General features: G+C 42.5%; 1 protein-coding gene across 7 annotated transcripts; it reads left to right on the top strand.

The window, feature by feature from the left end:
- The first annotated feature begins 857 nt into the window (after nucleotides 1-857).
- On the top strand, nucleotides 858-28,856 carry GOLGA5 (golgin A5). Of its 7 annotated transcripts, XM_060401892.1 has the most exons (14): nucleotides 858-1,008; nucleotides 3,032-3,071; nucleotides 3,176-3,752; nucleotides 9,004-9,231; nucleotides 10,154-10,373; nucleotides 10,829-10,952; nucleotides 12,401-12,604; nucleotides 16,856-17,026; nucleotides 19,437-19,565; nucleotides 21,745-21,843; nucleotides 22,573-22,798; nucleotides 24,774-24,879; nucleotides 27,034-27,097; nucleotides 28,387-28,856. In XM_060401892.1, exons 3-14 carry the CDS (start codon nucleotides 3,206-3,208, stop codon nucleotides 28,465-28,467), a joined length of 2,199 nt encoding a protein of 732 aa, XP_060257875.1. In that variant the 5' UTR covers nucleotides 858-1,008; nucleotides 3,032-3,071; nucleotides 3,176-3,205; the 3' UTR covers nucleotides 28,468-28,856. The 7 variants fall into 7 exon arrangements, with proteins under 7 accessions (XP_060257875.1, XP_042091324.1, XP_004018007.1 ...); XM_042235390.2 differs by lacking the exon at nucleotides 3,032-3,071 and having other exon boundaries at nucleotides 858-1,436; XM_004017958.5 differs by lacking the exon at nucleotides 3,032-3,071.
- Nucleotides 28,857-72,089: the final 43,233 nt, after the last annotated feature.

Here is a 72,089-nt window from a genome sequence, read left to right on the forward strand (position 1 = left end):
CAACAATACGGGAGACCAAGGTTCGATCCCTGGGTCGGGAATATCCCGTAGAGAAGGAAATGGCAACCCACTCCAGTATTCTTGCCTGGAAAATCCCATGGACGGAGGAGCCCAATAGGCTACAGTCCACGGGTTGGCAAAGAGTCGGGTACGACTGAGCGATTTCACTTTTACTTTCTTTATATACAAAGTAAGTGCTGAGTATTTGTTGAATTACTAAAATTTTAGACTTAATTAAAATATTCAGTGAACAGCTTGCATAAGATAACTACAATACACATGTATGAAGAGTCCTTTACTGGCCATTTCTATCTTTTGGGTCTCAGCTCAAATGTTTCTTCCTCAGAGTAAACCGTCCCTGACCACATCATTTAAAGCGCTTCTCCCACCTCCAGTCACTTCTCATCATCTTGTCTTTACAGCTCTGGTAAAGCTCTGAAACTTATTTTCTTTACTCCCACCTCCTCCTCAACACTGTCTTTCGTAAATCTAGGCAGGCGGAGGAAGACCGGTAAAAGTAAACGACAGCAGAGACGCCAGCGTCTCGGTCCTGTTAATTCCTTCAAGGCGGAGGACCGCCCCCGCCATCAAAGAGGCCCGCAGAGGGGACCACCCCCTTGCGGGCGTGGCCTCCAATGTTGTGTCGGCCGCGTGCGGGCCGTGGTCCCAGGGAGGCGAGCAACGTCACACGCACGCAAGCCCTGCCCCTTCCCTTTCTTGCCACAGGCGGAGAAAGGGCGTGGCCAGCCGCGAGGACCCCACAGCTGGCGGCGCTGCCGCCTGAGTCGCCTCCAGGTGGCTGTTCTAGGTTCCTGGCCGCTCAGGCAGCTCGGAAGGCACTCTGTTTTGGGGTCCTCACTGCTCTTCCACGTCTCCCGGAAGAGTAGCTGGGCCGTGGCAGGTCCGGGACCCGGTCTCCTCAACCTGAGCCCTCTCCCGGCCCGCTGCTGAGGAAGGGCGGCCCGGGAGGGTGATCTGGCTGCGGTGCAGCCGCTGCAGAGCCCTCAGGTGAGGCGGCCGCGGGGGCCCTACGGTCCGATGGGTCCCTTTGGGGCGTTAACGGCCTTAGAGGCGGGGGCGGCAGCCCCTTGGCAGAGATCCTGGTCTCGCCGCCCTGCTAGGGGCTCAAGAAGAGGGTAGGGAGCCCCCCTGGATCTCCACGGACGTGGCTTGGTACCCTCCCCTTTCCTGCCTCCGCGACCTCAGCCTAGTTTGCCCCGTCTTCCCCCTCCGAAGGCTCAACGAAGTGGGTGGGAAGCAAAGTTGGGGGTCTGGACTCGCCTACCTAAGATCCCGACAACAGACTCAAGGGGACCGACCAGCTGACCCCAGCCTCCGTTCCTCCGTGTTGACACCTGGCCGGCGAGCAGGCCCTGCCCCCGCCGTCGGCCGACCCGTCCCCGTCCCACGCCTTCTCGCCCTGTTTCTTCACCTCGGTGTGTGCCGTTTATTTACTGGGCAGAATGACCTCAGAATTCTATCTCGGAAGTCGGCTAGAGTTTTTCTTTTGTCCTTGGAGGAAAGGCCCAGGGTCCGTCTTAACCTTTAATTGGGTACTCAGTCCTAAGGCACAGGCTTTTGTTTGAAAGTCCTTTAAAACTGTAAGATGGGAGGCAAGATGGAAGAAATTATTAAGTATGTTTTGATCGCCTTATCAGGAGAGATAATTTGCCCCCTAATTACCACCAGTGTTTACTTGGGAATAATAAATACTTTGTAGGGAGTTTTATATGTTTGGGAGCATGTCACTTCCATTTTCATTTGATTTACATAAACTCTGTGAAATACATGGTCATGTAATCATCCCGTTTTGTAAGGAACAGGTTTAGGGGTGAGTTTCTTCTTGAGGTTATTCAGATACTGGTAGGCTAGATTGAGAAGGCAGGGGTTAAAAGTGGGTTTGGCTGACTTAGATTTGCCTGTTTGAGCTGCTGTCTAAACTCTGGGATCTTTCTTACTTAACACAGAATGTGGTTGTGAAAATTATGTGTGCTAAAGATAATGTTTGCAGGGCATCTAACAAAAATTAATTCCATTCAGCAGTATTTATGGTGCCTACAGTATGCTGAGAATTCACTGGTGAGCAAAAGACATGACCTTTATCTACCCACTCTTCCTCTCCTTCCCCAAGAGAGGGGGAAAATACATATAAAACATGAAGGACCTTTATCTACCCACTCTCTTCCTCCTTCCCCAAGAGGGGGGGGAAAGACATATAAAACATGAAGGGCTGTCAGGGAAGAGAATGGTTTGTGTACAGACAATGATAGAACCTAATTTAGATGGAAAGAAAGAGCTGCTGCTGTCAGGGAAGAGAATGGTTTGTGTACAGACAATGATAGAACCTAATTTAGATGGAAAGAAAGAGCTGCTTTTGAAACAGAAGACAGTTGGGTGAAGACCAAGAACGAAAGAGTTAATTGTGAAAGAATGCCAGCACCACAGGCCGAAGAAACAGTGTGCACATTCAAGAGATGGTTGTTGACTTTTTTATATACTACTGTCCTGTGTCATGGAAGCTAGTTATTTCGTTATTTTGATTCATTGCGGCACTGGATAAGTACCCAAGTATATGTATCAAAATGGATGGCTATGCTATCATCTTGTTTTATTTGGAACTTAGCCTAATGTGCTTATGGTAGGTACAGAGAATCCAGACTTTTGGAGGTGTGTTTTAAATGTGTATATGCACACCTAAATTATCCATGATAGTGTTGCAGTTTAACACTGAAGTAGCTTTTGTGTTAATCAGAAGTTTCTTCAAGTTTTAGCGCTTTACAACAAACTTCAGAAAATTATTTTAATTTGGTTATCCTGGGATTTTGCCATATTATTTGACATTCAGTGGCTTTTTTACATCAAGATTTACACATCGTTGAAATAGGAATGGTGGTAGTAGTGGTAGTTGTAGTAGCAACAACTACTAAAATGAGCGCCTACTATGTGCTCAGCATTTTCAAAATGTTTTTTAGTGTATTTCATCTGAAAACCATCCAATAGTATAAGTACACTTATTTTCCTCATTTTCTAGGTGAAATGTTTCGGTTAAATAGTTTGCTCGAAGTTACGAGGTAAGAAACCGGTTAGGCTTTCCAACCCGGGACTGTCTTGACTCCAGAGGCTGGTCTTAGCCTCTGTGTTCTGCCACACTGATCCTTTTACATCCTTTTTACAGGTTCACCAACAGGATTATTCTGCTCCCATCATGTCCTGGTTTGCTGATCTAGCTGGAAAGGCAGAAGATCTTTTAAACAGAGTTGATCAAGGGGCTGCAACAGCTCTCAGTAGAAAAGAGAACACCAGCAACATCATTTATAGCAAAAATACTGACTATTCTGAACTTCACCAGCAAAATACGGACTTGACTTACCAGACGGGATCTAAAACTACTTACATTTCCTCAGCAGCTGATAACATTCGAAATCAAAAAGCCACCATCTTAGCTGGGACTGCAAATGTAAAAGTAGGATCTAGGACTTTGGGGGAGACCTCCCATCCTGTTGAAAGTGCATCTGCTCCTAGGCCTTCATCCCAGTTTGTTCGAAGAAAAAAGTCAGAACCTGATGATGAGCTGCTGTTTGATTTTCTTAATAGTTCCCAGAAGGAGCCTACTGGGAAAGTGGAAATCAAAAAAGAAAGGGCCAAAACCCCTGTCTTGCAGAGTTCTCAGACATCCAGCGTCAGTTCTGTGAACACCAGTGTAACCACCGTCAAAGCCGTTGAAGAAAATCCTTCTGGGAGCCAAAGCCACGGTAGTTAATTAGGCCTCTGTTTGTTTTAGAATTAACCAAACTGGATGTGTTATAGCCTAAAATGTTCTGGCGGCATTTGTCATCATCTGGGAGGATGACGGGAGGCACTTGTTACCTCCCTGTTGGTAGAAGGGCAGGCTCTCTGAAATGTGTGGCATGAACAAGGGAGACAGCATGGAACACTGTTAGTCAATATACAGTTATAGTAGGGACTTTCGAATGTTGTCTGTGGGTAACTTTACCGAGAACATTTTGAAATCTGGAAGAAAATGTATAATTTTGGATTTGGAAATGTCTCCAGTTCATTTCTCTTTGTCATTTGTATTATAAAAATGACAGGAGGCTGTACTTCACTTACATTTTGGATTGTGAGTTTCTTGGTGTGTTTTTCCCCCTGCCTTCCCTGAAAGTAAAGCATAAGAAACTGAACTTTGATCCAAGTTGGAGAGTTGAAGGCATTGACCTAGTAGTGAACTAAAAACTTGGAATTCTGGTTTTCAGTTGTTTCGTTTGCTACGAAATTACCTCAAAATGTACACCTTCTCACCTGCAAAAATGATATTTACATGATGATTTGGCTAATTTGTATACCTAGGAGACATTTTAAAACAACAATGAACATGATAAGTTCTTGCAGGGATTCTTTATAGAGCTGATAATTCATGGTAGCTTCTTGTGTTCTTAAATGTTAAAGCCTCTTACACAGTCTTGGGCTTCCCTTTTAGCTCAGTTGGTAAAGAATCTGTCTGCAATGCAGGAAATCTGGGTTTGATTCCTGGGTCGGGAAGATCCCCTGGAGGAGGAAATGGCAACCCACTCCAGTATTCTTGCCTGGAGAATCCTATGGACAGAGGAGTCTGGCAGTCTGCAGTGGTGGGGTCTCAAGAGTTGGATACAACTTAGCAGCTAAACCACTACCACATAGTCTTGGCTCTTAGTGAACAAAGTGTTTCTTGTATTTCAAGACAAAAAAGTGGTAAAGAGATGGGTTTTGGGCTTTCAAGACAGACACATGCATTGGCAGTTGATTTAAGTACAGTTCCAGTTCAGTCGCTCAGTCATGTCCAACTCTTTGCGACCCCATGAAATTGCAGCACGCCAGGCCTCCCTGTCCATCACCAGCTCCTGGAGTTTACTCAAACTCATGTCCATTGAGTTGGTGATGCCATCCAGCCATCTCATCCTCTGTCATCCCCTTCTCCTGCCCCTGGTCCCTCCCAGCATCAGGGTCTTTTCCAATGAGTCAACTCTTCGCATGAGGTGGCCAAAGTATTGGAGCTTCAGCTTCAGCATCAGTCCTTCCAATGAACACCCAGGACTGATCTCCTTTAAGATGGACTGGCTGGATCTCCTTACAGTCCAAGGGACTCTCAAGAGTCTTCTCCAACACCACAGTTCAAAAGCAGCAATTCTTCAGCACTCAGCTTTCTTCACAGTCCAGCTCTCACATCCATACATGACCACTGGAAAAACCATAGCCTTGACTAGACAGACCTTTGTTGGCAGATTTAAGTACAAGCAGTCCTAAATTTCTTCTCAACTATTTTTTGATTAATTTTACAAATGCTTATTGAGACCTTAATGAGCCAGTATACAGAATTGAATGGGTTATAGTTTATTAGATGAGATATACTTGTACACAGATAATCTACATGTAGTGTAGTAAATGCAGCAGTTGAGGTACAGTCAGAATATTGTGGAAGCATTGTCTTTTTTATTGCTTCGTAGATACTCTTTATATATGAAGGTATATGACCTTTCTTCTCCAGTTTTATCGTATGTTTTTCCTCTTTCTATGTCTCAGTGAATAGAAGTTCTTGATATAGGCTATTCTTGGGGCTTTTGTACTTCCATATGCATCTTAGAACTGGCCAAGTTCCACAAAAATTCTATGGTCTTTTTATTGAGAGTCCATTGCTTCTACATAGATAGTTTGGTGAGAATCAGCATTTTTACAATGTAGAATCTTCTAACTTGTTAACATGGTATAATTATTTTTTAGATGTCTTTGATTAAGGTTTTGTTTCTTCCACAAAGGTCTTGCATACTTTTGTTAGTTTTATTCCTGAGTAGTTTATATTTTTTAGAACGCTTATAAATAGTATGCTTTAAAATTTTTTACTTTCTGTTGGTTGCTACATATCGGTTTATGTAAATATGCTCACATGCATGCACACATACACAGCAACCTAGACACCTCTTAGGCTTCATATTTTTCTGTACATTCATTTAAATTTTCAGCAACACGATAATATCATCTGTGAATAATGACTTTTCTGCTTAACCATTTTATCTTTTTAAAAAATCTTTTTCTTGCCTTATTACATTGGTGAGTACTTGAAAACCAACTGTGTGTGTCTTGTTCCTTGTCTTAAAAAGAATGCTTTCACTGTTTCAGTCTGTGTTAGGTTTTTCTTAGGCACTTTTTATCAGGTCAAGGATGTCTTTCTGTATTTCTAGTTTGAGTTTTTATGTTGAATTTTAGCAGTTTTTCCTGTAAGTATTGAGATATCACAGTCTTTCCCCTTAATACTGATATGGTATACAGATCAGTTGGTTTATTTTATTTAAACCTAAAATCAAACTTACCTTTCAGTAAATGTGTGCTGAAACTCATTAGTGAAACCATTAGGGTCTGGGCTGTTCTTAGTGAAAGATTTAATTATTGATTCAAGTGATTTTCCATTTCTTTTAAAATGTTTTTGGTAAGTTACATTTTTTTTTCCTAAGAATTTGTCTATTTCATATACTTTGGGGAGGATTATATTTATTGAATTTTAGGAAAATAATGTGGTCACAGCTGAAATTTTAATACAGACAGTAATCATTTATAGTAACCTTGCAGAAATCAAAGCTTGATCACAAATACTACTTGAGGAATACCAATATCTGGCACTGTGCTAAATGCTTAATTTTTTTAAACAGTGCTAACAAAGTATAACTGATATACAATAAATTACACATTTTTAAAGTGTACAGTTTGATGGGTTTCAGCATCATGTAGATTTAAAAATGTATTGACAATGTAGTTTATAGTGTTTCTCTCAGAAAATCGTTTTTGATCATGTCAAGCCTCTCTAGTGTGTTTCTTTTCTGTTTTGTTAATTTCTGGTCTTTATTATTAATTTCTGCTTTCTTTAGGTTTATTTTGCTGTTTAATTCTTATGATGGGTGCATAACTCATTAATTCCTTTTTTCATTTTTAATATAAATATTTAAGGCTATAAATGTACTTCTAAATACTGCTTTAGATATATCTTATTGGATATATACATTATATCTTTCTAAAATCTTATAAAATTGAAAGTAACTTTTAAAACTCTCTCATTTTTTATTCATTAAAAATATCTTTATTTTGGAGATTTCAAATATATCAAAGTAGAGATTGATCATTCCCCTCCACCCCCATACAACAGTTTATCCCATGATAATAATCAATAGCTTGCAGCCATTCTGGTTTAATTTATACCCTCTCATTTTCAATGTCTTTCTTTACTTCTACCCTCCACAGAATTATTTTAAAGTAAATCACAGATCTCATATCATTTCTTCTATAAATATTTTATTAACTCTAAAAATATAAATTTTAAAAACATTCACACCATTATCACCATAAAAATGTAATAATTCCTTGTATGTGTGTTAGTTGTTCAGTCATGTCTGACTCTTTGTAACCCCATGAACTGTAGCCCACCAGGCTCCTCTGTCCATGAAATACCCCAGGCAAGAATACTGGAGTGGGTTGCCGTTCTCTTCTCTAGGGGATCTTCCTGACCCAGGGATAGAACCCGGGTCTCCTGCATTACAGGTGGATTCTTTATCATCTTAGCTACCAGAAAGCCCCAATAATTCCTTAGTATCCTCTAATACCTAGTCAGTACTCAAGTTTCCTCTGTCTCATCATTTTTACATATACTGGAATGTGCAAATCTTAATTGTATTAATTCAAATAGCTATACCTATGGAACTCACACCTTTATTGTGATAAAGAACATTTCCTTTGCTACAGAGAGTGCCTCATGTCCTTTTCTAGTTAATCTCCCCACCCGCCCCTCAAGCACCCACTGTTACCATTTCTTTTACTTTTTGCCTGTTCTGAAGCTTTGTATGTTTGCCAGCAAAAAGTGAGAGCATACAGTGTGAACACTTTCTTACCTGACTTCTTTTATTGAACGTGTTAGTGAGAGTCACTCATGTTATTGAGTATATTAATTTTTTTTAATTGTGTGGCGTTTTACTGTAGTATGGATACACCACAGTTCATCCACTCTTTTTTGGACATAGCAGTAGTTTCCAGGTTTTGGTTTTTGTGAATAAAGGTGGCTGTGAATACTTTTGTCCTTCTCTTTGTGGGAAAATGTTTTTATTTCTCTTCAATAAATACTCAGGAGTGGAGTTACTGGGTCAGGTGGTAGGCACATGTTTAATTTAATAAGAAGCTGGGGAAACTTCCCGTTTTCCCCAGCCTGTCGCTTATACTGCCGTCAACAGTCAGTCTGTGAGTTCCAGTTGGTCCGTATCTTCACCAGCATTTTGTGTTGTCTTAATTTTAGCCTTCTAGTAGGTGTGTATTGGTTCTTGTTGTGGTTTTAATTTGCATGTCCCTGATCACTAAAGATGTTGAGAAAATTTTTCATTTAGATACGGTTCATTTTTTTAGCACATACTTAATTTTGGGGGAGCAAGTGAAAAGTGTATTTGCATCATATTTAGTAACAAATTAGAAACAAGATAAATCCAAAACAATGAGTATCTGAATTAACGAGTATATCTTTGGGTAAGGCAATGTAGATTCCAGTTTGGTGTGTAACAGTTTGTCCTGACCGGTTATTACTCACTGCCTTGAAACCCACAGCTCTGCTTGTATTCCTTTCCATTATTTTTAAGTGTTGAAACTTCATCCTTGTTTTCAAAAATGATTCATAGACAAAAAGGAGACCAAAACCGTTTTTACCTAAACCCCAGTACATAGATTATCTCTGCTTTTCCCTTTCCCAGAACTATATTCTTCTATCAGTTCTTTATTGCTATTCATTCATTGTATCCATTGAGGGTCCTTAGAAATCTAGAGACTCTATGTGTGAGAATGAAATTTCATCACAGGGGAGTCTCTTAAGAATTTAAGTTGATTTTTTTATGGGGTTTTAGTGTAGTAGTTAACTTGAACCAGAAGATGTTCTACCACAGTAAGCTATGAATGCATATGTAAGGAGTGTTCCAATGTTACAAAGATGTATTTGCTTTCTTACAGCAGCCTCTCATGATTCAGATTCTGGCCATGAGGCCCATGAAGATTCTTCAAAGGAAAATGTATTATCAAATGCTGCCTGTACTGATCCCAACCCAGTGCCTAATGATGATGGCAAATCGCATGAACTGTCTAACCTTCGCCTGGAGAACCAGTTGTTGAGGAATGAAGTTCAGAATTTAAATCAAGAAATGGCCTCATTACTTCAAAGGTCCAAGGAAACTCAAGAAGGTAGAGCCTTCTCTAAATTATCCAGGGTTAAGAATGTAGCATTTCAAAAAATATACTAAAAACTTGATTGCATTTAAACTGTTAGAAATATCCTGGATGAGACTTGTAGAATAGTATTTTCATGGAAATAGAGAGCTCAGATTTGGAAATGCTACATGTTACTCACCTAAATCAGAACACTGGTTTATTTGGTCATCCTTTAGAAACCGTGAATAGGAAGATGTATTAAGACTTGTTAAACTGACTTCAGAAGCTTCACTCTTTCCCAGACTAATTTAGGTGTAGAGCTATTTCCCAGAGACCCTGTACAGTTTGCTTCTGTATTTAAAACAAAGCGATTTTTTGCTGTCAGGCTTACAATTTCAGACGGTGCATAGGGTATGGAGATCTATATTGCATTGCTCTTTCTGCACCACCAGTTTTCTAGATTCAAAGCACTTTTTTTTTTTTTTTTTGCCGCAGTAATGGAAAGAAACAGATTCCTTTCCAGTGTCTACAGATGTTTTGTTTCTTTTGATCCTATTGGGGTATACATTGTCCACCCTTGATTTGGATTTGCATTCTTTCATATCTATAGCAGAACTCCAAAAACCCACTGACTATTTTAGTCTTGTGAGCTCTCTACTGTCTACTGTTTGGCTTCCAAATGCTTTACGAAAAAAAACATTTGTAGAAAAGCAGCTAACTTCATGTCCCTTTCCAACCAACTAACTATAATATAAGATATGAGTATTGGCCTTGAAAAATGGAGATCCCTCTTGGAGCAAAAAATTCAAATATATTTGTAAGCTCCTAATTTTGGCAATAGGTACTAAAGGGATTTAAAGGAAAATCTTTGTGTGTCTGAGAAAGACATGTTTTACTTATATGGAGACATTGGCTTCTTTCTTTTCGTTTCTTTGTTTGTTTGTTTTTAAAATAGAATTAAACAGAGCAAGAGCAAGAGTCGAGAAGTGGAATGTTGACCATTCAAAGACTGATCGAATAACTCGAGAACTTCGAGCCCAAGTCGATGACCTGACTGAAGCGGTGGCTGCAAAGGATTCCCAGCTGGCTGTATTGAAAGTGAGACTCCAGGAAGCTGACCAGCTACTGAATACGCGCACAGAAGCACTGGAAGCCTTACAGAGTGAAAAATCACGGTAGCTAATTCTGTTAATAATGAAAAAATGAGCTGGAATATTTATCAGTGGACATAATGATAAACATGGTAGTCATACCATACCATCTTGTGAAATTTTCACTTTGGAAATTTGCAAGAGGGGAAAATGTAGCTTTTGGTTAATGCTGGAATGTATGTGATTAAAAATGGTGTTTGAATCTTGAGATGCACTGTTAGCAAATTCTGAATTTTAAAATATTTGAGGAGCAGTGTCATTAATCTTTTGACATACAATAACATGTGGCATGTGCTTGTATTTGGATGCCCAAAAATATAGATTACAGTCCATTAAAAGGGAAAAAGACTTCTCAAAGGATGTTTTAGTCAAAACCATCTTTTTGTGTGTGCTAATTTGCTGATGCTCTAAAAATTATTCTGCCTTTTCGCTTGTATACTGTGGAAATAAGTTATTTCAAGTGATGTATTTTCCTTTAGAATAATACAGGATCACAGTGAGGGTAGTAGCCTGCAGAATCAAGCTTTGCAAACTCTTCAGGAGAGACTGCATGAAACGGATGCCACTCTGAAGAGAGAACAGGAGAGCTACAAACAGATGCAGGTTAGGATGGGGACAGCAGAGCTCTGTTTTCTTTTTAAATATTTTTATTTATTTATTTATTTGGCTGCACTGGGTCTGAGTTTTGACATGTGAGATCTTTAGATGTGGCGTGTGGGATCTAGTTCCATGACTGGGGATCGAACCTGGGCCCCCTGTATTGGGAGTGGAGAGTCTTAGCTGATGGACCACCAGGGAAGTCCCATGGCTATTTTATTATTTGAATGAGGAGGAATCACTTTATACCATTCACAGCATATATACTAGAATAAAATTCTACAGTGTATTTCAGAAAATTTTGTTTCTGTGACAAAAACTAAGTATTTGAATATTTATCTTGATCCTTGCTAAATGTATTTACTTTTATATGTTGAAAATTTAAAACACTTAGTGTTCATTAGATGCATATACCTTTTCATTTAATTTGATTGTGCAACAAGCATTACCAGTATTTGATTAAAAGCTAATTTGAGGCATCTCATTTATTCTTTTTATTTAAGCTTTTTCTGATTCCAAGTTAATCTGATTCTATAATTGTAAGAGAAAATTGTACATCATGTTTATTTAGAATTATACTCTTAAGTGAATTTTTTCATCTAGTTTAGTGATTTTTCAGCTCTGAGTCAGACAGTGAAGAATTTGCCTGCAATGCAGGAGACCAAGGTTTGATCCCTGTGTTGGAAAGATCCCCTGGAGAAGGAAATGGCAACCCACTCCAGTATTTTTGCCTGGAGAATCCCATGGACAGAGGAACCTGGCAGGCTGTAGTCCATGGGGTTACAAAGAGCTGGACATGACTGAGCACCTAACACACACACACACACAGAGCTTTTGAAAATAAGGATAAAATATAAATAATTCTCAGAACTAAATTTAGGCTAGTAAGGGACAGACCTTGTGTTCTTTAGAGTGTGCTTTTAAAGTTTCTTATGCTAAAAAAAAAATTACATTGACTAGTTTAGTAGACAGTTTGAAATAAGGAAAAACGTTAGCCATGATATTAGAGAAGATATAGCTGTGTACCTGTGTCTTCCATTTGTTTTCTAATAGTTTTAGTTTTCTGTAGACCTTTATTCATTGATCAGTTAGTATCAGATCAGACCTGGTATTCAAGTGATCAGATTCACCTGGGTAACCGATTAAAAAACAGATTTCTAAGCCCAGTCTTGGAAATTTCAATTCAGTTGAGCCCAGGGAAGGCCTTGGTTGGCTGTTTCTTTTTTTTGGCTGTGTTTTTAACGACTTCCTCACTGATTTTGATGCGTTGCCATGTTTGGGAACCACAGCTTAGAGTTCCAGTGCTTCAGTTCCTAACAAATGAAGACCTTTATTTTTTTTAACCTCCCTATTTCATGGGCTGAGCTAATAAATCCCATAAGATATCTAAATGGATGGTTGTAAACTCTCTCAAAGCAAAATGATAATAAGTATGATATAAAAATTTGCCACAGAGTGAGTTTGCTGCACGCCTTAATAAAATGGAAGTGGAACGTCAGAATTTGGCAGAAGCAGTTACGCTGGCAGAAAGAAAACACTCAGATGAGAAGAAGAGAGTGGATGAGCTACAGCAGCAAGTCAAAGTGCTGAAGTCCAACTTGGACTCCTCTAAGCAAGAATTAGCTGACTACAAGCAAAAAGCTACTCGAATACTCCAGGTGAGCCTGAGACGCACGTGTGTGAATGTTCAGGCAGGCCAGTTGACGGAGAGGCTCCCTGAAGCGCTTTGTAGGTCTGTGGGGTGCTTTGTTCCTTTTGGCTGCATTGGCTTACTTCAGGTGTCTTGTTCTTCTTAGAAATATTATAAAAGAGATGAAATGTTTCCTGCTCCCACCACTTTTGTCCTTTTAAGAAAAATATTTATCCTTCCACTACCTAGTTCAGGTCTTCAACCTGTCACCTTAATCACCATGATAACATCAGTGTTTGTCTTTAACAGTTATTCGATTCTCCCTTGTTGATTCTCTTGAATTTTTCAGAGCAATTGGCCTAGGCCTCCTCCCACTCTCAGATCTCCTCTCCCACCTTTCCACCTTCCCTTTAATTAATTCAAGACTGTAGTTTTCAACTTCTCTTTCCTTTGCCTTTCATATCAGAGGGAAGACATGTCCTTTTATTTTTTACCCCCCTTGGGTAATTTTTCTGCCTGTACTTTGATTCCTTCCGCCTCATTTAAGCCCATTCTCCATCAAGTCTGTCCTGTGTCTTCCTCTGTGTCTTTGTCTCTGCTGCCTTCTTCTGGCTCAGCTTGGTCAAGAGCATGTGGTTACTTAGTAGAAGAACAAAGACCAGATCTTGAAACCCTAGTTACTACCTATGGTGGAAGAAACATCGCTTTTGGCCCTTTTGATCACTTTGGTCCATTTCTCTGTCCTCCTTCCTTTTAATGCCAAACTTGTCAGAATTAGGGCTTCCCTATTGGCTCAACTGGTAAAGAATCCGCCTACATTGCAGGAGACCCCGGTTCAATTCCTGGGTTGGGATGATCCACTGGAAAAGGGATAGGCTCCCCACTCCAGTATTCTTGGGCTTCCATGGTGGCTCAGCTGGTATAGAATCTGTCTGCAATGTGGGAGACCTGGATTCAGTCCCTGGGTTGGGAAGATCCCCTGAAGAAGGGAACAGCTGCCCATTCCAGTATTCTGGCCTGGAGAATTCCATGGACTGTATTTGTATAGCCCATGGGGTCACAAAGAGTTAGACACGACTGAGTGACGGGATTAGTGTTCTCTCTCCTCCATTTTAGAACTATTAACTTTAACTCCTTCATGTAATTTCTGTCCCCACTTCATTTCTGAAATTGTCTTCTCAAAGTCTTTAATGACCTAAATATTTTCTGTCCTATTAGTTTCCATCCACTTTGATTTTGGTAGAATGTGTTGACCCTGTGAACCCTCCTATCTTCTTGAAAGTCGCCTTGTAATTTTACTTGTACGGCCTCAGCTCTGTCTTCTCTTTACTGCTGTTTCTCTTGGGCGCTCTTCTTTTGTCCTCTTTTGCTATTCTTTCTTACTTTGCTGTTATTCTTCCTTATGTTGCTTTGTCGTATACTCTTGCTTCTATCACTTGATGTGACTTCAGCATGGCTCCAACTCTAACTTCCTACCTGGTTTCTAAATGCCTGCTGTGCTTCTCTACTTGGGATATTTGGGGTATTGCAAACCCCAAATCAGCTTTCCCCTCATTCTCCTGTTTTGGTAAATAATATTGCTGTCTTCCTAGAAAGTGAAGCTTGAAACCATATTGTCGTTTTGACTTTAGCCCCTGCTTGCTATTGGCTGGGAACAGCTTTTTTTTTCTACCTCTATGAAATATCATATCTGTCTCCTTCAAACTCTTCTATATAATTATCTGTGTTCAGTTCAGTCGCTCAGTTGTGTCTGACTCTTTGCGACCCCATGAATCGCAGCACGCCAGGCCTCCCTGTCCATCACCAACTCCTGGAGTTCACTCAAAACTCATGCCCATCGAGTTGGTGATGCCATCCAGCCATCTCATCCTCTGTCGTCCCCTTCTCCTCCTGCCCCCAATCCTTCCCAGCATCAGAGTCTTTTCCAGTGAGTCAACTCTTCGCATGAGGTGGCCAAAGTATTGGAGCTTCAGCTTCAGCATCAGTCCTTCCAATGAACACCCAGGACTGATCTCCTTTAGGATGGACTAGTTGGATCTCCTTGCAGTCCAAGAGACTCTCAAGAGTCTTCTCCAACACCACAGTTCAAAAGCATCAATTCTTTGGCGCTCAGCTTTCTTCACAGTCCAACTCTCACATCCATACATGACCACTGGAAAAACCATAGCCTTGACTAGATGGACCTTTGTTGGCAAAGTAATATCTCTGCTTTTCATAAATGTAATTTGTTAATTTATTTAAAGGGTTCTTAATTGAGCACTTAACTGTTCACTTGCACTCTGATAGGTGCTGAGGATACTGAGCTCAAAAGATGTGTCCTCTTTCTTAAGGGAGCATTTGATTTAGTGGGACGACACTGAGGCAATTGATATAATGAAATTATTGATGCAGCACTGTGGGAGCTTGAAGCAAGAAGCCCTTAACAACTGCCTGGAGATGTCAGGGATCACTGGAGATCTGTATGAAGAGAAACTTGAAGGACGAGTAGGAGGACTCGTGATCGAGCAGAGATTTCAGATAGAACAGCCTACGCCAGAGTAAAGGGGGCCCAAAGGAACACAGTATGTTTAAGGGGCTACACCTAGTTCTCTGTTGCTAGAGCAACAAGTATTAGAGATCAGGAGACAGGAGGGAAGACTCAAAGACAGCCGATGTCAGATTGTGGAAAACCTTGCATACCAAGCAGAGAAGTTTTGATTTTATCCTGTAGGTGATGGTAGGGGGTGAGAGGTGTTAGAGAATTTGAGCAGCCTGATCAGATTTGGGTGTAAGAACTGTGGCAGCTGTGAAGAGGTGAGGGGAGAGTTGACATCTAAGATGGCATCTAGGATGATTCCAGGTTTCTGGTTTGAGTGTTCCCCTGTACTACCAAAGGGAAAACAGGAAAAACAGCAGGTTAGGGTTGAAGAGTATGATAAATTATGGTGAGTTTGCAAAGCTGATGTGGCATTGAGATGACAGTATCAAGAAGGCCATCAGAAATGCAGGTCTGAAGCTCAGTAAAGAGATCTGCTTATTAGCCACATGGAGGTATGGAGATACAGATCTAATCCTGTTTGTTATAAAAAATTTGAAAAATGCAGAAAAGCTTGCAGACATCACCTGTAATTCTACCACATAAAAAGGAGAAACTATTTTTGATGGAAGAGAGTTAGTATTTAAGGTGAAGGAACCAATGGTCCTTGCTGTTACTGGCCTTAGATTACAGCACTTTTTCAACTAGTCTTCCCACCTCAAGTCTCTTCTTCCAACTCATCCTTATACTAGGGATCAACAAACTTTTTCTGTAAAGGGTGAAATGGTACATATTGTAGATTTTGAGGGCTGAATCTGGTTTCTGTCACATGTTCTTTGTCTTGTCTTTTTTATAATCCTTTGAAAATATAAAAACCATCCTTAGCTTAGTGGGCTGTACAAAAAAAGGTCACAGGCCAGACCTGGCCCATCAACCATAGTTTGTGAACTGCTGCCTTAAACCACTCCCAGATGTCCCCTCCTCAAACGCATCTCCGGTCATAGCACTTCCTTATCCACTTCCTGGCAGTTGGTTTTAGACTGCCAAATAAAATTCGAACATTTTAGCCTGTGATCTGAAGGCCCCCCAAAATTGGTCCTAACATGCTCTCTGACCACATCTCAGAATATTTTCAGGCTCTCATGCTTTGGGGTTTTTATGCTTTGTCCCCTGTTTTCTGTACACCTTTTAAAATCTTAGCCTTTTTCCAGGACCAGTAGAAGAGCTGTCTTTTGAGTAAACTCTTCTCTTCTCCAGAAGTGGTTTGTCCTGCTCAGAACTCCGCAAGTAATCTTCCTCCATCCAGCCTTCTCGCAGCTTGTGTTTACTGCCTTCTGTTGGATATTTGCCACTTCTCTTTTATTGTTAAGCAAAGGGTACTATCTGGAGTGAGAGACATTATTTTTATCACACAGAACACTTAGCATAGTTCGAAATCCACTGTAGATGCTCCATGAATATTTGTTGAGTGGAATATAATGGGAGGGGGAAAAGCATAAGAAAGAATGAAGAGAAAGTTTGAGAATACTCTTGTTAATAAGTTTTCAACAGTGATGTGGTCCTGGGGACTACAGTCCAAGAACACTACACAGCAAGGCTCTGTTTCATTTTTATCCCTATGGATTTAACATTCTGTGGACTTTTTCTGATAGAGAATAAAATTGAAATATTCCCATCATGGTTTAATTGGTGTGTGGTAGATGATATTCAGTGTAGAAGCTAATCTCTGCTTTGCTTATTTATTTATTTATTTATTTATGACAGTCTAAAGAAAAACTGATTAATAGCTTAAAGGAAGGATCTGGTTTTGAAGGCCTAGATAGCAGTACTGCTAACAGCGTGGAGCTAGAGGAACTTCGGCACGAGAAGGAGACACAGAGGGAGGAAATACAGAAACTGATGGGTCAGATACATCAGCTGAGATCCGAGTTACAGGTAAGAATCATCACAGTGCAGCTTCGCAGACAGCTGTTTACCCCCAGGTATTAGTAGTTTGAGAGGTGACAGCTTCTGTATCTGGGGGGAAGGGTATTAGTAATGTGTGAAACTGGGGATATTAGTTACCTGATAGAAGTGAATCTAAAGCAGCAGGCTTCTTGTCCATTGGTCGACTTACAGTTATAGGAATAAGAAACATAGGTCACCTGACTCATTCATTCAACAAATACCAAGTATTTGCCATGTGCCATGCATCTTCTAGGCTTAGAGTTACGCAGGGAACCAGACAGAATGTTTATTTTATGGATCTAACATCCTAGTAGTTAAAAACAAAGTAGATTTGGGTTCACTTCTAAAACAAGGGTGCTTTCTAATATTAGGATGGGCTTAGGGGTGATCTTTCATAGTTTTCTTATAATTCACTGTTTATGTGTAATTAATATATTTAATCTAAAGGTAAAATTGGGCCACTTATTTATCTTAAACAAGGGTCTTTGACACAGGAGGGGCCTCTGAGGATGAGAAAGAAAAAGTATGGGATAATGAGCCTTCTGTTTGTTTAAAAAAGAAAAAAACTGTCTGCCAAGAATGTTTATCATGCATCAACTTAGGAAATTATTGATTTTTTAGGATGTACATGAACAACAGTGAAAAGTGTGGAAGTGATAAGAATGGGCTGGCTTGCCTAGGGTATAAGCTTGGCTGTCCGATCTAGGTGCAGATCCTGTATCCAGGCTTTGGCTCCTAATAGATCTGTTATGTTGCAGCACTGCCCCCTCTCACTGAGCCGTAGTTTTCTCCTCTGTAAATTGCAGATGAGAACAAGGTTCTATGGGGAACCTATGTGTAAAGGGCCTCATGTTGTTCCTGACACATAACAGGCTCAGTAAATAGTAGCTGCTGTTATTTCTGAGTTTTTTTCTTATTATCTTTTAAACTGTAGGATTTTTTTTCTATAAATAATTTTGAATTCCAAAGACTTCAGTGCCATGAATTTGAAATTGAATAAACACTAAACTTTTGGATATTTTCATGTATATTTTTCATATATTCCATGTCTTTTTGGTGAGGTGGAAAATATGATTTGTTTTAATATCTCATCCCTACCCCAGCATCACTGATGACACTGACACATCTCTACCCTTTCTCAAGAAGTTTATGAAACTGATAATAAGGACCACAGTATTGGGTCTGGCAAAATGGAAGAATGGCTGGTAATTGTAGTAGCTGTCATTTGCTGAGCACTTATAGTGCCAAGCACGCACTGAGCACTCGACGTATATCCTTTCCTTTCTTCCTTCTTTTAACCCCTTGAAGGAGATGACGGATTCTCATTCTACAGTCTGAAGAAATCTAGGTGTGGAGAAGGAAAGTAGCTTGCTGTGACTCGTAAGGTGGCAGAGCCAGGATTAGAACCCTGGTCTGTCTCATGCCAGACTCTGTACCCTTAACCACACTGCCCACCTCTTGAGAATTCGTCTGATTTAGTCAAATTGATAACAAAAATTAGTCTACTTTTTACTAACCCTGAAAATGGTAAGGAAAAATAACTTAACTTATTGCTGTTTCCCGCTACGTCCACACAGTTATGTGAAAGAGTATTTTACCTTGATTATCTGGGAGTATCATTAATCTATCAGTTATTTCCAAATGATATGTGAAGTGCAGAGTTTGTGGAGATGAGCATATATTCACAGTGTACCAAAAGATAAAAAGCAAAATTGAGAAGCCAGTTTTTGTCTCATGTAGTACTATATGAGTGGACTTAGGCTTACCCCATAGGGGGAAAATACAGAAACCTAAAGCAGGGTTCTTTGCCGCTGGTGGATTTTGCAGACAGTCTAGAAGGTGGTTTTGTAATTTGAAGAAGTGAGAATAGTGACACCAAAGAAAGAAGTTAGAAAGAGAAATATGGGAAGATGTGAAAACAGAGAATAGTAATAGAGCTAAAAGAAAAAAAAGAAAGTAATATGGTAATCTCATGATATGAGGGAAAAAGTTATATTTTTACTGTGAGTTGATTTCTGATACCCGCACATATACAAAAACTAATTATAATCTACAGTTTTAGGGGACTAAGGCAGTGAAGTCCTTCTTGATGTTATATTTCTATTTCTCTTGAACTTGGTAGCTTTTGAACAGAGGGAAATCTCCCAGTGAGCCGCAGTCTGCTCATGCGCATTAAACCGGACGGTTTCTGCCGCAGTGTCATGTTCATTTCTCCCGCCGTTTGCCGTGTTACATAATGAAGGGTCAGTTTATGTGCTCCTTCTAGGCTGTGTCTGTCTCATTCATCTTTATCCCTCCAGGGCCTGCTGAGCCCCGTTTACGGCACATAATGACCACTCAGTAAATATTGAGCCAAACAGTTCATTATTGCTTTCACATGTAAGGTTCATCTTTTTAGGATATGGAGGCTCAGCAGGTGAGTGAAGCAGAATCAGCAAGAGAACAATTACAGGATCTGCAAGACCAAATAGCTGGGCAGAGAGCAGCTAAACAAGAACTAGAGGCAGAATTGGACCGACAGAAGCAGGTACGGATTCTTGATTGAGGATTCCCAAGGAAGACTGTTCACCAGCAGTCATATGAGGTGATTTCTAGTAAAGCAGCTTACTGAAATTCTTAGAGCTTGAGCTCAGAGGTCCCTCCGACCTTATTACTAACCCACCCTCCTCATTGTTTGTTTGTTTTAACAGATGAAACTTAGAGACATAGAATGACTTTGAGATTTGCCTAATATCATTCAGCTAATTAGAGAACAGAATCCAGGATTCCTGTCCCAGAGTCCAAAATTCTTTCTACTGCTCTGTCTATATTTTATTGTATCTTCTTGTCAGAGTATGTATGTTAGAACACTTAATGACATCAGTTGATTTTCTTATTTTACCACATTTTTACTTTCTGGAAGCAATAGTAAATTTTATTTACTAGAAATGGAGATACGACATTAGTGCCATTATAGACTCCTCTTTCTGTTTGAGAAAAAAATGCTTGTCACAAGCTATTTCTACAAATCATGCTTAAAATTATATTTCATTATTCAATTAGCAGTTGTCTGCTCTCCAAGCCAAATTATATTACTTTAATGAACTTAGATGATAGTTTCAGTATTAGCAGAGCTAAACATGTTTATAGCCACATTTTCACAATAAGAATCTATATTTAATATTCATATTTATAATTTACTGAGTAACATTATTATTATAGGTACTTAGTATACATTATCTTATTTCATCTTCACAATGAAATCACTATGCTTTTCATTTTATGAAAGAGAAAGCTGTTTGTATATTTCTCAGTACATCACTTATAACATTTCCAGCTTTGCCTATTTATATTCTTTTTAAGAATTTTTTCATTAGGATTTATCATTTTTGAAACTGGTTCTGTTCTTAAAGATGTGTATGTTTTTATTATGAAAGTGATTGTTTCCTGAGTAGTAAGAGAAAAATTCACTGAGTAACAATCTGTAGGGTACATCATAGCCTGTCTTAGATAATTTAGTTATAAGATTAGCGGTCCTTCCAGAAATTGCATTTTAATTTACTTAAGTCTATATTAAAAGGCAAGAATTTGATGTTCTTGATGGTTAGTGAGATAACTTTCATGGTTTTACCACTCCACCCCTAGTGCCCTTTTCTAAGACTTTTTTCTAAGGGAGTTAAGTAGAGGAAAGTGGAACTGAATGTAGCTCTAGGCTGTTTATTTAGTAATCAGATGTTCTGGATGGGAAGTACTTAAGCTTGGGATCAAATAGTCCTTAAAGTAATTTTAGTACTTTCAGCCTTAAATTTTGTGCTAGCCTAGAGCTTAAAAGAAACCAGCAAACCTTGTAAATTGCAATTCCCCTACCTAAATACCATCCTCATTTTTTTCTTCTCACTTACCTCAGTTTTCTCAACCTGAGAAAACTGCAGTGAGCAGGTTGAGTCCATATCCCGTGTGCTTCTTCATTCAGCTCCCTTTGCTTTGCTTTGTCTGCAGTTAAGTAATGCTTCTGAAGGTGCCTAGTTAATGATTTACTCTTTCTTCCCTATCATCGCTTTACTCTTTAATTCTGACCTGACTCTTACTGATTGTGTCCATTGTACAAACTAGTTTAGTGCAGTTGTTAGTGAATTTGGAGGTATTTCTTTTTTTCCCCTCTCTCGTTGTTTCATCAGTGATGGAACAAAACAGTTGCAGGATTCTGCCTAATAAAAATAAGCCCCTGAAAAGCTGCTCAAAATCATCAGGGAAATGCAGATTGAAATCACAGTGAGATTGCACTACACGCCCCCATAATAGCCACTCTTACAGAGAGCAGCACCTAATGTTGGAAAGGATGTGGGAGAACTGGAACTCTCTCATCGTCCTGTGGGAATGCAAAATGGTACAGGTATTTTGAAAACCATTCAGAAAATAGTTTGGCAGGTTTTCTTCCAATATGTTAGGCATTCACTTATATGATCAAGCAGCTCTGTCTCTACATAATCTACCCAAGAAAAAAGGAAACATATGACTAATAAAAACCTGTGCTTAGATAGTCCATCACACACAGATGGCTACATCATGCTGAAGGGTTAATGTTTCATCGACTCTCTTGAAGTCTGTTCAGCATATAGGCAGCATATTGCTGGAGTGCTTACTTTGTGTCGGGCACTGTTCCAGGTACTGGAGATGCCATGGGGAGCACTGGTTTAGCTTTTGTTCATTTATGCCTCACTGTGTAGGAATTCCACTACATAGAAGAAGATCTGTATCGAACAAAGAACACATTGCAAAGCAGGATTAAAGATCGAGAAGATGAAATTCAAAAACTCAGGAATCAGGTATGAAACAGTATTCACAACTTGGGAAAAGGTATCATTGTAAAACATATATATTTTTTAAGGATACATTAAGACTTTCCCCCCCAACATTTTCACCTGAGTCCTATTTTTGGAGTCATGACATGTTATTCTACAACCTGATACAGAATTTTCATCTAATACCATTTGACTCTGCATTTGCTCTATTCTTCAGCTTGCTTCTTATACCAGTATATTGTAACCAGTCACCCGAGGAGCGATTAATTACTCTAGAGTTTCATATCTTCTAACCTCATTGGTGGTTTTGCTGATTGCCAGTATTATAATTGTGGTTTCCTAAGAAAAATCCAATGATAAATCTTCTTACTAATAGGTCTTTCATTAAAGTTACTGACTTTTTTTTTAGCTGAAAATGCAAAACATAAAAAATAACATGTGCCTCCCACTCACACGCACTTATACATATAAAACCAAAACAGAAGTTTCACAAAATAATACCCTATGTGCTACGCCCTCTATGTACTACTCTGTTCTATTGTTGTTTTTGTAAGTGGTGACTGTGACCTGCCAAACTGATTTCCTGACCCCCTGAATAACAGTTAGAAAATCACTTCTTTAGATGGTGAAAGAATGTAGAGTTTTGAGGAACCGCTGAGTGCCATGGATTCCCTGCGGGAATGCGGTAATGTGGTCTCTGCGTTCTGTGCCTCTCGTTTGCTACAGTAATCTTATGAACACCTTGCCTTTCAGCTTACCAATAAAACCCTAAGCAACAGCAGCCAGTCCGAGTTAGAAAACCGACTCCATCAGCTGACTGAGACTCTCATCCAGAAGCAGACCATGCTGGAGAGTCTCAGCACAGAGAAGAACTCTCTGGTCTTCCAGCTGGAGCGCCTTGAGCAGCAGATCAACTCTGCTGCTGGAAGCAGTAGTAACGGGTCTTCTATTAACATGGCTGGAGTTGACAGTGGAGAAGGTGAAAAACAGGGGGGCATGGGGTGGGGACTCTCCAGGGAATATTTCATTGCTTTAATTTCCAACCTTGCCAATTCAAACATGATCTGAAAAGTTACAGAAAGACATTTTTGTTTAAAAAAAAGTTTTATCCAGCAAAGCACCTGCTTTTCTCCCGATGTGACTCTTGGTCTATATGCTGTTTGATGTGATCGTTAGGGAACTGGACAGCAGGCTGATTAATATCCCTCCCTCGTTTGGAACCTGGAGAAGAAGGTCCAAGGACACTTCACAGGCTGTCAAGGACAAAGAATTCACCTGAGAGGGGCTTTCTGGACCCTTAAAGTAAAAGTTGCTTTAAAAAACCATAACTGTGAATATTAAAGTTAATATATAGTCAGTCACATGAGTATATCCATGCTCTATAATTTAAGTAGAGAAGTGTATAGATTCTCAAAATACATATTCAAGAAGAATGTTGAAGATTTTAGTATAAACTTCAGTCAAAGTGCCTACTCAGTATCAGGTGCTGTGGCAGAAATACAGTTGTCAGCAAAAGAGGCCCAAATCTCTGTCCTGTAGATCTTGCATTCTGGTGTCATGGGGGACTGCAGGGGAGGCGACATACAGTAAACAAGTTATGTGAGATGGTGATGCATGCTAAGACAAAAGTTAAACCAAAAAGATGGACAAGGTGCCAGGTAAGGATGGGGTAGTAACTCAAATAGGGCGGTAAAGGAAGACCTCATTGAAAAGGTGGCATTTTATTGAAGTCTCAAAGGAAGTAAGGTGGTAGACTATGAAGTGATGCAAAAGAAATATTCCAGGCAGAAAGAAGAGCAGGTGCAAAGGCCCTGAGGCAGCAGCATAACTGGCCCCGAGCAGGGGGCAGGGCAGCGGGAGTAGGCTGAGCGAGCGGGGCAGACCTCGGGAGGAGGCTGTTGAGGGCTGTGTCAGGACTTCCCCTCTGAATGAAATAGGAAGCCATAGAAGGGTCTGGAGAGGGTTGGCTGAGCTGGCCTGTCTGTTTTAACAAGATGTCTCCGGCTGCTGTGCCAGGAATAGACTGCAGAGAACGAAGCACTGAGGCAGGGAGACCAGGGAGGGGCCGTGGTGGTAACCCATGTGAGAGATGTTGGTGACTCAGACCAGAGTGGGGTTGGTAGGCATGAGTTCAGGATTTATCTGAAGGGAAGCAGATAGAACTGCTGGCAGATGAGATGTGGAGTTTGAGAGGAAGGAGTCAAAGTGTTTGGAAAGATGGAGTATGTGCTTAGGCCAGGAAAACTGCAGGAAGAGAAGGTTGGCAGCAAGGGCAAGAAGTCAGGATGATAGTTTGGGGCGTGCTAGGTAGAGGTGTCCACCAGACATCCACATGGAGATGGAACGTGTACTTGGAGGAGTCTGGAGTTGGGAGACGCCCGGGCTGGAGATACAGATTTGGGAGTTACCAGCTTTGTAGCAAGAGTGCGCAGCCTCATTTTTGCTGGCCCAGGAAGAAAGTGCCCATTAGTGCTACCTCTTGCCAGTACTTGGTAAATGCTAATTTTTGATCATTTCATAGGAAAATAATTTTCTTAGTTTTTAAATTTTGACTTTTGTGGATATGGAAGTTCAAATATTTTAACTTTTAAAAAAATGTTTTCATCTTCGGTTATATCGCTTAAAAGTTGGCCTTAAGAACTTCTTCTACATGTAATATAATGTATGAAAGGGAAAGTATTAGTTGCTCGATCATATCTGACTCTTTGTGACCCCATGGACTGTAGCCCACCAGGCTCCTCTGTCCATGGGATTTCCCAGGCAAGAATACTGGATTGGGTTGCCACTTCCTTGTCCAGGGGATCTTCCCAACCAGAGACAGAACTCGGGTCTCCTGCATTGCAGGCAGATTCTTGGCCATCTGAACCACCAGGGAAACCCGATATAATTCAACTATAATTTTGTTAGAAAATTGATTTGGTGTCTGTACATTAATTATTTTCTTATTTAAACAGGCACACGTCTGCGAAACGTTCCTGTTCTGTTTAATGACACAGAAACTAATCTGGCAGGGATGTATGGCAAAGTCCGCAAAGCTGCTAGTTCAATTGACCAATTTAGGTAAGCCGTGCCAGTATCAATGAGCAACTGACCGTATTTTTATAACATTTTCCAGTGGCTTCATAGTGAGTCCTGTCCAGCAGAGCTGATATAGTTATTCATTTATTTACCTACTTACTTAGTTTACTTCCACACCACTTGGCTTATGGGATTAGTTCCCATTTCAGGGAACCCACACCTCCTACGGTGGAAGCATGGAGTCCTAACCACTGAGCTGCCAGGGAATTCCCAAGCTGATGATTAAAGTGATAATTACCTTACTCCTGTCATGAAATTTCTTTAACAGGTCTGCCAGTGCCTGTATTTTATTGAAAGCGATTAACCCTGGCCATTTCTCTCCTTTCTATAGTAAACTCTATTTTAAAATTCATTAAGTTTCATTGAGAAAGCCTCTGTCCTGTGAATACATCTATTTGAACATTTTCTCTCCTTTATCATATGATAAGAGTAAAAGATGCTATATATACAAATGAATAGTACTGATTTTAATATATACTATATAAATAGCATAATTTATATATATATATGTGTTATATATATTCATAAAAAAACCTTTTTATACTAGCAGTCATCCACCTTATAAAGAAAATGTTTTGCCAGTGTATGTGTATCACCTTGAGAAAGTTCATGTCTAAATAACGTGCTAAACTCTCTGGCCTTTTAGTTTTTGTAATTAACATAGTTTAAATGAATTGTTGCACAATAGAGCAATCTTTTCTTACCTTTTTGTGTCACAATGGAGCTATGGTGTTAAAAATAAGGGGGATGATTTACTAATTTGAATTCCTGAAGCTATGGGTTTTGGATGCCATAGTTACTATCTCCAAATTATTGAGCGCATCTATTTCAACTATTGAGTAATTCAACATACATATTAATGTTTAGAGAATATATATGCAAGGCATTGTGCTAAGGATAATGAAAGAAGCAGAAGGTCTTAGAAGAAAGGTGTACTTGTACATGTATTTGTCTTAGGGAAAAAATGTTGCAAAAAGACATGAGCAGTAAGGGCTGAATGTCATAATGCTTCCCACTCTTACTTGAAGTGTTTACCTGGGTTTCTGTAATTTTGAACCTTTTACAAGTATACTGCTGCTGCTAAGTCGCTTCAGTCGTGTCCGACTCTGTGCAACCCTGTAGACGGCAGCCCATCAGGCTCCCCCGTCCCTGGGGTTCTCCAAGCAAGAACACTGGAGTGGGTTGCCATCTCCTTCTCCAATGCATAAAAGTGAAAAGTGAAAGTGAAGTCGCTCAGTCGCTCAGTCATGTCCGACTCTTAGTGACCCCATGGACTGCAACCTACCAGACTCCTCCATCCATGGGATTTTCCAGGCAAGAGTACTAGAGTGGGGTGCCATTGCCTTGTCCATACAAAAGCTCCCAGATTAGCTATATAGAGGTTAATTTCAACTAGACTCTTTTTTCCTGTTCATGTGTTCACACTTGCCTTAGGTTCCTAAAAGACAAATGATTGCTAAAGGGACTAAGTTTGCTTTCTGCAGCTGTAGCTGAAGAGAAGGGATAAACAAAATAGATCTAGCACTTCCCTGGCGGCACAGCGCATAGCAGTCCATCTGCCAACGCAGAGGACAAGGGCTCGACCAGAAAGATTGCACATACGGCAGAGCAGCTAAGCCTGCGCCACAAGTACTGAGCCCACGTGGTGCAACTGCTGAAGCCCATGTGCTTACAGCCTGTGCGCCGCAGCAAGAGAAGCCGCTGCAGTGAGAAGCCCTGGCAATGCAGCAAAGGGTAGCCCCCACTCGCCACAACTAGAAAAAGCCCACGCAAGGCAGCAAAGACCCAGCACAGTCAGATAAATAATTAATTTTAAAATAATTTTAAAATGTTTTATGAAAAATAAATAGATCTAGAATATTAATATCGAAAAAGAATTAAGAGAAGTAGCTTGTGGTAAAAGTTTAGCAATTGCCAAATAACGACAAAAGTATTTGTTCACTACTATGATATTTTATATGCTTATTACAAGTAATCATTTAACAGTCTACTATAAAACAAAATTAATCTTTCTCTTATGGTGGCCACGCAGTTTAAATGAGTAAAGTTTTAAAGACAGAAAACACGAGACATTATCACAGAAACGTGTTTTGAGTGTAACTCTCTCCTCTCTCTCCACCCCCACCCCTTGGTCAGCATCCGTCTGGGAATTTTTCTCCGAAGATATCCCATCGCGCGAGTTTTTGTGATTATATATATGGTAAGTAAGCTTGTTTGAGGAAACAGTGCTGCATTTGATTTTTAACTTGTTTTTTTCTGCTGCTCATCTTTTTAACTAAATATTTAGCAATCAGTTTTGAAAGCGTATAGAATTCATCTCTGACAACTTTTTTTCTTAAAGTTTGCAAGTAAAGTCAATGATTCATTATGTCTAAAAAATAAATTGCTCAAAGGCTTTTCCTATAATAAAACTGTAGTGCAGTTTAATAGTTAACCTTTATTTCTAAGCCCCTCGAATGATAAAAATATAATGCAAAACAATTGACTTCATTTTTTATCTTGAAGTAAAGCTTATTTCTGTAAATTCTGCTTTATTTCCTAAAGAGATCTCAAAGTTAGTGTATATTCTTTTAGATTTCTTATCTCTAATAAGATGCTTACCATAGTTTGGGTTGCTATGTCTTATCTTCTGTGAGCCTGCTAATTGTTCGGAGTGGGGTTGTCTAAAAGTAGTTGAACTGAATTAAGACGGACAGTTTTCTTGAGAAGAAATCAAAGCACAGCTAGAAATTCCCTTGTGTCCACTAGAGGGAAGAGTTACTCCTTCAAATAAAAAGTTCTTAATATGAGAGGCACGGGTAGTAGAGCAAAAGGAAGAAAAACTGAGTAACATCAGAAAGGACTCAGAAGATGCCCACATCTGGGTGGGGAGATCACAGGTGCCCTCTGGAACAGGAGATGTGATGTTGCCCATCTGGAGTGCAAGGCGCTTCGTCATGGCACCTCCTCACGTCAGCACCACTGTGGGGGAGTTAGTGAAAACCGGTCAGCAGGTCCTATGCTGGACCCTGAGTCAGCCTCTGAAACCTGACACTTTATTCCCATCTCCTCTTCACAGATCATGGCTAAACTTCCTCTCAAAATAGCAGCCATAACTGTTATAACAGAGACCCTTTCTAACCAACGTCATGTATATCTAGCACTTTCAATCAGGCCATCTGCCCTGTACTTTAATCTCACGATCGGTTAGTTGTGTGTACATGTGCGTGCTATAAGTGTGTTCACGACTTTGCTCCTCAGCTGAGAATGCTGTTGGTATCGTAGCTCTCTATCACCTTTCATTGCACTTATTGCTCACTTGAATGTGCGTTTGTTTCTTCCTTGTTTCTCCAGTAAGCATGTTCTGAGTGCCTGCAGGGTTGCAGACACAGTAAGGGCAGGAATACAGCGACACACAAGACACGCTTCTGCACTCCGTGCACTGCACGGTGGGCCTTTTGGGAGGGTTGATTTACTGGCTAATCCGTAGGTTGTTTTTTCTTTCTTTAGGCTTTGCTTCACCTCTGGGTCATGATTGTTCTGTTGACTTACACGCCAGAAATGCACCATGACCAACCACGTGGCAAATGAACTGAGCCTGCTTGATTCAGTGATCAACCTTTCTCCAGACTGGGGATCTGCGGAAGGGTCACTTGCCTAAAATTCCTGAGAGGGGTGTGCAACATTATTTTATCACTACAAGTATTGAACTTTTTAAGTTATTATACAAGTACTCTGCTACCCAAATTTTCCTCTGATTTCCTTCAAATGGTAAGAGTTTCTGAAACAAAAATAATTTAGCAAGCTCAGCTCTACTTTTTCTGAGGTCAGCGGCACGGTGTATATATGTACACACAGAGATGCTGGGGTTGGACGCCTCTGTACAGGCTTTCTGTATTTTAGGTGACACTCATTATGGATTATAATCAGGGAAACTAATTGTATTTAGTGATATAAATAAAATGTTTTCTTTTTGATAATTCAGTCTGCCTTGTATTTTCATATATTTAACTTTGCAAATGTAGATTTACTTTTTACATGTTAAAGACCTGATTGGTATAAATCTTTTTATAAATATGTGAATAAAATTGACTGTGCATTTTTCTTTTTCAAAATAATAGTTTTTCATCCCCATTAAACAAGGCCTTTCCAGATGGGCATTCATGAGTAGAGCCAGAAATCAGAGCCATTGTCACTTGGAATTGCATTGGTGGTTTATACACTCTTTCCTCCTTATCCCCACCCCACGTGCTGTCTTCCTTTTATTTTTCTTTTTAAAAAGCAAATAGTTTCTTTTTAAACTTTTTTTTTTTTTTTGGCCAATCAACAGTGTGGTGACAGTTTCAGGGGACAGCAAAGGCACTTCCCAACATATACATATGTCCATTCTCCCCCAAGCTCCCCTCCCATCCAGGCTGCCACATAGCACAAAGCACTCCCTGCGCTCTGCAGTAGGACCTTACTGGTTATCCATTTTGAATATAGTGGTACGTACATGTCGATCCCCAACTCCCTAGCTATCCCTTCCCCCTAGTCCCGCCCCTCATCCATTGTCTTCCTCCACCCCTTTTCCTTTTCTCCATTCTATATCTTGGTTTAGCTTGGGACATCCATCAAATTTGGTTTAACATCATTGCATTTTTAAAATACTCCAGTGCAGAGACGGTATGAAATTATTCTTTAAAAAGGGACATTCTCTTTGCCTGAAGTCCTGTATGATGTCTGTTTTGGCTTTCCTTCCTGTGTATATGTCTGAACTCTCATTTTGTCCACGCTAGGTACCGGTGGCCTCTCTTTGTACATAAGTAGTGTATGGAGATCCTGGGCTGGGCACGGGTATAGGGCTTCCTATCAAGAATGTTACTGCCTTTGCAGTAGCCTGCCAGTGCCTAACCAAACACCTGACCAGTTCTATTCTTAATGATATTGATACTATGACTTTAATTGTCCTATAAATTCTTCAAAGGTTTTGGTATACTAGCTGTGGATGTTTTCTTATTTTTTATCAGAATGAAGTTTTAAAGGTCATGTTAGGTGTGTTCAGGCTTTTTTTCCCAACCATGAATAAAAAAGAGTTCCATGTCATCTAAAAGTAGATATGATATTTTGGAGGGTGGGTTAGAGATGTGTTATTAAATCTATATGTCCTGGTTCTTATTCAGATGTCATAGCCTATCAGTCTGAGCTAGAAAGTCAAGTCTGATGTCAGAGTACAGTTTAGACTTATTAATATCTTTTAAAGGGTTTTTTTTTTTCCTCTTCTAATTTGGAAACATTTCTGGAAAAAGATTAAAACCAGGTTACATACTTGAAGTGGAAAACGGCACATGCCTCATCATCGTGCATGGCCAGACTTCCCGTCTCTGCGTGTCCTCCTGGCTTTTGTTGGGGCAGCTCTAAATCTTTCGTTGAGTTTTTACACATTCTTGGCTTTGGAAATAGTTTGACAAAGTGTTTCCGAGATTATTTTTCTGCAGTTGCTTAAATCTTTAATTGAGTTTCAGTTTCAGTATTCTTGACCACTAACACACTAGGGGATTTTTAAGTCTTCCATTCACTTATCCTCAGATAACACAAAACCTTCTTGACCTACTTAAAAGGATTGTGCGAGAGCTGAATTTTTTTGCCTTCCCAATGTACGGCTTTGTATTTATGGCTGTCAGTTGGAAAATAAGATTATTTTCTTATTATAAGGACATTTCCCTTTCTCTAGGCTTTGTGCTTGCTAAAACCTACCATTTCTCTTGCTGCAGAACAAAACTCCAAAGGAAAAGTATGGGTTTCGTTAAAGTGTGGGACTAGGTCTACCCTGGTTAGTTTGATAGTCCCAATAAGGGAATAAAGTCTAGGGCCGGATAGTTTAGCCTTCATTTAGAAACACTTACGTATAGTCAAAGCTATGATTTTTCCAGTAGAAATGTAAAAGTTAGACCATAAAAAAAGCTGAGCATTGAAGAATTGATGCTTTCACATTGTGGTGCTGAAGAAGGCTCTTGAGAGTCCCTTGGACTGCAAGGGACCAAACCAGTCCATCCTAAAGGAAATCAACCCTGAATATCCATTGGAAGGACTGATGCTGAAGCAGAAGCTCCAGTACTTTGGCCACCTGATGCAAAGAGCTGGCTCACTGAAGACCCTGATTCTGGGAAAGACTGAAGGCAAAAGGAGAAGGGGGCAGCAGAAGATGAGATGATTGGATGTCATCACCAACTTAATGGAATGCTTTTGAGCAAGCTCTGGGAGACAATGAAGGACAGGGATGTCTGGTATGCTACAGTCCATGGGGTCACAAAGAGTCGCAAAGAGTCAGAATGACTTAGCAACTGAACAACAACAACATACAACTCACCCTGGAGGAGAAAATCCAACCTACGTGAGTATGCCTCGCTGAGCTCCAACTCTCTACTGCAGGAGGTCAGCTGTATTGGAAAAGGCCCATATGGGCATCTGGGCCTGGATGGAAGTTGACGGACAGAATGGGTAAAGCCAAAAGAACTGATGGCCTGAAGCACTTCAGTTTGTGATTGATCAGAAGAAAGAAATGACAGAGTAGTGTCTTAGTGGTTGTTCTGAACACTATGAGGCTCATATTCCTAGGAACTCTTTCCTGAGTGAGAAGACTGTGGATTGAATGGTTCTGAACTTCCACAGTTCTAACGTGGGTTCTGTCTTCAGACATAGACTCCAACACAAACACCTCAAAGTAAATGAAAAGTTCTTTTTTGTACGAACACTTGTTTGTCAAGGGTATTACATACAGAAACCTCATTTGTAGATGTCTCAAAGAAAAAGAGTGGTGGTAAGATAATTTTAAGCCATCACAAGATAGGTCAGATTACGTGCCCCTTGTGCTGGCCCCTTCTAGGAACTGGGAATAGAGTGGTGAACAAAAGTCCTGCCCTCACGGAGCTTACCTTTGAGTGAGGGGTGGGAAGACCACAAACGTATGCATAACTTGTCACTCAGAGTAAAATGCTGTGATTAAAAATAAAATGAGACAAACATATAGAGGGAGATGGGAAAGGTGGAGGGAAGTCCTGCCTACAGGAATGACCCTGGTGCAGGGCTTGAAGAAGGTTACAGGCCGTGCAAAGTGGAGCGGTTTAAGTGCAAAACCCCTCTAAGAGGAACGTGTTTGGTGCAAGCAAGGAACAGAAGGGTCAGGAGGCCGGAGTGGCTGAACATAGTGAGGGATGTGAGGTTTGGGGGTCGGTGTGGGATAGAGACCTGTAGACCAACGTAAGGACTTTCAATCCCATTTCGTTTCTCCTCAGTAGCCCCTTTGTCCCTGAAGTACCACCTTATTTAAACAGGGAAAAGCTTTAAAAATCTTATGTTTTAGAAATCTGCAGATTTACAGGGACTTCCCTAGTGGCCCAGAGGCTAGGATGCCATGCTGCCAATGCAGGGGGGTTGGGTTCCATCCCAGGTCAGGGAGCCAGATCCTACATGCCACAACTAAGAGTTCACATGCCACAACCATTGATCCCACCTGCCACAACTAAGACCCAGTGCAGCCCAGTAAGTAAATAAATGTGTTAAAAAAAGAAATCTGCAGATCACAGTTGCTCCATATGCAAATGCTAAATTTGCTGAGGCGAGGACAGGCCGAACAGGAAGGGGTGATTTTCCTGAGCAGTTATAGAGAATACCAAGTCAAAGAATTGGTACTTTCCAACATAACTCCTTGGTCTCCGCATTCATAACTGATGCCTCATCTTAGTTCAAGGACAAAGAGAAAAGTGAAATCCAAGAGCAGAGCCCTTCATGTCTAAAGGCAAATGTCTCCCAACCTTTGATCAACCAGCCTTAGCACAGCTCACTGTCCAGTATTACCACTCTGATGCTATCAGAACTCATAAAATGACATTTCTGATCCTGTGAGGACAAAGATGTTGTTGTTTTGACCAAACCACTCATCTTGTGGGATCTTAGCTCTCCAACCACAGACTGAACCTGTGTGTTTGGTGGTGAAAGCACAGAGCCTAACCACTGGACCACCAGGAAGTCCCAAAGATATTATCTTTTTTATCCACTATTATATCCTTAATGCCTAGAGCAGCGCCTGACATAGAGTCAGCCTTCAGTTGCTCACTGAACTTCACTGACATTTAGGCAAAACACTAAACTAACATATGACTCCTTTAGAGCTCCATGGGCCTTCACTAGCATCTGCCCTGTTCATGCGGCATCTCTAGTTTCCAAAACTGGAGCAAAGAACAGAAACTAACCAGCCAGGTATGTTGCTAGAAGTGAGGATTTAGACTGGGCAGCTTGTCAGGGTTTTCACAAAGAAAAGCCATATGAGTTTAAAATACAAAAGCAAAAGGTGACCGGCGGATACTGCTAATCCTAGATGTTCATAGTCAAGACCTTTAATCATCAGGGGAAATTCAGTCATGCTTAATGACTCTCCCCTGCACAGAAAACAGGCAAGGCTGCTTATAGTGGAGAAGACTTCTGACAGTAAGAAGATACTTAGATTCAATTTTTGAAAGTTCTGCGAAGCAACATGTAGATACCTTTAGGCTCTTTCCTAATGTCAAGTTTCCTCTCTACTCCATCGGACCTCTCCTCTTTAGCTGATGAATTTCTTGCTTGGTGGCGCTAGTTAAACTGAGTTCACACAGAGTGATAAGATTGATGCATATAGACCTATCAACTACTAGCAATTTGCTTTAATTCACAAATGTAGCTTAAGTCAACTGAAATCAAGATTTAACTAAAACCTGGACTTCCCTGGTGGTACAGGGGGTGAGAATCCACCTGCCAATGCAGGGGGCACAGGTTCGATCCCTGGCTCGGGAAGATCTCACTTGCTTTGAGCAACTAAGCCCATGCACCACAACTGCTGAAGGCCAAGCACCTAGAGCCTGCGCTGCACAAGAGAAGCCCGTCCACCCCTGCTAGAGAGTAGGCCCCGCTTGCTGCAACTAAAGCAATGAAGACACCACACAGCCAAAATAATCATAATAATTAATTAAAACATTAAATGTAATTGGGGCTAGAATATGCATACTCAGCATGGATTGATATCACCTCCAAGGGGGTGAAAATTGATTCTTAGGTGGGGAAAAATATTGTTTTTATATACAAAGCTCAGATATACATGCAGTTTTTTTTTTAATCTTAGTTCACTGATTCCTAAAATGTTGATGTTCACTCTTGCCATATCCTGCTTGACCACATCCAATTTATCTTGATTCATGGACCTAATATTCCAGGTTCCCATGCAATATTGTTCTTTATAGCACTGGACTTTACTTTCACCCCAGGACACATCCACAACGGAGTGTCATTTCCGCTTTGACCCAGCCTCTTCATTCTTTCGGCAGCTATTTCTCTGCTCTTCCCTAGTAGCGTTGGGAATACTGGACACCCACTGCAGATGGTGACTGCAGCCATGAAATTAAAAGACGCTTACTCCTTGGAAGAAAAGTTATGACCAACCTAGATAGCATGTTGAAAAGCAGAGACATTACTTTGCCAACTAAGGTCCGTCTAGTCAAGGCTATCGTTTTTCCAGTGCTCATGTATGGATGTGAGAGTTGGACTCTGAAGAAGGCTGAGCGCCAAAGAATGGATGCTTTTGAACTGTGGTGTTGGAGAAGACTCTTGAGAGTCCCTTGGACTGCAAGGAGATCCAACCAGTCCATTCTGAAGGAGATCAGCCCTGGGATTTCTTTGGAAGGAATGATGCTAAAGCTGAAACTCCAGTACTCTGGCCACCTCATGCGAAGAGTTGACTCATTGGAAAAGACTCTGATGCTGGGAGGGATTGGGGGCAGGAGGAGAAGGGGACGACTGAGGATGAGATGGCTGGATGGCATCACGGACTCGATGGACGTGAGTCTGAGTGAACTCCGGGAGATGGTGATGGACAGGGAGGCCTGGCGTGCTGTGATTCATGGGGTCGCAAAGAGTCGGACACAACTGAGCAACTGAACTGACCTGGGGGGCTCATCTTCTAGTGTCATGTTTTTGCCTTTTCTACTGTTCATAGGGTTCTCAAGGCAAGAGTACTGGAGTGGTTTGCTATTCCCTTCTCCAGGGGGCAACAAAGGATGAGATGGTTGGATGGCATCACTGACTCAATGCACATTAGTTCGAGCAAACTCCAGGAGATAGTGAAGGACAGGGAAACTTGGCGTGCTGCAGTCCACGGGGTCACAAAGAATCAGACACAACTTAGCAACTGAACAGCATACATGCAGTATGTAACAGTATATCTGTGACATTAAGATTTTATTGGGGTGTGGAGTAATAATGAAAAATAAAAGGTTGAGACATTCTGGACTAGAAAGATAAAGCAACCTAGGTCCTGCCCTTGTGAAGCCTACATTCTATCTAAGGAAACTGTATTTTGAAGTCATGCATGATCTGCCTTCCCTACCTCACGAACTGCAAGCCACCCCCCACATCTCTGACCCTCCAGTCTTGTTTTTTTTTTTGACCCTCCAGTCTCGCACTGTCCTAGTCAATTGCTGTTCTGATTATTCACTATCTCTTCCTATGGAAAGATTTAATTTCCTGTCCCGCTAATGTCAGCCTCGGCCACATAACCTGATTTGATTTGGTTGGTGAAATGTGAGTGGAAGGGACGTGAGCCATTCCCAAGCTTTAAGTATCAGCTTGTAGTTTAACCCCCCAACTTTTTCCTCCACGATGAGCCCAACATATTCTAGACAGGGGCTACTTCTTTGGTCTAGATTCTAGAATGAAGAGGACATGGAGCAGAGCCAAAACATGGCACGTGTCCACAGTGGACATAGAGCTTGAACAAAAAGTACAACTTGGCTTTTGTGAGCCCCTGAGATTTTGGAGATTGGTTGTTAACCTCATCATAACTCACCAATAGATGACTAATGGACGTACTGATGTATCCTGCTTTTTCTTCACCTCCAGACCTCCTCTAGGCTTAGGACACTTTCCTTCTTGGTTCCTGGCCTTTCCTGCTGTTAGTTTAGATGCCTCTTTCTCTATTAAGTCAGAGTTCCTCCCTTCCCCTCCCCAGCAAAAAAATACCAGGCTGAGTGTCTCCAGTGGGCAGATTAATGGCCCCCTGTAAAGTACGTCCATGTCTTAATTCCCAAAACGTATAAATATGTTATGGCAAAAGGGACGTTGCAGATGTGACTAAGGATTATAACAAAAGAAGATTATCTTAAATTAACCAGCTGTGCCTGAGTATAAACATAATGATCTTTAAAACATGGAAGAAGAAAGCAACAGAGTCAGAGATGCCATGTCAGAAGCAGAAGTCAGAAGGACTGAATTGCTGGCTTTGAAGATGGAGGAAGGAATGCAGGCAGTCTCTAGAAGCTAGAAAAGGTGAGGAAACAGATTCTTCCCTTGAGTCTCTACTAAGGAAGAAAGCCCTGCCAAGACCTTGATTTAGACCCAATGAGACCCACTTCAAACTTCTGACCTCCAAGACTATAAGAGACTAAATTTGTGTTGCCTTTAGGCACTAAGTTTCTAGTAATTTGCTATAGCAGTGTCCTTCTCTGGTTATGAACCCCAATAGCACAGTAGTTCCCTAAGCATGATACTGATGTTGACTTGAACTGTCTCTTCACTTTCCATCACACCATCATTCTGGAATGAACAAACAACCAGGACTAATGAGGAACAGCGATGGGTGGCAAAGAAGTATAAACCTAAGGCTGGACGCTCCTACTTTCTGGTTTGCTTAAATCAGCTCTCCTGGGCAAGGCACTAAACGTTTATGATCCTCAGTATCCTCATCTTTAAGAATGGAGAAGCTGAAGAGAAGCACAAAGAATTTTCCCCAGGTGAAAGAGCATTTTCTAAGTTGAAAGTGTATACAAATGTTCATTTGTTTTTTTTTTTAATCTGATGCTGTTTATTTTAAAGATGGATGGGACTGAGAAAATGGAAGACAGCCCTACTGACATCCAGTCAGCCATGTTCCCAGCCAAACATGAACAGTGCTCAGAACAAGACACTGGCAAAGTCACTCTGGTCAGCCCCCAGATTCCCAAACACCCCAACACACTCTGACACGCATTCCTCCTTTCTGAGAAATTGCTGCTATTTCAGCCAGTAACAAATCAAGCCCCATTAAATCTCCTTTTAGATGACAATCACTTAAGTACTCAGTCACCCAGTTGCCCCTGCTTCTTGACAGCATTCAGCAAAGGGTGACCCACTCCAGTGTTCTGGCCTGGAAAACTTCATGGACAGAGGAGCCTGGCAGGCCACAGCCCACGGGATTGCAAACAGAAGGGCGCAACTAAGTGTACACACACACACACACACATACAAACCCAGAGGAGGCCCCTGGTCTTTAACATGCCTTTGAATCATTGAATACAAACCCTGGAAGAAGCCCCTTTCATCTCCCCTGCTGGGACACTCCCGAGGACACCTTCTCCTTGGCTACAGCAAGTTCGGTAAACCTAAATTTGGGAGTCTGTGTTTTGTTTATATGTTTTGACTTCAGGTGTGGTCTTTGGTCCATTGGAAGCTCTTCATAATTAATTTTAAATTCACAGACAAGCAAACAGATTAGGAGACCCATCACGGTCCTGCAATTAGCTACAAAAATGAGATCAAACTTGTCTTGTGTTTGTTTTCATATCACCATGAACTTGGGCTATTTGATTACTGAACACGTCAACTCACCAAATCTGTCTGGCACCCAGGCTCCTATTTCTCATTGTGGCTAGAACCTTCCAGTAGCTTTTAGTCACTGGAGAAAACCTGCCGTATTTTTTTCAAATAACGCTTAGTCCTGGGCCAAAGCCAGATATTCTGATGAGAGTTAATTGTTCTTTATCTGCATGAGAGGAAACAGGTGTGTGTTCCCCGCTGCCATCTGATTTCTTCCGTTGAGATCTAGAAGCAGACACTCCATCAGCTGCCCCAGCAGGAAATTACCCTTCTGTAGAAGGTAAACAAGAGGGTTTGCTTTATTTTTAGTCAGAATATTGGACCTAAAAAACATTTCCAATCACTTGTTTTTTTTTTTTAATCTGATTATTAGAGTAATATTCCCGTTGTGAAAAATACAGAAAGGTGTAAAGAAGAGGGTAAACAAGTAAGTCTTCACATTTGGGCCGTTTCCTTCCAGTCTTTTTTTGTTGTTGTTGTGTATGTGTGTGTACATGGAGTGATCCAGAAGTGGAGAAAAAACAGCTTATAGTGGAATTTACAGCCTATATACAATTTTCAATTTTAATCATATTTCTAAAATATTTATTACATGCTCATTATAAAAATTATAAGCAATACCGTGTGTGTGTGTGTGTGTGTGTGTGTGTGTGTGTGTGTGTGTGTTGCTCAGTCATGTCCAACTCTTTGCAACCCCATGGACTATAGCCTATTAAACAATTCTGTCTGTGAGATTTTCCAGGCAAGAATACTGGAATGGGTGGCCATTCCCTTCTCCAGGGCATCTTCCAGACCCAGGGACTGAACCCAGGTCTCCTGCATTGCAGGAGGATTCTTTACCATCTGAGCCACCAGGGAAGCTCAAAGCAATACCATAGGCAGAGCAAAAAGCTCTAGTACACTTTTAGCACTTTGCCATCCAGCCACTTCCCAAGGATAACTCCTCTTAAATTAGGAAGGAATGGTTTCTACTGCTCAATTGTAAACACTCAGTAATGAGGATTTAGGGGTGGGTAAGGGTAGGTGTGGCACTTGTATTTATTTATTTTATTTTATTTTGGCCACAGCATGTGGCATGCAGAATCTTAAGTTTCTTCGCGAGGGATCGAACCCAAGCCCCCTGTGAGGGAAGCACAGAGTCTCAACCACCAGACCGCCAGGGAAGTCTCAGTGTGGCAGTTTCAGAATGGATTCTTCTCATTCCTCTTGTGGCAGACAGACCATAAGTTGACCAATGATTTCCTGTCTCCTGGTGCCCATGCCTTTGTGTAATTCTCTCCTCGTGAGTACAGATGGGATCCATGACCTGCTTCTAACAAATAGAATATGGCAAATGTAACAGGATGTCCATCCCTTGATTTGATTACATGATAAGGCAAAGATGGTTGGGTGTGTCAGCCACATGATTACATTACATTATATGAGATTCCAATTTAGCAGACTGGATTCTCCTTGTTGTCTTGATGAGGTGAGTGTCTGTACTGAGGAAGCCCATGTGTTAACAGACAGTGTGTAACTCACGTAACCTTTATGACCCGATGGCAGCCTCCCAGCTAACAGCCAGCAAAAAGCCAGGTCCTAGATAATACAACTGCAAGGAAATGAATCCTGCTCCCAGCTTGCACAGACTTGGAAGCAGATTCTTCCCCAGTCAAGCCTCCCAATTAGCCTGGCCAACATCTTGATTATAGCCTTGTAAGACCCAGAACAGAGCGCAGCTAATGTCCTGACCCACAGACATTTGGGGATAATAAATGCATATTGTCTGAAGGTGCTAGAATTGTGGTAATTTGTTACACAGTGATAGGAAAGAAATACACCTCATCTATGCATTTCCAGATCATAGAGCTAGGACTCCTTGGTTGCAAGCAACAGGTACCAGTTCAAACTGGTAAAAGGAAAATCTAAATGTTCACCCACTTGATGCCAAGAGCCGACGCCCTGGAAAAGACCATGATGCTGGGAAAGATTGAAGGCAAAAGGAGAATTGGGCAGCAGAGGATGAAATGATTTGATGGCATAACCAACACAATGGACATGAATTTGAGCAAACTCTGGGAGATAGTGAAGGACAGTGGAGCCTGGCATGCTGCAGTCCATGGGGTCCCAAAGAGTCAGACATGACTTAGTGACTATACCACCACCACCATTAACACAGCCAATAAATTTAGCACTGTGCAAGGATATTATTTAATATCCAGTCCATATAGATATGTTTATAATAGTCCGAAACATGTTCTTTGTAAGCTGTTTAAAATTTATTCCTGATTCAGAATCCAAGATCCAATCCAACCTTGCACAGAATTTCCCCAATCCCTTTAATCTGGAACAGCCCCCTGTCCTGTCCTCTCCTTTGGTCCTTCTTGCATTGATATCTTGAAGAGAGTGGCATGGTTTTCTTGTCGAAGGACCTACAACATAGATGTATGTTTCTTCCCAGTTGGATTCAGGTTTAACATTTCAGGGAGGAATTCTTAAGCAGATGATGTCAGGTCAATATATCAGTTCAGGAGGCACCAAATGTCAGTGATGCTAAGTTTGATCACTTAGTTAAAATGTTTCCTGACAGGTCTATCATAAAAGCATATTTTGCCTTTTTTGTTGTTGTTAATATGTATTTGGTGGAGTGATACGTTAGACCATGCAAAGATCTTATTCCCCAACAAACTTTCAATAGTTATAGAATGCACCGGCAAAAAGAAAAGACAAAGCAAAAAAGAATGTGCTGGCAATCCTTACCTGAATTATTATATTAGTGGTTACAAAATGGTGATTTTTATTAATATATCACCATTTTTCATACCATTGTGTGCTGATCTTTTTCTTTCCCACACTTTTTAAAATACTATTATTGTATACTTATGAATTCCTTTTTCTAAAAAGGTATTAAAATCCAATGTTGTCATTCTGATATTTAAACTACCCCAGGTTTGGCCAGTGGGACCCCCTCCAACCCAATTCCCATGTCCTTTCCACCTGTCCCCTTCATCTTGGAGCACATCTTTGCTTTGCAGCATGCCAAGATGTTCCAGTCTAACACAGAACATTCCCTGCCCTTGACCTGAAATCAGTCATTTCTTCAAAAAGCGTTCCTTTTTGAGGAGAATGATAGAAACCAAGATCTCAACATTAAGACCTCTGAGACAATTTTTCAAGTTGCTAACCCTAATGGCAGGAAGCAAAGAGGAACTAAACAGCCTCTTGATGAAGGTGAAAAGGCTGGCTTAAACCTCAACTCTTAGCTCTTAGAAAGCTAAGATCATGGCATCTGGTCCCATCACTTTATGGCAAATAGGGGAAAAAATGAAAAGAGTGACAAACTTTATTTTCCTAGGCTCCAAAGTCACTGCGGACAGTGACTGCAGCCATGAAATTAAAAGATGTTTGCTCCTTGGAAGAACAGCTATGACAAACCTAGACAGCACATTAAAAAACAGAGACATCACTTTACTGACAAAGGTCCATATAGTCAAAGCTATGGTGTTTCCAATAGTCATGTATGGATGTGAGAGTTGGACCATAAAGAAGGCTGAACACCAATTCAATGCTTTCGAATTGCGATGCTGGAGAAGACACTTGAAAGTCCCTCAGACTGCAAAAAGATTAAACTAGTCAATTCTAAAGGAAGTCAACTCTGAATATTCACTAGAAGAACTGATGCTGAAGCTGAAGCTCCAATGCTTTGGCCACCTGATGTGAAGAGCTGACTCGCTGTGGAAAAAGACTGATGCTGGAAAAGATGGAAGACAGATGGAGAAGGGGATGACAGAGGATGAGATGGTTGGATGGCATCACCAACTCAATGGACATGAGTTTGAGCAAGCTCTGGGAAATGGTGAAGGGAAGCCTGGGTTACTGCAGTCCATGGGGTTGCAAAGACACAGACACAACTTAGTGACTGAGCAACAACAACCGCACAATATTTCCAGCAATGATTATATTATCATTTAACTATTCCATTAATACTGGACACTTTGAAGAGAAAAAATCTTTCACTATTTAAAATAACACTGCGATGAAACAACTTGGACACAAATACATTTTTTGAACTAAGAATGAGTGACTGAGGACATACCCCAGAGGGGAGTCATTGGGTTAGAGGGAGTGGCACTTTTCAGATTCGCTTTGCAAATTGCCCAAGTGCCCTCCAGAGAGACAGTGGCCAGCTTGCCGCCCGCCAGCAGTGGATCAGATTTTTAGTGCACTCTCACCTGCAGCAAGTGTTAGACTAGGAAAGCGGGGGACTTCCCTGATGGTCCAGTGGTTAGGACTTGCCCTTCCAAAGCAGGGGGTGCAGGTTCGGCCCCTGGTTGGGGAGTGAAGGTCCCATGTGCCTCTCAGTCAAAAAACCAAAACATAAAACATCTTTCCAAATTCAATAGAGACTTTAAAAATGGTCCTCATAAAAAAGATATATATCTAAAAAAGAGAGAGCAGTTCTTTAAATCTGATGGAGAGCATGGTATCTCATTGGTTTTCTATTCATTGATTACTGGTTAGGCTGAATATAATCCGGTAGGATATTTTTCATGTTTATTATTTGAATGCGTTGTATAAAATCAGGCCATTTTAATAGGAAGAGCTGACTCATTAGAAAAGACCCTGATGCTGGGAAAGATTGAAGGCAGGAGGAGAAGGGGGTGACAGAGGACAGGATGGTTGGGTGGCATCATCAGCTCAATGGATATGAGTTTGAGCAAGCTCTGGGAGATGGTGAAGGACAGGGAAGCCTGACGTGCTGCAGTCCATGGGGTCGCAAAGAGGTGGACACGACTGAGTGACTGGACAACAAGTCATCCAGCAATAGGCCAGCTGCTTCCAACCAAGCCTCTATAGACAGAAAGGCTTTGATCACATGCAACATAGTGTACCTTTAATGCCACCATTGTTTCAGAACTTCTGTAGTGGTCTAGTGGTTAAGACTCTGTGATTCCACAGCAAGGGGCATGGCTTTGATTCTGGGTCGGGGAGCTAATATCCTGCATGCTATGCAGTGCAGCCCAACATTCCTTTAAAATGTGGATTAAAGACCTAAATGTGAGACCGGATACTATAAAACTCCTAGATGAAAACATAGGCAGAACACCCTCTGGCATAAATCACAGCAGTATCTTTTTTTGGTCAATCTCCCAGAATAATGGAAATAAAAACAAAAATAAACAAATGGGACCTACTTAAAAGCTTTTGCACATCAAAGTAAACAGTAAACAAAATGAAAAGTCAGCCCACAGATTGGGAAAAAACATTTGCAAATGATGTGACTGACAGTGGATTAGTCTCTAAAATTTACAAACAGCTCATGACACTTACCAGCATCAAAACAGACAACCCACTCAAGAAATGAGCAGAAGACCCAAATAAACATTTCTCCAAAGAAGATGTACATATGGCCAACAGGCACATGAAAAGATGTTCAACATTGCTAATTGTTACAGAAATCCAAATCAAAACTACAATGAGATATCACCTCACACCAGCCAGAATAGCTATCATCAAAAAAATATCCACAAACAATAAATGCTGGAAAGGGCATGGAGAGAAGGGAACCCTCCTACACTGTTGGTGGGAATGTAAAATGGTACAGCCACTATGGAGAGCAGTATGGAGATTCTTTAAAAAGCTAAAACTAGAGCTATCATATGCCCCTGCAATCCCACTCCTGGGCATATATCCAGGGAGAAATATGATCTGAAGGATACACGCATTCCAACGTTCATTGGAGCACTGTTTACAATAGCCAAGACATGGAAGCAACCTAAATGTCCATCAACAGAGGAATGGATAAATATGTGGTACGTATTTACAATGGAATATTACTCAGCTATTAGTAAGAATGAAATCATGCCATTTGCAGCAACATGGATGGACTTAGAGAGTGTCATACTGAGGGAAATAAGTCAGACAGAGTAGGAGAATTATCATATAACATCCCTTATATGTAAATCCAAAAAGAAATTATGTAAATGAACTTGCTTACAAAATAGAAACAGACTTGCACACTTGGAGAATGAACTTACAGTTTCTGGGGGGGGAGGATGGGGGGAAAGGATACTTAGGGAGTTTGGAACGGACATGTATACATTGCTGTATTTTAAATGGATAACCAACAAGGACTTACTGTACAGCAAAAAGCCCAAAACAACCCACCACTGCTTCAAAGTAGTGAAGGAGTGTAAACAATAATTCAAGATATCTGCAGCAATTAATACAATATCAAAATATCTGTGACTTTCATTGGAAACAAATTCACAGGTATAAATTTGTGGTTGGTTGTCTATTTTCATAATTAAAGGAAAAGGCTAAATTTAATTTAAAAATAAACAATGATGTAACTTTCCCCATTTAAGTCCACAGGTCCCCTGAATTCTATGCATAGACCTCTCAAGGGTCCAACAGCGGTTAACAACTTCCGCGTGGATGGAAGGACCCCAGATCCCTGGGCCCCTGCTAAGGCCACCTGATGACCACCCACTTGCTTTGAGTGAATGATAAATGAATTCTTTTCCTATTGGGCCACTGAGATTTGGAAATTGTCTGTTACAGCAGCTAGCATTGCTTGTTCTGGTGGTGGTTTAGTTGCTAAATTGTGTCCGACTCTTTGCAACCCCATGGACTGTAGCTCGCCAGGCTCATCTCTCCATGAGATTCTCCAGGCAAGAATACTGGCGTGGGTTGCCATTTCCTTCTCTGGGGGATCTTCCCCACCCAGGGGTCAAGCCCAGGTCTCCTGCATCACAAGCAGATTCTTGACTGACTGAGCCACCAGGGAAGCTAGCATTCAGTTCAGTTCAGTTCAGCTGCTCAGTCGTGTCCGACTCTTTGCGACCCCATGAATCGCAGCACACCAGGCCTCCCTGTCCATCACCAACTCCTGGAGTCCACCTAAACCCATGTCCATTGAGTTGGTGATGCCATCCAACCATCTCATCTTCTGTCATCCCCTTCTCCTCCTGCCCTCAATCTTTCCCAGCATCAGGGTCTTTTCAAATGAGTCAGCTCTTGGCATCAGGTGGCCAAAGTATTGGAATTTCAGCTTCAACATCAGTCCTTCCAATGAACACCCAGGACTGATCTCCTTTAGGATGGACTAGTTGGATCTCCTTGAAGTCCAAGGGACTTCTCAAGAGTCTTTGAACACCACAGTTCAAAAGCATCAATTCCTCGGCATTCAGCTTTCTTTATAGTACAACTCTCACATCCATACATGACCACTGGAAAAACCATAGCCTTGACTAGACAGACCTTTGTTAACAAAGTAATGTCTCTGCTTTTTAATATGCTCTCTAGGTTGGTCATAACTTTCCTTCCAAGGAGTAAGCGTCCTTTAATTTTATGGCTGCAATCACTATCTGCAGTGATTTTGGAGCCCAGAAAAATAAAGTCAACCATGGTTTCCACTGTTTCCCCATTTATTTCCCATGAAGTGATGGGACCAGATGCCATATCGTAGTTTTCTGAATGATGAGCTTTAAGCCAACTTTTTCACTCTCCTCTTTCACTTTCATCAAGAGGCTTTTTAGTTCCTCTTCACTTTCTGCCATAAGGGTGGTGTCATCTGCATATATGAGGTTATTGATATTTCTCCCAGCAATCTTGATTCCAGCTCGTGCTTCTGCCAGCCCAGCGTTTCTCATGATGTACTCTGCATATAAGTTAAATAAGCAGGGCAACAATATACAGCCTTGACGTACTCCTTTTCCTATTTGGAACCAGTCTGTTGTTCCATGTCCAGTTCTAACTGTCACTTCCTGACCTGCATATACGTTTCTCAAGAGGCACTTATTCTAACTACCACAGAAATCAAGCCTTAGATTCAAGAAGTTTAATGAACCTCAGAAAGATGTGCCGGGATGAGAACCTGGCGGTCGTATGTGGGGGCCAGTCATTTAATGCCCCCCCACCCCATTATCTTCCTGGCTGTGACCCTGGGAGTATGAGGCCTGGGTGTGTGGCTTTGTGCCCATCGTGATCTTTCTGAGCTTCAGATAGGTTAGCCTTCTGTTCTCTTAATAAACTAATATAAGACTAAGACAAAACGGTACTTGGAAATGTGTTGGAGAAATAAAAAGCACAAGTTCAAGGTTAGAGTAAAAAATAATATCATTAAGACCATTCCTCCAGAAACAAGTCGTGGGAATTCTGGGCCTGCAACTCAGGCACACCTGGCTCTGCCACTTGCTCAGCGAGTCACTAGGACTCTCTGAGCCTCTGTATTCTCATCTGTAAAATGGAGACCCAGCCCCCGCAGTGAGTGCAAAGATTAGATGAGATGGTGTAGGCGACTAGATCTGATTCTGCCTGGCATACAGCAGGCCATGGGTATCCTCCATTGTCTCTTGTTCACTGGGAAAACCCCAGGGCTTGGAGATAGGAAGGCTTGGAGCAGTTTCGCCAGGCCACCTGATGAAAAGAGGGCATCTTCGCAAGCTCCGCTTCCTCACTCAGTCTATGTGGACTGCTATTTTCTGCCAAGGCTTAATTAAATCCTGGAGCAGTGAGCACAGATAATTAATGGTGAGGCTCGTTGGGCGTGACTTTGGTTAATGTCTATGACTGTGGAAGATCCTAGTCATGGGCAATTAGTATTTATCATACAATTAGAGAATGTTCAGTTGGCAGGAAGAGGGTGAGCAGCTTGTCTGTCTGCGGTGGCAGATGGAGGCATGGGCCTCGCCTGGGCATAGCAGGCCGGAAACGGGCCGGACCGGGGCAGGAGTCCTGGGAGAGGCTGTGGCCAAGCTGCTGTCTGTGCATGGAGGCCACACAGACAGTTCAAACCCTGAGCAGCTCTGCCTTCAGCTGGCAGCTTTCAGCTCAGGGTGTCAACAGTAGAAGCTGGATGGGATGCATATGAACTTTGAACTTTGAGTTACGATAAAGTGGAAAAAATTATATACTGTTTAAAATTTACATTGCATTTATTTACATTCTGAATAGGTAATACAGTCACACAACATTAAAATGTATGAAAAGACCAACTGCAGAAACCTTCTTCCCCCAGCCCCTATCTGCCCAGTCTCCACCTATCCACACCAAGGGTGACACTGGTCTCTACTGATCCTCGGATTCTGATCCTGGGATTTCTTTTCCAATGTGGTGCTTTGCATGTATAAGTGAATCCAAATACTCTCTTCCCATTTGAAAAAATGTTAGCATATAAATATATTGTTTTGATTCTTGCTTTTTTTTTTAACACTAAAACTTTTCTTTGGGGCAGTGAAACTGCTCTGTGTGACACTGTAATGGTAGATAAGTGTCACTAGAAACACGACCAAACCATGGAACGTACTGTAGACTCTGGTTGATGATGATGTATCAGTGTAAGCTCATCAACTGTAATAAACATACTGCTCTGTGTGGGTATGGATGGTGGAGGAGACTGTAGACTACGGGAAATATCTGCCCCTTTGGCGCAGTTTTGCTATAAACCTAGAACTGCTCAGTGGCACCCCACTCCAGTACTCTTGCCTGGAAAGTCCCATGGACGGAGGAGCCTGGTAGGCTGCAGTCCATGGGGTCGCGAAGAGTCGGACAAGACTGAGCAATTTCACTTTAACTTTTCACTTTCATGCATTGGAGAAGGAAATGGCAACCCACTCCAGTGTTCTTACCTAGAGAATCCCAGGGATGGGGGAGCCTGGTGGGCTGCCGTCTATGGGGTTGCACAGAGTCGGACACAGCTGAAGCAACTCAGCAGCAGCAGCAGCTCTAAAATATAGTCTATTACATTTTTTAACTGCTTTTTATTTTTAAGCTGCATAGAATTCTACTGGGCATGCTGTATCAAAGGATTGGTTATTGTTCAATTGCTAAGTTGTATCCAACTCTCTGTGACCCCACGGACTGCAGCACACAAGGCTTCCATGTCCTTCACTACCTCCCAGAGTTTGCTCAAACTCATGTCCACTGAATCAAAGATGTCATCCAACCATCTCATCCTCTGTTGCTACCTTCTCCTCCTGCCTTCAATCTTTCCCAGCATCAGGGTCATTTCTAATGAGTCAGCTCTTCACATCAGGTAGCCAAAGCACTGGGTCTTTGTGCTTTGATCAGCATCAGTCCTTCCAATGAATATTCAGGGTTGATTTCCTTTAGGATTGACAGGTTTGTTATCCAAGAGACTCTCAAGAGTCTTCTCCAGCACCACAGTTCGAAAGCATCAATTCTTCGATGCTCAGCCTTCTTTATGCTTCAACTCTCACATCCATACGTGACTACTGGAGAAACCATAGCTTTGACTATACAGACCTTTGTCAGCAAAGTGACATCTCTGCTTCTTAATATACTGTCTAGGTTTGTCACAGCTTTTTTCCGAGGAGCAAGTGTCTTTTAATTTCATGGTTGCTGTCACTACCGCAGTGATTTGCAGACTGCGCCTGCAGACATGAAAGCACCAAAGGATAGAGAAGGGAAAATAGCGAGTACTTAGTAAAATGTGCTGGATAGACAAGTATCTCTTGAAGCAAGAGTTCAAAAGAAAGACACGAAATTTGGGAGGACTGACCAGATTCCAGCTCTTAAAAATAAATCTCAAAAACAAAACAAAACAAAAAACCCCACAAAACACAAGACAACCCAGGAAAACACCAAGCGTTGGCAAGGATGTAGAGAAATCAGAACATTTTGTGCACTGTTGGTAGTATTTAAAATGGTCCTATTGCTACTAAAATAGATGACTGTATGATCCAACAACCCCACTTCAGGTATATATTCAAAAGAATTGAAAGCAGGGACTCAGATATTGTTTGTGTGTTCATTGCTGTATGTTCCCAGCAGTATTATTCACAATAGCTAAGAAATGGAAGCAACCCAGATGTCCATCAGCGCATGAGTGGATAAGCAAAATGTGGTATAAAAATACAAGCAATATTATTCAGCCTTAAAACAGAAACTCTGACACATGCCACAGCTTGACTGTATACTTAAATGAAACAAGCCAGTCACAAGAGATAAATACTGTATGATTTTACTTACATATGGTATCTTAAATCATCAAATTCTTAAATACAGAAAGTAGAATGGTGGTTGCCAAGGGCTGGGGGAGGAGGGAGATGAGAGAGGAATGGTGAGTTGATGTTCAATGGATATAAATTAGATTTGCAGGATGAAAAAGATCTGGAGATCTGTTTCGTAACAATGTAAATATACTTAATACTACTGAACTGTATTAAAAACAGTTAAGATGGTAAAATTTACATGTTTTTCACCACAATAAAATTGTATTAACATACACTTGAAACTAACACAACATTGTAAATCAACTATACTTTAATAAAAAGTTAGTTTTGAAAAAATGTTTTAATGCATTAAAAAAGAAAGAGAGAAGTGTCTGGGATATCTTTAAAACTTTCACTCTCTCTAAATTAAGGCTTCCCAGGTGGTGCTAGTGGGAAGGTATCTGCTGCCAATGCAGAAGAAAAAAGAGATGCAGGTTCAATCCCTGGTTCAGGAAGATCCCCTGGAGAAGGGAATGGCAACCCACTCCAGCATTCTTCCCTGGAGAATCCCATGGACAGAGAAGCCTGGAGATCTATAGTCGATGGGGTCACAAAAAGTCGGACACGACTGAGCAACTGAACACACACATCCCTCTCTAACTTAGCTGCTCCATTTCTTAGCAAGTGGGAGGAGGACCTATACAATTATTAAAGGGTCAACAGTTCAAGGAAGGCTATATTTATATTAGCATAACATTGAAAATGTGAGAAATGAAGGCATAGTTAAGAAATGGTGACATTCCCAATCCATGGAAAAATACTGCAGACTTTTAAAACAATGCACAAGAAAAAATGCTGACAGAGAATTTGTGAACATGAGCAAAGCAAAGTCACAACTAATTAAAAGAAGAGGAATCAAAATGCTATGTACCATGCTATGTCAAACCAAAAATGATGGTGGTGCAGTGGGAAAGAATCTGCCTGCCAATGCAAGAGTTTGATCCCTGGATCAGGAAGATCCCTTGGAGGAGGAAATAGCAACCCAGTATTCTTCAGTATTCTTGCCTGGAAAATCCCATGGACAGAGGAGCCTGGCGGGCTACAACCCATGAGGTTGCAGAGTCGGACACGACTGGGTGACTGAGCACGCTTGCACGCCCACAGTCTCTCTCTCTCTCTCACACACATACACATGCACAAACATGGGAAATGACAGCAGAAGGCACACAGCATAACCCCTATAAGGGGTAACAGGAAAATGTTTTTCTTCCTTTTCTCTTGGCTTCCCTCAGTTTTCAAAAGTTGGTATACAAGTTTTTATCATGACTAACTCCCCATTTGTGGATAAACAAACTGCAGTACCTTCAGACGATGGAATGTTATTCATCACTAATGAGAAACGCCTCATTAGCCCCTCAGATGACAAGGAGGAGTCTGAAAGTCAGATGCTGAGTGAAAGGAGCCAGTCTGAAAAGGTCACAACTTTTTTGCTTGTATGATTCCAACTACGCGACTTTCTAGAAAGGGCAAAAAATGATGGCGACAATAAAAAAAAAAAAAGCAGCTGCCAGGGGTTAGGAAGGTGGGGGAGAAGGACTAGATGAGGGGCACAGGATATGTTTAGGGCAGGGAAATGATTCTGTATAACCCTGTGATGGTGGCTCCACGTCATTATACATTTGTCCAAAACCCCAGAATGTGCAACACGAGTCAGCTCTGCGGGGAGGTGCTGCTGAACAGGTGCAAGAGTTTCAGTTCGGGAGATGGACAGTAGGGATGGTTGCACAAGAATGTGAAAGTACTTTATGTCATGGAACTGGGCACTTGAAAATGGTTAGAATGGTCAGGACTTCCCTGGTCGTCCAGCGGTTAGGCCTCTGAGGCCTCTGAGGCCTCTGAGGTTCGATTCCTGGTCAGGAAACTGTGATCCCACATGCTGCACAGTGCGGCCAAACTAAATACTTTTAAAAAAAGGAACAGTAAATTCTATGTTTTGTGTATTTTACCACAACTGAAAAAAATCGTGAACGCTGCAAACTCTGGACTTTAGGAATAGTAACTCACTGATTTTAACTCACATGTCACACGAAGTCAAGGGGTATGTAGGGGAGCCTGTGGGGTCTGGAGTCAGGGGCTTAACAGGAACTCTCTGTACTTTCTGCTCAATTTTTCTATAAACTGAAAATTGCTTAAAAAAAACTATTCATTTAAAAAAAAAATCCTCACTTTGCTTTAGCCTGGATTTTGTCAACAGCCGTCTCGCAGGCTGTGTGTCTTCCCAGTGGGTCTGGACAGGCTCGTGCTGGGAGAGCAGGGTCAGCAATAAATCACTCCTTGGGTCAGAGAGGCAACTAGTCTCAGCCTGGCCTTGAGAGCTGACATTTGTCATCCTGGTGGGACACTGCTATCTCCAGGGACACTCAAGGGATGGGGGACATTTGGAGCGTCACCCGCCCTGGGGAGGTCAGCGCTCAGACAGTGTCTGATCTGAGCTGGCGGGGTGGGGGGCATGTTCCCAGATATCGGGCCCAGGGGTGGAGGGACAGAGACCATGAACCCACCACTCCCCTCACTGAGGTTCCAATTCCAGCCTCCAGAGCTCCAACACCTCATCTGCAAACAGGACAATAACCATCTTTTGCTCTTGCCCCTGCCAAATCTCCCACAGTCTGTGGGGTGCTTGGAGGGGTCCAGCCCTGTGCCGGATACTACAAAGGTCCTTCCCCTGCTCCACAGGGGAGAAGGCAGGGGCCACAGAGAAGGCTAACACTCTGCTTCAGGGCACAACTCCCTCCTGATTCTGTGAGACTGGGCATGGGAGCACTGATGCACTCTGAGCATTGGCTGGAGTGATTTCCAGAGGTTTAAGGTCACCTTGAACCTTCTTCCAGAAAGATCCTGTATCCAACAGCCCTGAGATTAAGGCTGCTTTTTTTTTCCCCTGCTCTGTGTTTATTGTTTTTAAATAATTTACCATTGTTTAAGTAATTGCATTTATTGTTGTAAATAATTTACAAGAAAATGAATCAATGTTCTGGGTGGAACATTTAAACTATACAGACACACGGGAGAGAAGAAAATTAACTCGAGTCACACCACCCAGAAATTCTGCTCTGTACATTGTGAAGGACGCCTTTTATGTTCCTTTACGTCATTTGGCTCTTTACTCACTCATTAAATACTCTTATTACCACGTTCTGGTTGTCAGGTAGAATCCTAGGCTCTGGGAACACAATATAACAAACAAAATTGGGGGACTTCCCTGGTGGTCTAGCGGTTAAGAATGTACCTGCCAATCCAGGGGATCTGGGGTTCAATCCCTGGTCTGGGAGGATCCCACTTGCCTTGGGGGCAACTAAGCCTGCAAGCTGCAACTACTGAAGCCCTCGAGCCTACAGCCCGTGCTCCCCAATGAGGGAAGCCACGGAGAACAGAAGCCCTCACATCACTGTTACCAAGTGCGAGCTCACTCTGCTCGCCTCACTACAGGCCAATGAATTCGAGAGACAAGGGGCCGAGCCGAGGAAGAGACTAATCAGGAAGCCGGCAGACCGAGAAGATGGCAGGCTAGCGCCTCAAAATAACCATCTTATTGGGGTCTGGATGCCAGGTTCTTTTATAGAGCAGAGAGAAAGAGGCAATGAGGAACTAAAGTCAAAAGGCAGAATAGACAGGGAGATGTGGTGGGGAATAAAGTGAAAGGGTCTTCAGTCTGGTGAAACATCTCCAAGGGAATGTCCAGCCTTCAGAAGGGGTGTATGAATCTCTCCTATTCACAGGTGGGCAGGGACAAACCTCTCTCCACGAGCTGAACAAAGGCACTTTAGCTTACAGTCAAGCAGAGGGGCAGGGTCCCCCAGGCAAGCCACTGGGTCTGCTTATAATAATAAAAGCAAGTCAGAGAAACAGTTTCCAACACGGAGTCAGAATTGGTTTCCTCCCAAGAGTAGCCCCCGCTTGCCCCGACTAGAAAGACCCAGGCAGCCGAAAATGAGCTGGAAAAAGAAATTTTAAAAAATAAAATAGACTTTGGTTCCTGACCTCAAGGAGATTTAAATGAAGACACACACCACACACCACACACCACACACACACACACACACACACATGCACACACACATGCACACACACACATGCACACACACACTCAGTTTGGTTTGGCTTTGACTAGCTTTCAGCATAATGATAATCAAGAACAGGATGTCTTGGGACCTTTTTCCCCCCAGTTAATGTATTACGAAAATTATGAACACTTTCCCATGTGACTAAATATAGTTTCACAGAATCATCTAAATGGCTACACAGTGTTCTATTCTGCAAATGTTACCATCATTAATTTCACCAATGTATTGTTGAACATTTCGTGCTTCAGTGAAAACCTGATCACGGCACCTTTGTGTGCAGTCATGGTTCTTTCTTTAGGCTAACTACATAGAAGAGGACCAGCTGGGGCAAAAGTCACGTCATTATTTATTACCTGAGTCTCCTCCAGAACACAGAACTGCCTTCCCCTCTTTTGGTTGGACAAATGCCCTCCTGCAGCACCGAGCACCGTCAAGTACTCTGAGTCGTCTCTCTTTTTTTTTTTCACTTTTTGATGTAATTTTAAATTTACAGACAGATTGAAAGAATGGTGCAAAGAAATTCCCCCTTACCCAGATTTACCGCATTTGTTCATCTTCTCCCTTTTTCTCTGAACAATTTGAGAGTATCATGACCATTTACCCCCATATATTTCACTGTGTGTTTCCTAAAAACCTCCTACATGGAGAAACCTCCTACTGGACAATGATAAAAATCAGTAATTTACCCTTGATACAATTCGGTGCTGTGCTTTTTCACTCAGTCGTGTTTGGCCCTTTGTGACCCCATGGACCGTACCCTGCCAAGCTCCTCTGTCCATAAGGATTCTCCAGGCAAGAACACTGCAGTGGGTTGCCATGCCCTCCTCCAGGCGATCTCCCCAACCCAAAGACAGAACCCAGGTCTCCCACATTGCAGGCAGATTCTTTACCATCTGAGCCATTTCTAATCCATAATCCATATTCAAAATCTACCAATTATTCTAATAATATCCCTCCCATCCAGGGTCGATCCAAATGCAGGATTGATTGTACATTCGGTTTAGTCGTCACGTCTCTGGTCACCTGTTATCTGGACCACCATACGTTTAAAAAAAATCAGTCAACTTATTCTTTTATTTATATAATTTTTGGTTGCTCTAAGCGGGGGCTACTTTTTGTTGTGGTGCAAGGGCTTCTCACTGAGGTGGCTTCCCTTGTTGTGGAGCACAGGGTCTAGAGTGTCAGCTTAGTGTTGTGGCTCATGGGCTTAGTTGCCCCAAGGCACAGTGGATCTTCCCAGACCAGGGATGGAGCCCTTGTCCCCCACACTGGCAGGCAGATTCCTAACCACTGGACCACCAGGGAAGCACACATCATATATTTTTAATACTTTTGCCAACATGACAGGTCCAACTAGGCCCCTGCTGTAATTTTCACGAATTTGATTTCTGGTGATGCTGCACACTTCTGGTGTGAGTTGTTGGTTTGTCCTTTTCCTTTCATGCACTGAGTGGTGGTGTCGCTATGCCTAGGGGTGTCCTCTCTCTCTCATGGATTTAAATGAATGCTTTAGGAATCAGACATAATCTTTCACAAGCAGCCCCTGGCCTGGAGAAAGGGTAGACCTACCACCTCCAGCTCCTCCCAGCGCCCTATCCCTGGGTTAGCCTTTGGCCAGGGTTTTGAAATAGTGCAGTTGTCTGATCGGAGCAAGGACACTCCATCCATCCTTCTAAACTCGGGAGGACGAATGTGATTCCTGTTTGGGTTGGACATTTCCTGTGGGATCTGACCCTCCGCCAGGCTGGGCTCTGTTTCTGAGAGGCCACCTGCTAAGCCTCATCTGCCCCCAGGGTTGCTATTGATCAATGGTTCCTGGAAACCCAGGCTGCTCTTTGTCCTGGGAGGAAGAACTGTGCGCATTGGAAAGCCCCCAGGGCGCGCAGCAGAGACTGCACCCTGACCAGCACGGGGCTGCCCCTGCCCAAGATGGACAAGCCCTTAACCCAGCTGAGCCCTTTCCTCTTCTGGGAAGAGCGTGAATGCCAAGGTTCATGGACTCTGAGACATCAGCTAGGGCACCACTGCCACTGCCAGCACCGCTCCAGGGTACCTCGGCACTTACAAACGTTACTTTGTATGTGTGTGGTATGTGTGCTGTGCTAAGTTGCTTCAGTTGTCTTAGACTCTTTGTGACCCCATGGACTGTAGCCTGCCAGGCTCCTCTGTCCATGGGATTCTCCAGGCAAGAATACTGGAGTGAGTTGCCATGCCCTCCCCCAGGGGATCTTCCCAACCCAGGGATCGAATCCTAGTTTCTTATGTCTCCTGCATCGGCAGGTGGGTTCTTTATCACTAGCCACCTGGGAAGCCCTACTTTATATACAGATTTTATTAAACCAGTTATCTCTCTTTTGAGGAGTCATAAAAAATAAACAATAAGAAAAAGAAACCTCAGTATTCATGATCTGACTCTTCCGAACCGCATTGTCCCCCTTCTTTCATGTAGTGCTTTTTTTAATAAGGGAAATTTTAAACACATAAAATTTTAAGGAAATAGGATAATGAATCTCCAGGCAATTGTCATCATCTCTGGTCTCACCCACAGTCCCCTCCTGGATTAGTACACAATTGAATTCAAGACAGCATATAATTTTCTCTGTGAACAGTTCAGTTTTTGTCTGCAGAAGATAAGGCCCTTTTGTTTTCAACATCATCCTAATATCATATCATACTTAAAAAATAACAATGACTTCTTAATGCCTTGAATATATCAAGTCAGTGATAAATGTTATTTTTCTACAGTTGGTTTGTTCCAGTCAGGACCCAAAAGAAGCTTACATATTCATGTCTCTATTTTGTTGACCCATCTCTTACAAGTCTCTCTGTTATCCCATCCTCACTTCCCCCCTTACATTTGTTTGTGCAAGAAACTAGGTCTCTGAGATTTTGCATTTTGGATTTTTCTGATTACATTTCATAGTGTCATTGAACATCCCTCTCTCCCTTATAAGTCCAGAAAATTGACAGTTAGAGGGTTGGTTTTTTTTTTTTTAACACTCCAAAGAAAGGCTGTCTCTCAGGTGCCTCTCTTGGTCAATGTGAATTTCTCTTAAAGGGGGTTTGGAAAGCATTAGAAATGACTAAAGATGTCGGGACGGTAGGGTGAAGACCCCACTCGGGGTAAGCCATTTGGGGTGGGACAGGTCCCCCTCTGGCCTCACTGCTCCTCCCTGGTGTGGACTTTCTGGAATCATTTGGGTGAGAAGTCCTCCCGGGTGCATCTCTGATGGGGAGCGATGAGCTTGACCCCGGCTCCTCCAGCCTGAGACCTGAAGACAGCTGATTGACCTGGTGCGAGATGATCCCAGCCCCCCGTGCAGCTGCTGACACACCCTGAGCACGGTGCCCAGGAGCGGCGGCTGGGAAGCCTGCCTCTTTGCAGATGTCCCGGTGGTGGTTAGAGCCACCTGCCTCCTGGTAACGTTTACTGGAACATTTATTCCCAAGACTCTGAGTATTGCTCCTTCCTTAACTAACCCAAAGAGGGCACCAGTGGGTCTTCTTGTGCACAAGTCACAGCTCCTAGAAACAGTTCCAGAAGGTTCCAAAGCTTTCTCCCCTTTCATTTTCTTTTCTTCTTTTTCCTTTTCCCCTTCCTTCTCACCTCCCACCTTCTTCCTATTCTGTTTTTCTCTCTCCTCTTTTAAAAACTTAATTTTTATTGGAGTACAGTTTATTTACAATGTGCTAGAGTCTGCTGCACAGCAAAGTGAATCAGTTATACACACGTATACATTGTTTTATATTCTTTTCCCATATAGGCCATTACAGAGTATTGAGTAGCAGGCCCTGTACATTAAGTTCTCATTAGCTATCTAGCCCCTATTTTATATACAACAGTATGTATAAATTAATCCCAACCTCCCAGTTTATCACTCCCCCCATCCCCCTTTAATAATCAACTCAGTCATTTCTCAGTGCGCTAGAGGGAGCTGGTATTTAACAAACCCTGCCGTGCAGGGGGATCGCGCGAGGCTGAGTTGCGTGAAGCAGAGCCTTAATACCCACAGAACACGGATAGGAGGCGGGATAAGTTCAAGTCCTGCTCTGTCATCTCCTGGAAGACCTCCTTTTCATCCTCCAACGGTCCTACATCCTGACTGCCACTTAGCCCCTGTGTGAACTTGGGCAAGTGGCCTGACCTCTCTGAGCTTTCCTCATGAGGACTGTGTATCAGTCTCTCAGTCCTGTAAAACTCTTGCAAGCCCCTGGAATGTAGCCCACCAGGCTCCTCTGTCCACGGGATTCTCCAGGCAAGAATACTGGAGTGGGTTGCCATGCCCTCCTCCAGGGCATCTTCCCGACCCAGGGATCGAACCCAGTTCTTCTGCACTGCAGGCAGATTCTTCACCCTCTGAGCCGCCAGGGAAGCCCCAGGAGTACTGTAAGGCAGATAGCAGATCCCCACATCACAAGATTAAATAAGGTAACGCTCTGAGCACAGAGTCCGATGTATAGAAAGTGCTCCGCAGCTTTACAATTTATAAAGACAGAAACGGGCTCAGAACCTGTTTTCCCTCTCAGGTCTGAGGGTCTGGGAAACGCTAGTCTGTTCGTGCTTGCAACCTGTGAACGTTCATGGCTGGGGGTGTAGTTTTATTGTGGGTTGAAGCTGTATTTCCCCTGTAGAGCAACCTCTTCCTCCTGAGGTGACGCAGACCCAACGGGCCCCTGGGAGGTGGCGCTGACATTCTGCTGAAGGCAGGATTATCTCAGGGTCTGCTCTCCTCGTGGCCCCATAGGCCACACTGAGTCCCCCCTTCCCCCTGCACCCCCACTCCAGCCCTTTCAGCAGCGGAGGGAGGGCTTCTCTGTCGAGGCCCCACCCCGAGTGTCTGAAGGAACCTGGGGGTTTCCAGGCAGGCTCGGAGCACCTGGGTGGGGGTCTTCATGGGCTCCTGCGGGTGGGGAGGAGGACATGAGTCGGGGTAACAGAAGTGAGAGCAAGCAGGCCTGAGAGCCCAGCCCAGACTCGAATAAAGCGAGGGGAACCGGTCTATGTGGCAGGACCGATGCTTCACTCGGGGTCACGGCTAGTGGGTTCTGATGTTTTCATTAGCGTAGGAGGTACGGGGCTCAGGAGGCCCTTATCACGCCTCCAGAGGAACCTTTCTCCCAGTCTCTGTTGGGCTGGGACCTTCTGAGCCCACCCCACAGGCGAGGTTTGAGGCAGCTTGGAAGAAAGGGTCTTAACTCCAGATTCTGGAGTCTCCCGTAAACCCAGAGCAGCCTGTCCGCAGGATTCCAGCTTCTCGGGTACTGCTGACCGATCAACTGGGGCTGGGCTTGGAGAGACCTTACCCTGCTTGAGGCGGGTAGCTGGGGAAGGTAGTTGGGGGGCAGGAAGGATGCTCATCTTTATACAACAGGAATATCTTCTCCATTAGAAAAAGATGACAATGGAGGAGAGTTCATCCTCCCTTCTTCCTTCCAATGGAAGAAATAGTGGCTGAGAATTTTCCATCACAGAGGAAAGCTCTGAATCCTTAAGTTGAGGAAGCACCGCGAGTCTTGAGCAGGGTTAAAATAAATGATCCTACAACTAGAAACACCGCAGAGAAACTTCAGAATCCTAAAGCAGAAGAAAAGAGCTTAGAAGCTCAAAGAGAAAAGACAAACTGCTTACAAAGGAACAACAGACTGTTAACCATAGCAACGGAATCTAGAAGATAATGAAATGCTATTTTAACAATAGTTTGAAGTGATGGGGGAAAAACAAGCATTAATTTAAGAATGAGAGATACAGAGATTGAGAACGCTATAAGAAGGAATCTTGATCATATCAGTTGAGAAACCTGGATACATTTAAACAAATATTCACTGTAGGAAACAACAATCACAAAAATGATTCATTTGAGGAAGCTAAAAAATAGAAATATTGATCAATGAAGACACTTAAGACAACACATAGGGCAGAATCGGAGGGAAAACACTTGAAGGTCTTTTTATTATTTGGAATAAAAGATAAATTCTGGCTAGCCTTAGACTTTATTTAAATCAAGTGGGTTAAAACCTTAAGAGTAACCACTGGGGAAGGAAAATAGGATGCATAACTTTGTTCTGGTAGAAGAACAAAGCAGAAAAAGAAAATTTGATCAATCCAGTGAAAGACACAAAGGAAAGAAAAAAGATGAAATAGTCAGGTAAATAGACCATTGGAAATAAAGCATTATATATAAATCTAAACCATCACTAGTCTCAATAAATGTAAATGAACTAAACTGCAGTTTAAAGGGTAAGGACTGCATTTCAGGAAAATCCACTTCCTGCTGATAACAAGAACTCAGACTCCTTTTAACCTCACAGACTCAGACCCTGACTTTAAGATACTCGTCATTTGTCACAAACCATTTTTTTCTTTTCAACATTTAAAGTGCTTTTATCATCTTCCAACAATAAGGTATGTTTAGATCATTTATACAGATGAGGAAATCAAGTCTGTGATAAATTGCATAACATCCCAGTTTTCTCAGCTAGAATGTGATAGGATTTCAACCCAGGTCAAGAGGACTCCAAGCTTAATGGCCCTTTAAAGCCCTAAATCCGCACTCCCTTCTTCTTTACCCTGTTCAAATGTCTCCCTTGGGTCCCTTATGGTTACAGACCATCCATTAGAGTTACTACAGTAATGTCTGTACAGGCCACTGATCTTCTTGGTCTCCTGTGCTAGAACAACATTGTCTTAATTCTTGTCCTTTTATATTTTCATACTAGGTAAGACTCATTTCTCTTTTCAACTTATTAAACCATATTTTTACATTTATTTTCCCATGTTAACTTTAAAATAATTATGCCAAAAGTTAAAGACACAGAACTTTACTGGTATTTCATTCAATTCATTCACTACTCACATTTTAAAAATAATTTCCCTCATTCAGTATTCTTAAATGACATTTATTCTCCACAGATTCTGCAATAACCTTCTAAGGAGTTCCCATTCCCACAGAGATTCACTGAACTTGGGTTTTCTAAGTAATTAAATTGTATGTTCTTCAGATAATGCTACTGTGTCTATTCCTTTCTGGGAATTATACCTCTTATTACTGTTTATGTTTTTTGGATTGGTCAGAACCTCCAAAACACTGTCAGATAACAATGGTGACTGCAGTAGACCCTGTTGAATCACTTACCCCAACCTCCATTCTCTGCTTCCTATTTGATTATAGAACCCTAACGTTTAGCTGAATACATTGCTTCTCAGCATTCCTTGCAGCTACATGGGACTGTGTGTCTAAATTCTGATCAATGAGATGCCAGCATACGTGTTGTGTGTAACTCCTTCACAGTCCCTGTCTTCTGCTCCCTTCTATCTGCTCTTGACTGGAAATGTTGATGTGATGGCTGGCACTCTGGCTGCCATCTTGGGCCACTTGGCAGACAGAATAATGACCTTTAAAGATGTCCATGTCCTAATCCTTAGAACTTGTGAATTTGTTAGTTACATGGCAGAAAGAGTTTTGCTGGTATGACTAAGTTAAAGATCTTGAGATGGGAAGATTATTCTGGCTTATCAAGATGGATTTAATCAGAATCACCAGGGTCCTTATGAAGAAAAAAAGAAGGCAGGAGAGTCAGAACAAGAAACAGCAGTGTGAAGATGACAAGTTGGAATGATGCAGCTATGATCCAAATGCCTCTAGAAGCTGGAAGAGGCAAGGAAATGGGTTCTCACATAAAGGCTTCAGAGGGAATGTAGCCCTGCTGACACACTGATTTGTGCCCAGTGAGACCTGCTAGGACTTCCGACCTCCAGAACTACAAGGTCATAAATTTGTGTTGATTTAAGCCTCTGAGTTTGCCGCATTTTGTTAAAGCAGCAATAAGAGACTTGTGCAGACCTAAGGCTGGAAGGCAAGCACCAAGATGCTGGAAAATATAGCAGAAATTTTGTTCCCTAATCCCAGGGGAGTTGCCCTGGATTTCCTACCTCCAGGCTTCTTTTGCCTGACAAAAAAATTCTTTTCTTGTATAAGGCATTATTTTTCAGGTCTTTGTTAATTCGCAAGCATATTACTTGATAGAGGGATAGAGACCACCTCATTTTAATCTTGATTTTAATGAGAATTACTTTAGTCAATCATCATAAAATATGATACAAGCATGTAAATTAAATTGCTTATTCTTTATTGTGTTAAGACAATTTCCTTATACTTTTAATTTTTAGTTTATAAAATAAAGACTAATTTTTATTGAATGCTCTTGAGGTATCCACTAAAATATTGTACAGTATACTTTTTCTTGTATGTATTTAATACTGATATACTTTATAGATTTCAATTTTTGAGATAAATCCTACTTGGTTATCTCATAATATTCTTTTAATGTATAATTGAATCGTTAACTACTGAGAGATGTCGACATTTATTCCAGACATTGATGTTGTTTTTGTTGTTTAGTTGCTAAGTTGTGTCAGACTATTTTGTGACCCCATGGACTAGTCCACTAGACTCCCTGTCCAGGGGATTTCCTAGGCAAGAATACTGGAGTGGGTTGCCATTTCCTCCTCCAGGAGATCTTCCCTACTGAGGGATCAAACTCGCTTTCCTGCATGGCAGGTGGATTCTTTACCACTGAGCACCAGGGAAACCCCCCAGACATCAAAATGATCAGCTAAAAAATCTACTATAAAGGGGGGAGGAAAAGTGAATATATTTCTCTAGATTCTTGACCAGTCTATAGATTTTGCTTTGTCTACTTCAGATATCATCTAGGGTTATGTTCTAGATTCTTGACCAGTCTATAGATTTTGCTTTGTCTACTTCAGATATCATCTAGGGTTATGTTAGGGCTTCCCTGGTGGCTCAGAGGTTAAAGTGTCTGCCTGCAATTCAGGAGACCTGGGTTCGATTCCTGGGTCGGGAAGATGGCCTTGTAAAATAAACTCTCTATTCTTCAATGTTTCCAGCAAGTGTACATATTCCTTGGGATTTTGTTCTTTGACAGTTTGGAAGAATTCATCCATAAGAACATCTGCAGTGAAAGCATTTTATTTATTTATTTATTTAATTTTTATTTTTTACTTTATTTTGCTTTACAATACTGTATTGGTTTTGCCATACATTGACATGAATCCGCCACGGGTGTACATGAGTTCCCAATCCTGAACCCCCCTCCCACCTCCCACCCCATATCATCTCTCTGGATCATCCCCGTGCGCCAGCCCCAAGCATCCTGTATCCTGTATCGAACATAGACTGGCGATTCGTTTCTTACATGATAGTATACATGTTTCAGTGCCATTCTCCCAAATCATCCCACCCTCTCCCTCTCCCTCAGAGTCCAAAAGTCCGTTCTATACATCTGTGTTTCTTTTGCTGTCTCACATACAGGGTTATCATTACCATCTTTCTAAATTCCATATATATGTGTTAGTATACTGTATTGGTGTTTTTCTTTCTGGCTTACTTCACTCCGTATAATCAGCTCCAGTTTCATCCGTATCATTAGAACTGATTCAAATGTATTCTTTTTAATGGCTGAGTAATACTCCATTGTGTATATGTACCACAGCTTTCTTATCCATTCATCTGCTGATGGACATCTAGGTTGTTTCCATGTCCTGGCTATTATAAACAGTGCTGCAATGAACCTTGGGGTACACGTGTCTCTTTCAATTCTGCTTTCCTTGGTGTGTATGCCCAGCAGTGGGATTCCTGGGTAGTATGGCAGTTCTATTTCTAGTTCCAGTTTTTAAAGGAATCTCCACACTGTTCTCCATAGTGGCTGTACTAGTTTGCATTCCCACCAACAGTGTAAGAGGGTTCCCTTTTCTCCACACCCTCTCCAGCATTTATTGCTTGCAGATTTTAGATCGCAGCCATTCTGACTGGTGTGAAATGGTACCTCATTGTGGTCTTGATTTGCATTTCTCTGATAATGAGTGATGTTGAGCATCTTTTCATGTGTTTGTTAGCCATCCGTATGTCTTCTTTGGAGAAATGTCTATTTAGTTCTTTGGCCCATTTTTTGATTGGGTCATTTATTTTTCTGGAATTGAGCTGCATAAGTTGCTTGTATATTTTTGAGATTAGTTGTTTGTCAGTTGCTTCATTTGCTATTATTTTCTCCCATTCAGAAGGCTGTCTTTTCACCTTGCTTATAGTTTCCTTTGTTGTGCAGAAGCTTTTACTTTTAATTAGATCCCATTTGTTTATTTTTGCTTTTATTTCCAGTATTCTGAGAGGTGGATCATAGAGGATCCTGCTGTGATTTATGTCGGAGAGTGTTTTGCCTATGTTCTCCTCTAGGAGTTTTATAGGTTCTGGTCTTACGTTTAGATCTTTAGTCCATTTTGAGTTTTTTGGTTTTTTTTTTTTTAAATAATAACTTCGCCAGTTTCTTTCCTCTCCACGAGTCCACTCAGGTTGCCTTTTTCTCGAGTGGAGTCCTGAATTGGGGTACAAGCTTTATCACTGATTGCCTGTGTTTGTTCCTTCATTCACTCATTCTATCACCACCTTTTAACACTAACGGGGCTTCCCAGTTGGCACTAATGGCAAAGAACCCACCTGCCAGTGCAGGAGATGTAAGAGACACGGGTTCAATCCCTGGGTCAGGAAGATCCCTGGAGGAGGGCATGGCAACCCACACCAGTATTCTTGCTTGGAGAATCCCATGGACAGATGAACCTGGTGGGCTACAGTCCATGGGGTTGCAAAGAGTTGGACATGACTGAAGTGACTTCACACAGGCACGCATGCACATGCTGAGTGCTGGAGATAGAATTATGGGCAAAATAAACAGAATCTCTGCCCTCAAGGCCGTCACAGTCTTCAGGGGGTGAGAGACCGCAAACAGGCAAAGAAATGAGACAAGAAAATGCAAGTGAAGACAGTTCCCTGGTGGTGCAGTGGTTAGGACTCTGTGTTTCCACTGCAGGGGGTCTGGGTTCCATCTCTGGTTAGGGGGACTAAGATCCTGTAACCCATGTAGTAAGGCCAAAAAAAAGAAGAAAGAAAGAAATGCAAATGATTATTAAAAAGAAGAAATGAAAGAAAGAGAGAGAAAGGATGGAAGGAAAGAAGAAAGAAAGAAGCAAAGGGGCTGAGACTATGAATAGGGGAAGGCCTGTTTCTGGATAGGAGTTGAGGATAACCTCTTGGGCAAACACTGTGCCCAGACACCCTCAGATCCCATCTGCTGGTCTGTGGCCCATCCCTGTGCATGGACACTGCTTCTCAAGGCTTCCACAAGCTTTTTTTTTTTAAGGAAATGCCCTTGGGTTATTGAAATGGAAAGGGTCTGGGGTTTACGTTCCTCCCCCAGGGGACTCAACCTGAGACTGTAGGAGTAGAAAGCCAGACCCCTTGCCTGGAGTCAAGGGAAACTCTGCTGGGTAAACAGCTCTGCTACGTGTCACTCCAAGAAGAAGCCACTGTTACAAGCCAAAGGGTGTAATTTACTCTCCAGGGGCTCCCGTGGGGTCAGGCCTGAGATCACACGCTCACTCAGCATCTCCCCTTTGCCCGGCCTGTATCCCCAGCTCCATTCAGTCTCCTTTCCCCACTCCAGCATTGCTTGGTTAATCGCTCACCCGTGCCGTCCCATCTCAGGGCTTGCTCTCTGTGAACCTGAATTATGACAGCCCCTGTGAGCAGATGATTCTGAAGCCAAGACATAAGGTGTGAGAAGCAGCTGATCCCGGCGAGACAGCAGTGAGTGGTGGCATGTATTGAGATCTTAATTCCCTGCCCAGGAATCGAACCTGGGTAGCCTGGATGAGAACCAGGAATCCTAGCCACCAGACCAGCAAGGGCTAGAGGCTAGAAGCAATTTTTTCCAGGATCTTTGCCCCCAGCGAAGAATGCATTTATCATGGAGGCAGAAATTGCAAATGCAGGTACAAAGTTTATTATTAGAGACACAATGTAGCAACAAGTGGGAGAACACACACAGAAATGGTTTCTTAGGTAAGATAGAAGCAAGGCAGAGACACACACCTGGAGAGAAAGGCTGTGGGTGTCCCCCCTAGTGAGGAGGAGCTCAGTAAAGGGGTGGTTAACTCATTTATGTGTCAGTTCTTCCAGGCCTGCTTATTTTAGGCCAATTTTCTTTTAGGCCTAAAGGTAAGCTTATTTTTTTTCCCACACCTGACCTACCTTGGGGCCCTCAGCTAAGATAGATCTTGAAGTGAAGGCTTCTGGGAGGAGCAAGACTCATTATTGTTACAGTGAAAAGGAAAAAAGAGGAATGAAATTTTTTTTTTCTTTCCCTTTCCTGAGAACAAAGAAAGCAAAGAGAATAGTGAGCAGGCCTGATCATTCCCAGCTTTTATCGTAACTGTTGCTAATCTGTAGTTTGTAACTACATTTGCCTTTCTGCCCCCTAACTCTGCACAAGTGACATTTCGCACCTATTGTGGTTTGACTCTAAGTTAATTACAGCCTGTATCTGGTGTTCACCTTTAATGCACTCTCTTTGCAAACCAACCCTTGTAGTTTTTCTCTTTTTGCTTTACAGAAAGAAGACCCCAGGGCTACCAAACTGCCAGACTCAACTACTGGACTATCTGACGCCAGCCTTTGACTGTTTTTGAGACAATGCAAGCAGAAGAAAGAATGCAAGACCCTTTCTTCCTTCTCACTGAGCCCTGACTGCAAGCCCTCATCTTATATAAGCCCCTAGACCTCTCATGGAAGTAGGAAACAGTTCTTGAGGCACAATCCTCTCCCCTCCATGAGCTGAGGATTAAAGCCACCTTTCTATTTCCTCCAAACTATGTTTCCGTATTTTTCTATTCTGCTTTGGTGAGCAGAAAACACCAAGATTTTGGCCAGCAACATTATGGCCTGGCATTATTCCTTGACTTTTGACCCACAAGGAGCCTTTCTGTGTAGTGTCTCCCTTGTCCCAAAAGAAGAGGGAGCAGAGATCTCTTGATCTTTTACTCAAACAGGGTTTTGCCTCTCTTTGTCCTTGCCATAACTGTTACCTTGACTAATTACCATGACTATTACCTTAAGGTGTTTACAAGAGACAAACACTGGCTACATACCCTGTTTCTGTTGTTACTTCCATTTCGAAAGGCAAGCAGAAGGCTGATTGCAAATGCCTTAACTGGAGCCTACCTATCTCTTCTCTCAGGAAATGTTACAGTTATTAAGTATCCAGCCTGAAGCCACTTCTTCATGCCCCATGAAATGCAAACAGGAGGCCAATTTGTAACCTGGAACGCATCTATCTCCTGCCTCGTAGTCAGTTAGGGAAAGAAAACAGAGAGGGAGGGGATGAGAAAGGCTGAACTGTGGGAGGGGGAAGGGACTAGCATGTGCAAAGGCCCTGAGGTAGGAAGAGGCTTGCTAAATCTGAGGCTTGAAAATGAGATTTGTTTGAGAAATGGTGGGCGGGAAGACAGGGCAGCGTCCTGTACCAGTATCCTTAGAGCTTATCTTGTAGGTGGTGGGAGCTGAGGAAGAATTCTGAGCCAGGAAGAGGCAGGATGAGGGTGGTGTGCTATGCTGTGAACCTGAGAGCTGAGCAGGCAGCGCAAGCGTGGAGGATATCAAGACTGGGGAAGGAGATCATAGGGGCGAGTGGGGGTGGCAATGCTTTTGGCACAAAGTTATGTGGGCCTGAACTTGGTGGCTGGGGGGAGGAGAGGGGAGAAGATTACAAAGAGTGATTAGGAGATAAAATGGAAGAGGCTCAGGAACTTGAGTAGTATAATGGAAAAAGTTGCGATTGCAAAAATAATACATGAAGATGCAGTTTTACAGAAATGACTCCAATGAACAGGAAGTGAAGGCTTAGGAATAAAGCATTCTTGAATTTGAACTCAGGCAGGGAGGTTCACCTCTCTGGGCGACAGTTTCAGCATCTGTGAGAGGAAGGTGTACCTGGGCCCTGATGACTGTTGGGAGGAATAGATGAGAAACACAGGGTTCATCATGTTTCTGCTCTCTCATCCTTTCAAACTGGAAGGGCAGAACTAGAAAGACGTTCCTGGAGCTGCCTTTCAGCTCCAACATTCTGTTTTTATAATCTGACAAACCAGGAGCTGAGAGTACAAAAGCCATGTGTTTAAAGAAGTGTGCTTTCCAGGTAAGGAGGGCACGATTGCCGTCAAAGGCGTTAAGTGGTTTCTGAATGGCTGCAGTGTGATTAAATTCACCACTTAACCAAATTGCTTTCTCTTGCCTTGATGGATGCAATTGCTCTGAGATGAAGGGGCTTAATGTGCAAAGCTCCGCTTGCCTGCATAACTAATGAATTAACTATTCCTCTCCCTGCAGCCTCCTGCCTGCTGGCACCCAGGCTGTTTGCTTGCCCCTAGCTGGTCCCCTGGACAGAGGTCTCTGGTGTTGTAGACCACCACGAGGATGATCTCATTGTGTGAAGTCCTGGCCCCCCAGTTAGCATGTTCTCCCTAGAGCTGACAGGGTTCAGGGAAGTCTTTCAGGAAAGAGGCAGCAAGGTAGGGTAAGAATACTTATAGTTGAGCTCTGGAGCCAGTGCCCCCACTTACTAGTGTGGGACCTCCAGCAAGTGACTTAATCATAGGGAGAGCTCCAACTTCTAAGCATGTACATGCACCAGGAGCCTTGCTGGGTGCCTTCCCGCACTCGCATATTACACTTCTTTCTCGAGGCTCTCAGCAGCTCCAAAGGTAGAGGGTCCGTTGATCTCCACCCAGTGTTAGCGCAACAGCAGAGCCTCAGGAAATGATCTGTGTCAAATGGTGACAGTAAGAAAGAATGCATAGCTGAGGAGATGACTGGGTTCACGGCTTTCCTGGTGGTTCAGATGGTAAAAGAATCCACCTTCAATGCAGGAGACTCAGATTCTGTCCTTGGGTTGGGAAGATCCCCTGGAGAAGGGAATGGCTAGCTACCCCAGTATTCTTGTCTGGAGAATTCTATGGATAGAGAGGCCTAGTGGGCTATAATCCTTGGGATTGCAAAGAGCCAGACGTGACTGAACAAGTAACAGTTTCACTTTTTTCACTTTGGGTGGATAGATGGATGAAAGAAGGGATGGAGGATAAATAGATGAGTGGGAAGGTTAATGGATTTGACAGATGGTAAGAAGAAAGGATGAATAGGTAGAGAGGGAAAGGATGGATGGGTAGATGGATCGAAGGATACATGATGGTGGGCTGGAAGGATGGACGGAAGGAAGAAAAATAAAAGGAGGGGTGGAAGGAGGAAAGAACTGAAAGATGGATGGATGCCTGTAAACTGGCCCTCCCAGGGAGGTACCAATCTGAGAGGTCAGTCCCTAATTTTTTTGTCCGGAGTCATTCAACATGTGCCTAAAAGTGACCAGGAGTCCTGAACTCTCCCTGGAAAACAATGGGTTAGACTAGTTGATCCCTGAGGTCTTCATTTTAGTTCTTTCCCTTGTGACATTAATTCTTAAGAGAAGAGGAGATATGATAATAGTCAACACAGTTGGAAAGAACACTCACTCACAAACATCATTTCATACGAGCCCCAAACAACCTGTAGCAACTTCAGGGCAGCTGTGTTATTATCTTCCCCATTTGACAGACGGAAACACTGAGGCTCAGAATAGTTGCACCTGGTATTTAGAATGTATACTGAGGTCAGGTGGCCAAGATTATTAATTAACCTCCCTGTGCTTCTGCTTCCTCATTCAAAAAATAAGGAGAAGTGCATGGCAAGATAGAAGACAAGAGGAGAAGGGGACAACAGAGAATGAGATGGTTGGATGGCATCACTGACTCAATGGACTTAAGTTTGAGCAAGCTCCAGAGACAGTGAAGGACAGGGAAGCCTGATGTGCTGCAGTTCATGGGGTTGCAAAGAGTCAAACATGACTTAGCAATTGAACAACACCAATGGTAAAGATTTATAAAATTATTTATTCATTCATACCCACTTATAAGGAAACCACCATGTGCTGTGACATGTTCTAGGCACCAAGGAAGCAGCGGGGAACAAAAATCCCCAACCTCTACCCTGATGGAGCTAGTATTCTGATGGAGGGAGAAAACAACATATGACAAAGGAGAGTAAGTTACAGAGGATTACAGAAGCAAAATGTTTGGAATCCCTGGAGTGTTCAGAAGGCTTCACAGTGGAGGTTGTTGACCTTTGGGCTGAGTCTTAAAGAAAAAATAGGAGTTTGTCATGTAGACAAAGGAAAGTTAGCTTTGTAGACACAGAGAGGAACCCCAGGCATAGAAGTGGGGAGGGCTTGGATTGGAGCCAGATTTGAAGGGCCTTGCATCCCTTCTTGGCAGACACAAGGAAGTCCATGAAAGACCTTGAGCAAGGGAGTGACATGATAAAGCATAGCTTTCAGGAGAGAGGGCAGCCTGGAGGGTGGGCTCAGGTGTGGAGAAGATGACATGGTCCCTGGCCAGGAGGGGGTTGAAGGCACAGGTGTGAATGAGACCATCAAGAAGGGTGTCAACCGCCAAGCTAAGAAGGACCCAAGGGGATGCCAGCCTGGAGAGAGGATGAGGTGGACGAATGGTCAAAGGAGGTGGGTCCTCTGCTGCCTCGAGACCTGGTCCCGCTGGTCTCAGCCTGGGGTCCACACCCTCTCGCTCCTTCTCAGTGAGTCAGTTCAACCTTCCTCTCTTCCTGGAATCCAGAAAGCATCGGGCTTAGCCTCCATCCCTGCAGAGACCTCCCCCATTCCCCAGCATCCAGCTTCAGCCTGGACCACCAGGAGACCAGAGAGGGGAACTCATTACAAGGAAGGGTCTCATCACCCTGGTGGGGTGCGTCCATCTCCTTCCCTCTCCTGCTGGCCTGCCCTGACGAGGCCCTGCCCTTGCTAACCAAGGCATCTCAACCCCCTTGGGCCTTTGAAGATTCCTGAGCCCCAGAGTGGGAGTTCTCCACGTTCAAAAAGAAATGAGATTCATTTTTTATTTACAGTTTGAAAAAGTCAAAAAGTGCTTGTTTTACTTTCTAAATCAAATAATCCAGAAAGATAGAAAAGAAATTTAAATTCTTTACAGTCCTATTCCCCGGAAAGTCACAGTTACCATCTTGCTGCGCATCCTTCCAGAATGTTTTCACTGATAGGCCCATGTGGACGCCCACACACACCTTTTTTTGTGTGTGTGAAACAATAACAGCAGCACAGCATACAGTCTGTTCTGTGAACTGCTTGTTATTTTTCAGTTACATCGTGAAACTAGTCAGCACACCTAGATCTCCAGCAGCGTTGTTTCTCAAGGGAAGACTATTCTGTGTTGGGAAAGGGCCTTGACTGAATCTCACCCCCGCTGACAGATATTTAGGGTCACCCCCAAGACACTTTTCCCATATAAATAAAGCTCTGTGTACATCCTTGCTCATAAAGCTTTGAGCAATAAAACGGGACTGTTCAAACTTGGGGGTTAATATGGCCTCTCTGACTCAGGTCATGAAGGAAATTGATTTTGATTTTCACAGTCGGTGGGGATTAAATGAACAATGGTTGCCAGGCAACCTGTGAGAGGGGGGCCTCAGAGAGGAGGCCAGAGCAAATGGTAGCCTCCACCCCCACCACTCTCAGGCTCTGTTTCTAGGTAATAAGCCCCCTCTCACACTGCCCAGAGAATCCTCTGTGGCTCAATGGTAAAGAATCCACCTGTTAATGCAGGAGACTCCAGAGATATGGGTTTGATCTCTGAGTTGGGAAGATCTGGAGAAGGAAAAGACTACCCTCTCTAGCATTCTTGCCTGGAAAATCCCACGGACAGAGGAGCCTGGTGCACTACAGTCCATGGGGTCGCAAAAGTTGGATATGACTTAGTGATTAAACCACCATCCACCACCCACACTGCCCGGAGCCCCCATCCACGGTCCCTTCCCCACCTTTCCCTCCCGTTGCCATGGTGTTAACCTTGAACCTGAAGCTATTATCAGGGTCCTCCTGGCTGTGGTTCTGGGGAAGGGATGGAGCAGCCACCTGCAGGGGTGGGAGAGATGGTGCAACTTCCTACTGGATGAGATTCACTCTCGCAGGGTAAGGTGGGGCTGGTCTTTCTCTCCAGAACAGCCGGGGTGCTAGAAAGTTGCCCTAGTCACAGCCACCAGGTGGCCTGGTTCTGTACCCCTCAATAAAAAGTTAGTCACATAGTTGTGTCCAACTCTTAGCGATCCCATGGTCTGTAACCTGCCGGGCTCCTCTGTCCGTGGACTTCTCTGGGCAAGAGTACTGGAGTGGGTTGCCATTTCCTTCTCCAGGGTACTTCCTGACCCAGGGATTGAACCCGGGCCTCCTGCATTGCAGGCAGATTCTTTACCAACTGAGCTATCAGGGAAGTACATACCCCTCAAAAGAGTCCCCAGTAATTCTCACCTGCATGTGCAGACCTCCTTAGGCTGAATAAGCCAACCTGTACGAACCATAGGACATTGCAAAAGGTCCAGTGAATGGCTTCTGAGGCCAGGTCAAAATTAGAAGCCAGCTGCATGTCAGGAGGACATTCAAGCAGCTCTGTGAGAGGCCTAGGGAGTGAGGAACTGAGGCCTCCCACCAACACGCGCACATGTGTGGTAAGTCGCTTCAGTCGTGTCCGACCCTTTGCAACTCTATGGACCGTAGCCCAACGAGCTCCTCTGTCCATTGGGATTCTCCAGGCAAGAATACTGGAGTGGGTTGCTGTGCCCTCCTCCAGGGGATCTCCCCGACCCAGGGACTGAACCTGCATCTCTTGCGCCTCCTGGATTGGCAGGTGGGTCCTTTACCACTAGTGCCACCTGGGAAGCTCCTCCTCCCAACAGCCAGCATCAATGTTCCATCTGTGTGAAGGAGCCACCTTGGAAGCGGATCCTCCAGCGCCTGTCAAGTCTTCGGATAAGTCTTCTGACCTGGTTGCCATCTTGTCTGCAACCTCAAGAGAGACCCTGGGCCAGAACTATTCTGGGATTCCTAACCCTTAGACACTGTGAGACAATAAATGTTTATTGTTGTTTGAAGCCACTACATGTTGAACTAATTAGTTACACAGTACTAAAAGACTAATACTAACAAATCAGTCAATCCTAAAGAAAATCAACCCTGAATATTCTTTGGAAGGACTAATACTGAAGCTGAATCTCCAATAATTTGGTCACCTGATGCAAAGAGCTGACTCATTGGAAAAGACCTTGATGCTGGGAAAGATAGAAGGCAAAAGGAGATGCGGGCGACAGATGATGAGATGGTTAGAGAGTGTCACCAACTCAATGGATACGAACTTCAGCAAACTCCAGGAGATGGTGGAAGACAGAGGAGCCTGGAGTGCCACAGTCCATAGGGTTGCAGAGAGTTGGACATGACTTCCCGACTGAACAACAAAAACACAGAATTCCTTAGGGAAACTGCTGTAGTCCAGGGACTGTAAGTGTCTGGGTCATCCTGGAAAAATCTTCAAAACAAAGTTTTTACATCAGAATTCAGGAATGGCACCCAAGAGACACTTACCTTGGTAGATGTATTAGTGAGAATTCTTTCTGTTACAAAAGACGGAAACTTGGGACTTCCCTAGAAGTTCAATGGGTAAGACTCTGTGTTCCTAGTGCAGGGGTCCTGGGTTCGATCCCTAGCCAGGGAACTAGATCCCACA

This window comes from Ovis aries, chromosome 18, assembly GCF_016772045.2.
Source record: "Ovis aries strain OAR_USU_Benz2616 breed Rambouillet chromosome 18, ARS-UI_Ramb_v3.0, whole genome shotgun sequence".
NCBI classification, from domain to species: Eukaryota; Metazoa; Chordata; class Mammalia; order Artiodactyla; family Bovidae; genus Ovis; species Ovis aries.

Excerpts from the sequence above, each read along its gene's own strand:
- GOLGA5 (XM_042235390.2), top strand. The coding sequence starts at position 3,206 with ATGTCCTGGTTTGCTGATCTAGCTGGAAAGGCAGAAGATCTTTTAAAC. Across the intron at positions 19,566-21,744 it reads AATTGGACCGACAGAAGCAG|GAATTCCACTACATAGAAGA; the intron begins GTACGGATTCTT and ends CTCACTGTGTAG. Across the intron at positions 24,880-27,033 it reads AGTTCAATTGACCAATTTAG|CATCCGTCTGGGAATTTTTC; the intron begins GTAAGCCGTGCC and ends CCCCTTGGTCAG.